Source organism: Pholis gunnellus (genome assembly GCF_910591455.1).
Source record: "Pholis gunnellus genome assembly, chromosome: 2".
Classification (NCBI taxonomy): domain Eukaryota; kingdom Metazoa; phylum Chordata; class Actinopteri; order Perciformes; family Pholidae; genus Pholis; species Pholis gunnellus.
In genome coordinates, this window is record NC_136536.1 from 14,329,608 (window position 1) to 14,383,814 (window position 54,207).

Here is a 54,207-nt window from a genome sequence, read left to right on the forward strand (position 1 = left end):
TCACTGTGGAGGCTTTTAATTTGAAAAGAGCCACAAAGGAAGAATGGCCGGAGGGAGAGACAAGTTGTGATAAAACCCAGGACAGCTGGAGAGCAGTGGTGGTGGTGAACAAGACCACACTCCCTCCTTCCTCCAGCCATGATGGTGAAAAAACGAGCAAAGTGTGGTGATGAGCCACGCTTTCATCCAAGAAACCTAGGGTGTACTTTGGATTTCTGACTCACTTACATTCTACTAAGCTGTATTTGGCCTACTGGCCTTTGGAGATATCTTATGAATTATGGGATGATTTGGTGTTTATTTTTATTTTTATTTATTTAGCATATTCTCTATTGTATCATGTGCAGTGGTTAATAGTAGGCCTATTGCTCTAATACTGTTTAAGTTAAAATGTTATACAATATCTATTTGTTGCTACTCTTATAGCCAACTCCACTATACATTTCAGATGGAAATGTATGTTTTCTTTCTTACATGATAATGTATCAGTATCAATAATCCAATAATATGATATACATGTATATAATACTACAGAAATCTTAGTTATTGAAATATTTTTGCTTTTGATACTAAGTATTTTGTTGATTATGCTTACTTAGACAATCTGATTACTTTTTTATTTGTTTCAGTTTTTGTTTCATTTGTTTATGAGATGTGCTATTTAAATAATCTAAATGTAATAACAAACAGGCTGTTTTAGTCCCTGACTACCCCACATTTCTCCAGTTCTTTAACCAGGCCCATGGGTATAGCCTATATACCCTTAAGAAGCCTCCTCCAGATGGCCTGTGCTTTCTCCTCTCGTCCCGTGATGGAATGAAAAGATCAGCTAATTAAACAAAGTCCCATATCCATGTGAAAGAAGCGTGAGAGTCCTCGGGGAGAAGAGCTGCATGCAAATCAATTCCCAGTGCTTTGAATTGTGCCCAACAAAACAACACATCTCTGCAAACCATAACGCCTTTATTTCCACAACACACGGACAAACTAAAAATCTAAACTCATGACAGAAACAGATACAGAAACATGCACATTTGTGGGGGATTTCTATTGATACAAAAGAGTTCTGTTTAGAAATGTGAATAATCGCATAGAGGATTATATGGCCTTTCCACCTTTTTTAGGAGGAAGCATGATAAGTTGAAAAATAGTATAATGACCATAAAAAACTTTAAAAATATCCAACCTCTTTCCCTCAACAAACGTCGATCCACATAGTTATGAATAAAAAACAAGTGCTCCACTCCTTCATCAGAACTGTTTCAAAGTTTTAAGAAGACATTTCTAAATATCTGTTTCTTGGTATGCATGATTTAAATTCAAAATGTAATGTTAAATTCACTAGGAGATGTGATAGTGAGCTGGTGCCTTTGTGATGTTTTTGTAGCCACACTCAGCAGACAGTGAACATGAAGATAGGGCCTCAATGGTGAGATGCAGCAGGGGCTGATGGGAGCCGCGGGGCCTCACTGCTCAAACGTTTGTGTCCGTCTCAGGTTGTCCTTCACACGGACAAACTCTGGGATCTTCTGCTGGTTCTCCCGCTGTCTGATCTCCTCCTGCTCATACTGAGACATGAGACAAGTCAGTGCATCAGCTCTCAGTGTCGTTCATCCACCACATTGCACCATCCAGTTAGTCCAGACCAACTGCTTGCTTTACCGTCACACAACCCAAATCAACGAGGTTTGAATAGTATTTTGGTGTAAAAACAGTCCGATTTAGAGATGTTGCTGTTTACTATTTTATATACAGTTAGTTGTTGTTTTCCAAAGAGGTCGTAACCCTTGCAAAGGAGTCCCAAAACAATCTGAGGGGTCTTCATGATCAAAGCGGTAAGAGAAGAATAAACAAAGTTCTGCGACACACATTGGTTTTAATTTTTTGGGCTTTTCTATTCTATTTTTCTAATCTTTCTTTTTTCCTGAAATATCACATCATTTGACCTCTTTGGGTGTAGAACGGTAATTCAAATTGAACCATCCAAATGTTTAAAAGGGAAAAGTCTTGTTGACCTGCTAACAACTCATAGACATCTGAAACGTGAAATGGGGCCAAACAAGATGCAACTCTTTTATAAGGGACCACACGAAACAGTTCGGGAGACAGTTTCATCTTTAACAATGCATTGCATTTTTAAGCTTATGTTTTTTAAAATCAAAATTTGAAAATTACCTACAGCTGTCAGATAAATGTAGCACAATATATTATGGAATAACCAAATATCCCTCAGAAATGTGATAAAGCTAAGTAAAAGCACCTCAAAGTTGTACTGAAGTGCAGTTGAGTAAATGTACCTGTGTTTGTTACCTTTCACTACTAATTTGGCCCTTAAAATGTGTGTTTGGGCCAAAGTGAATTTATTTGTATCATAATTCCTTTATGAATCAATGAATTACTCTCAGCTGTTTGATTTTTGCGTCTTCTAACCTCTTGCATCTTCTGTTGCCTCTTGCGGAGCTCCGTCTCCAGATCTGAGGGCCGCCTCTGAGCCATCTCCTCCTCCCTGTGCAGCTCCAGTCTGCGCTGCTCCAACACTCGTGTCAGCTCCGGTTTCTCCTCCAGCAGCAGACCCCTGCGTGGTCAGTCAGAGTCAGTACACAGACAGTCCACCCTGCTTTGTTTTACATGTAGACCACATTGAGATCAGAGAGTGGAGGTGTTGTCAGTGCTCAGCCCTCCTGTACCGTTTATGGCTGAGCAGCAGCTCCCGGTGCAGGTTCTGGTAGGTCGGTGTCTCCACTGAGGAACCGTTCAGCTTCCTGGGCTGAAGGCCCTCGTCACCGCTGCAGTCCGCTGCGGACTGACGGAACATCCGCGGGCGGCCAACAGAGGTCTCTGAGAAACCCAAACAACTCATATCACTACCTGTTCACTTTGACTTTTTACTCTCTGAACTCTAATTATGACAAAATCCTAGAATAGATAAATAGAAAAATGTTTGGCAGTAGTTGAAACATGTTTCACATGCTGTTAATGTGACATTTCAGTCACAAAGGAAAAAAATAGTTAAAGAGGGGGAAAAAAACACTTCAATAACAATTTGAACAGTTTGAGTAAAAGTAAGTCAATCAAACAATCAATTAATCTATTGATCAAATGGACAAATGGATTGGTTGATCGTTAAAATAAACGATTCTTCTATTGGATTCATCAAATAGATAAATCAATCAAATTCTTGATTGATTGGGCAATCAATCTCAATTAAATATATTAATCATCAGTATCATCAACTGTTCGATTAAAGTTTAGAATAGTGCGTTACTATACCTTTTTTGCGATGTCCGTAATTTGGTATCTATTGGTTAAAAAGTGTGAAGGAATAAAGAAGAAGAGACACCCTGTTAGTAATTCATCAAGTACATTATGTCACAGCCACTAGCTGAGCTATATTGATGTATTAAAACATATTTTTTATATTGATCCTAACCTGATGGGGCCGTGTGTATAATTAGATACCGTAAGAGCAGGATGTGCCTGCTGTGCTGCTTAACCTCTTGAACCCTAGGCCTATTTTTAGCCCTGTGCCCGAAAATGTCCCACCCTTACGCAAAGGGGCTTATCTCGCTAACTACAAGGTCTATTTGAATAATTTAAATGGCATAATAACACAAATAAATGTGAGCTTTGTTAAGATGTGTACATATCATTGCATATGTTACTGGTAAATGCTGGACGAATGTTACACACAGCTCAAATTGAAAATGTTCAGGTTCGACTTTTTTTTTTTACCAAAAAGCACTTTTATTGATTTGAAATGATTCAGAAGCTGGCCTAAACTCTCCCAAATCATATCACAACATGTCAGCAGTCCTTTTAAAAAACAAATTGGCTTTGATAGAGTGAAGTATGCCTGAGAAATCAAGGTCAGCTGAGGTCAGCCAACGTCAATTCTGATTTTGGAAGTAGTACAAATAGCTGTTTTATTGGACTTTTATATACTATATAACTATTTATTTCAATCTATCTAATACAGCAGTTTGGCATCATTTTGAGAGCTTTGGCTATATAAAGACCTGTAAAATATGGCTCATTTTCGTAAGAATTTGAGTTTTACGTGATGTATTTGAACCTCACACAGCCTGCGATTGGCCGATTTGCGCAATTCCTACAGATTTGAACTGGCAGAGTCTGGGCAGTGTAGTCATTCTTTCTTTGAGTTGTTTGACCGAATTTTAAGCCAACAAAATAATCGAAAACGGTGATCCGCCCCCATGGCTCAAACTGAAATAAGTCAAATGCCCACCCTAAGTTAGATTGATCATAAAATGTCTTCAGGAAACAGTTCAGAGCCGTCACAGGATGTTGATAGAACAGTAGGACCCGGGGAAATATGCCTTTGTTTACATCAAAACAGCACAAAGGTAAGGAGTTTATGAAATATTAGCGGTGAAGCGGTTTGTTGTTCTGGTGCTTGTTTGCTCACAGCTCTGTGGTGGTTTCACTTAGATAAATAGTGAAGATATCTTTGGATTCAGTGTGTTATTGGTGTGTCTTCTGCTATTTCGGTTTTCCGTGTTAGCATTTAGCTTCTTCTTATTAGCGCCTACCGGAGTGTGTGGTCGGCTCAGCCGTGGCGAAAAAAGAGTGATATTGTGGACATTCTTTTAGTTGCTTATTTGAGTTTGAGTAGAATTGTGTTTGGAGTGTGTACACTGGCTTGCAGGATAGGGTTGAACAGAATCTCTTCGTTAATTTGGTATGAAGCATTAATAATATGTTTGTATGAAAAGTCCATTCTACGACATTTGGAACAGAGCCTCAGAGCAGTATGGAGACCTTTTGGACGTCTTCGGGTACAAGAGGTTTTAAGCAGGTGAGCACAAAGGTGACGTAACAGTTGTGATGCAGGTTTGGCAAAACATGACCAAAGATCCACCAGTAATTAAAAAGGAAAATAATATAGATATCTGTATCTATTACACACATCGCGTATAGACAAGAGATACAAACTTGGCTTGACATCCTACTGTAACACAATCAGACAAAGACCTCTGCCACACCCACTGAAACCAGATAATCAGGAGCAAAGGATCCTATTGAGCAAGTAACAGATGGTAGATGCTGCATGTTGGAACTGATGTAACTCTGCCTCTAGGATTCTTCAAGCTCAGAACTGAATTTGGGATTGTGTCGTTTACTGTTCCTGTCTCAGACATAAGCCTCCAGATCCTGTCCCTCCTCGCCCGGGCTCCTGCAGAGAGTTTGAGCCGGTGGATCTCTGACCTGATGGAAGCCATTGTTCCTGTCAGAGCCTGCAGGGCTGGAGTGGGTTCCAGCTAAATCAATAATCTCACAACTCCTCTTTCTCTCTGAATTGTATTGTCCCCAGCTGACTCTCTGAAATCATTTTACATTCAGAAACATCAACATGTGTTTTTTTCACATGCATTGGAATATTAAAAACACGAAAATTGAAACTACTTTTTGTTGTTCATATGAGAACAGTGAATAACCGCATGTTTACATGCAAAAAAAGGGTTTATCAGTTTTCTTAAGTAAAAATTAGATGATTTGAGAATCAATGAAGCATTTAAGTAAATATAAAAAGCAATAAAACACGTCATAAATTGTATACATCTTGTGTTTGAAAAGCTTTCAATATGGATACAAAACATTGTTGACTGCACTTCTCACCTGAACTAAAGCAGTTTCATAAATGAATCGACTGTATTGTTGTTGAGCATCTAATTAAATAATTTAATTCTGACTTGAAGAGGGGTGTAAAGTCTACTGGACATACGGAATTCAAAAATCAACCACGACTGTGAACCCACTGAGGATACACTCACACCCTGACAGGTGGCCACCAGACCAGACGTTGAGCTCTCACTCTCTGTGCCAAGAGTAGAGGTGGAAGAAAACAACTCACTTTTCTAGCAGGTGACCCCTCCATGGCAGGATGGTGGAGGTCCACTGTGTCAGTAACAGTGTTCCTGTTTTAGTCCATTGTTGTAAGAATCACACCTCCTCACATGGTCTGTCTCTCATCTGTTTCTTTTCTGCATCCAAGTCCAACATAGTGTTGTTGATGAGGGATCCTCAGACTCAATGTGCCACCTAGCAGTAGTCATTAGTGGTAGTAGACACTGAAATCTTATTACGCCATTCAAGATTACCTCACAACCCCCACAGGGAATAGGACGCTAGATTAGGTAATTGCGGCAGACACAAATGCAGCTTAAAACCGACCTAACACGGAACTATAACAAGTTGACACTAACAAAAAAGGCTTTCAGGCAAACCAACATACTGTTTATAGTGTGAGGCTTTCTGATTGGAGACATACAGTATATACTGTATAAATAGATTCAGGATAAAAACAACAGAACAAACAAAACAGACTGCACTGACATAATCAGCTGGTGCAAAAGTGTGAGTGTATATATGCATGTATATGACCAGATTATTAATTCAAAAGTCATTCAATGTTAATCTGTTTTGTTGTTTAAAACTATATATCAAATGTGTGCATTGTAAAAATAGTCATTCAGGTGATTTGTGAGTCTGTTACTTAAAAACATTACTGATTAAAGTTGTTTCAAGATAAAATGGCCGTTTATGTGTTTACTTTATATTTATTTACCATTGGAGTATGCTGTCTTTTTTTCTGGATCGTTCTGTGGAAACAAACTTATATATGCATACTATGAATTAGACGTCATTATTTACATCCACAATGCAGTTATGACTATGATGCTGTCACATTTACAATCAATTCATTTACAAGCATCTTGCAGGTTACATTTGTATTACTAAACTTATACTCAACCTTTCCTGAAAACAACCATTGAAGAGTTAATGAAGGATTTTACATCTTTTACAAGACATAGTAGCACAAATTCAGAGGAAAAGTAACCGTTTTGAGCAGTGCTCCTAAATCAGCTTTTTATTGTTATAATGGAATCCCTATGTGCTGTACAATAACTTATTATTGTGTTTGTCTTATTTATATTTCTTCATTTAGTTGAGCTGAGAGCCTCTGTTTCATTTATCTTTAATTGATTATAAACGTCACGACAACATAAACTGTGAAGGCAGGAGAAAAGTGGAAACAATACAAATATAACTTAATCCTAATATCATGCATGTTTTTTACTACATTACTCACCAATCCTTTTATATCATTTAATAGAGGCCTACTTACATTATTACTTGAATTACTATTTATCTTACTCAGTTTTGACTACTGTATTACTTATTGCGTGATAAATTATACATTTATTCTATGTTCATATACTTACATAACTGTAAAACTGTCATTTATTTTAATAATAGAACTATCAAGTCAAAAAGGCTCGGTATTTTCCTCTGACGGCCACATGAGGTCGGTATACCACAGTGTGATCCTGCTTTCAATGTCCCATGATTCCTTGCGGCTTTTTACTTTAAAGCTGACCCGGAAGTTCCTCGTGCTTCATAGTTTGAGTGGGTTGTGAGCGGCGTGGTTGTGTGAGCGTTTGTTCGAGTGAATGTGGGGTGTCTGTGTGTGAGTGTGTATTCTTGTATTTCTGTAAAAATCTACACAGTGATCTTATTTGATCTGGTCTGAGTTTGGCTCTGCTCAGATCAGAAATGATAGGAAAAGTGCTCGCGAGCCTCTATGGCGATGAACAGCGGGCGAGATGTTTAGGGCCTCCACGCTTCATGTTGTGGTCAGAGGTGATGAATTGATCAGATATACTAGTTCTGACTGTGTTTGGGTTCATCTCAAGCGTCATAATGGACAATGAGTAAAGAGGCGATTCTGATCTAACCACAACTGAGAAGCAGCGCGAGGTGGCCAGAGCGGTTGATTTATTTTAAACGGCCTGCGTTCTCCTCACGAGACGCTCGTTGCATGCGACGAGACGCTGCTTGTTTCATTGTTCCAAAACAATGTCGGCGGTTTACTCTTTTCACTGGAATTGTCCAAACGTGTACTACCACTCGAAGGTGGAAAATGTCTCTAAAATGATGTACGGACATCAAGTGCTTTAATTAAGAGAAAATCAGTCAAGGCTATAGGCCCTTTGCAGTGTGAGTCAAACAATGCGTGTGGAACTTATTTTTAAAGTAAAACATTCCCCTCTTCGTGTTAGCAATCCTCTGCCTCAGACCAGCAACTAATAACAGGGGAAGCACGAGTGTGGAGTTTGAACGGGACTAACTTGTTAAATGTAGCTGCAGGAGGTTTTTTCCTAATTTGTGCAAACTCAGTTATCTCACTCCCTTTCTTTTCTCAAATAATGAACACCCAGTTTCCAATTCAGTATTAATAAATGTAACACCCTGTGACACATCATACCTTAATGACATGTTTCTAATATTTTGTCCACCCTGTTAACAGTGAAGGTCGACAAAACAAAACAATAACTCAGTATAATGCAATTCAGCAGCACCACAAACTATTCTCCAATATGACCGTAAAGGGGAATCATCATCTCTTTAAAATAGTTGCTTAAAAAACATGTGAACACATAACCTCACATTGGGCCTGGTAACCAGGGGGAGTTAATACATGGATGAAACTAATGAATATAATAAAACAAACTAAAATGATAGATTTGTACCATATTTGTACTGTATTATGTTTTGCTCTTTACTCAAGTAGTTATTTGATAAAGATAACCAAAGTTATTGGGAGTCAGTCTGTTTATTTTTATTTGTGTTTCTTGTCTGAAGAACTAGATGCTTGAAGCATCACCATTGGTAGTCAAAACGTCCAGTGGAGCATTAAGAAAACTTACACAATAAAAACTACAATACTTGTCTTTCTTCTCTTAAAATTCTCACGGTCCATACAGTACATTGGTTTGTATATATAATGACGGACCTGATGAAAAAAGTTTCTTTATACTCCACAGAACCCACACAAATATTCAATGTCTTAAATCCTGGTCAAAACCTTCCAAACTCATGTTTTACAGGATAAAAGTGGTGCAGAATTCAAAAAAAGAAAGCCCTCATATTCTAGTACCAACACAATATGTATCTCCCGCAAACCAAGATCTGCCACATTGTGAATTACAGCTTAGTTTTCTTAACATGAATATAATTGTTTTAGTCAAGCATACTGTATATTCTTTGATAATATTACACAAGCGAAAATACTAAACACATATATGAGTTGGTTGATAAACGTATTCATAGAGGAGACGTTTTACTTCTGAGGCTGACTTTTATCTCGCGATAACGGTAGTTTCTGACGATGACGCCACTCTTTGTGTATACACGTGACCTCTTTCGTCCAATCACCTTTCAGCGAACGCTAGGCGAAGCGCGCGAGGTCGACCCGGACGGTGGTTTCTTTTTCTCGGAGAGCTCGTCTTTTAGGCGCTATGGCGTCGTCCGGCAAAAAACGGCGACAAAGTCACGTCACCAGCGGCTCACAGACCTCCAACAGCGTCGCGAACATATTCTCAAGCAGCCAGACGGGCGCAGTCGGAGTAGAGGGTCGTTTTGTGGAGGGATCCATACTTCGCCTCACCATGAAAAACTTCCTGTAAGTCACTGCACCTGAGCTGTCAACTAACAACACAGACGAACGTCTTTTAACGGTTTACAGGACAGCACAGACCCCGATGATAACACTGCATATGTCTACCGTGTGCTCTCACAGGACCTATGACTACTCTGTGTTGTATCCCGGACCCAATCTCAACATGATCGTTGGAGCCAATGGAACTGGCAAGTCCAGCATCGTGTGTGCCATCTGTCTGGGTCTGGCTGGCAAGACCGGTATCCTGGGCAGAGGCGATAAGGTAAACACTGCAGCACCACAAACCTCTGGTAGATGTACTCTGAACATGAGGCCTTAATTACAAAAGAGCAGTGAGTAAATACAAGGCACGATAGAAGTTTAATACATTCTAGCTTTTTAGCTGATAGCAGCAGCATTATGTTGTTTGAATGTCTTTCATAATCATGTGATGGTTTGTCTCAGATCCCTGAACAAATGTCAATCCGTCAAATTAATGCAGTTATTTTAGCTGACCAATTAATTACAATTCTTACAAAACTAAATGTTTGTTTTTTCTCTGCAGGTTGGGCTCTATGTGAAACGCGGGTGCAATAAAGGATTTATTGAGATTGAACTGTGAGTTATGTGAAAGAGTTTGCAGACACACAGTGTTTCTTGTGTACATTTGTTCCCCTAGATGTATCTGACAACCAAACTCTTTATTGTTATTCCAGGTACAAGACCGGTGGTAATGTAATGATTAACAGAGAGATCCACGTGGAGAACAATCAGTCGCTGTGGATGCTGAATGGAAGACACTGCAACCAGAAAGCAGTGGAAGAAGAAGTCAAGGCGTTGCATATCCAAGTCAGCAACCTCTGCCAGTTCCTGCCTCAGGTATGTGTGTGTCTAATAGACTCATGGCTGCTGAAAATCTCCCCCGAGAACGGCCTGTTTAACTAGTACTGTCACATTGTAGGATATTTGCATATTGCAGGTGTCATATGTGTGAAGGCTTTATTGCACAGCTAGTTTGATTCTAATTCTAGATTGCCTTAAATGTTACATCCAGTATCACTTTTCCTCACTGACAGGAAAAAGTGGGAGAGTTTGCCAAGATGTCCAAAATTGAGTTGCTGGAGGCGACTGAGAAGTCAGTGGGACCACCAGAGATGTACGAGTACCATTGTGAGCTCAAAAACTTTCGCAACAAAGAACGAGACCTGGAGGTAAACATAACTGTCAAAGAATGAATGCATTTCAAAGAGTCGTAGAAAAGAAGATTTTTTTTGGATTGCTTCGCTCCTTGAACACCTCTGTAGAATTCTCCTGTTTGACTGGCACCACACAGATGTTTTTAACAAAACAATGTCACAGTTGCTCCATCCATTATGTAACTTTTTACCCATATTTAAGAGATGTAAAGGCACCATTGCAAACCTCAGGCTCTTCTAGGTTTTTCACGGTTGTTGGTGATTTGTTTCCCTTTCAGAACACTTTGAAGGAGAAGTCCAGTTTCCTGGAAAAGACCAAGCAGAGGAACGAGAGGAACAAACATGATGTGAATCGTTACTACGAAAAGAAGAGGCATCTGGACGTGATTGAGTTGCTTGAAAAGAAGAAACCGTGGGTGGTGAGTGATGGGAATGAAACACTGCGTACTAGAGCGAGAATAAACAAATAGACACAGTCGGAGTTTAAACTGTGTTAAGCAAACTGTATTAGCTGTGATTCTTTCCCCCTGATATTAGGAGTACGAGACCACCCGTAAGGAGTTTGAGGGCGCGAAGAAGGAGCGAGACGACGCCAAAAGGCAGCTCTCTGCCCTGAAGCAGGCGCAGGCGCCCATGCTGAGGAAGATCCAGCTGATTGATAACCAGCTGAAGCCCACTGAGGCACAAATAAAGGCGAAGGTGAATAATCAAATGTTATTACTCTCTGTTATGTGTAAAGCAGGGATGGACAGCCTTTTTCATATGAAGTGGCATTTAGTTGATTTTCTTGTTAATCCGTGTGCCTTAACATTTAGTTTAATTATGACACCACATCAAAATGTATATCCCCCACCTTACCTATAATTAACTTGCAAAGCAACGTTTTAAAAATTATATATGAATACATATACCGTATATACATCGGAGTTGAAACATTTACTCGACCAACCTTTTACCAAATTTCAGCGGAAAAGGCAATGAGTACTATCCAATCAGAGGCAGTGTGGGGCGGGGCTTTGCTGCATGCAGGTGGGGGGGGGGAAAAACAATCAATCTATCATAAATAATAAGCTGTGCAACTGCCAATTTCTCATTTACAAAAAACTCTTTAGCACATTTATTGCACGTGTTCCGTGTGTGTGTGCCTCAGGTTGCATATCCTGGTCTACAGTGTGACAGCTGTGTCTAAATGAAGAAATAGGGTTAATAGGGTTGATTTTTGTAGAGTACTCTGAGTTAGTACTTATGATCTGTGTGTATCTATGTAGCTCAGAGGTCTAGCCATTAGCGCTCACTGATCCATCTAGTGCTCTTGAATGGTTTGATGGAGAGCCTCTCTGGGCCTTCATGAGGATTTCACATGAATTGTAAGTACATTATAAATGAGAGCATTATGCTGCCCCCAGAAACGCATAATAAAAAGGTTAAGACAGTTTTGAGCGGCACATTTGAGAATCCCGCCAGCTATTTAGACTGTAGTCTGGGTTTATTTCTTAAATGCATCTCTGCTGAATGTGAAGGAGTAAATAAGATGAATTAAAAAACCCTTTAGAGCAGGCTTAATGTCGTCATTAAAATGAAAGGCTAGGATTGTTGATGGTTTTCTACAGTACAATGATTACTGGAATGTAATGTTTGTGATATCCTGAGGATTCAAGGATAATTTATTGTCATTATGCAACACGGGGATAATCAACGAAATGCAGTTGTAGCCCATTTACAGAAAAACACGACAAAAAACAAACGGTGATGCATCCCTGTGGTGGATTTTTTTAAATTTGCATCAAAATGTAAACCATTTACTGGGCAGATTACACGGCCGGCATCTCACCATTAAGAGATTGAAGCCTCAAAGGAGCCACCGACACAGAACACAAACACGAAAAGACAACAAATTAAAACCAAAATGTGGTGAAGATCATGGGAGCTGCCGGCCGCTACATCTACACGCGCCGCCGTTGGCCACAGCAGGTGCCTTCATCAGTGTTGATTGTAAAAATAAATATCGTTTTTGTGTGAAATGGACACCCCTGTTTGACCGGTGAAGGGACTTTGACCGTCTTATTTCTTTTTTTTCAGACTGTCGCCATCAAAGAAGCCTCTCTGAAGTGCAAACAGAAACAAGAACAGTTGGACCGAAAACATAAAGAGGTGAGACTCTGAAAGAGGAGGAAAACCTACAACAAACATGCCACTGTACACTAAATTGACTTCTGTCTGGGATCCTGCCCCCGAGAACGTCCTCATTTTGTATTTTTCATGGTTTATATCAATTTTTCTGATAAGTAAGAAGTGACGACAGAGGAAATTTCAATTTGAATGATATAATTATGATACGTTCCTACTACATGTAGTCTATGTCGCTGACTTTTCCTGCGTCTGAGAATAAAGTAGACTCTTATCTGTCGTGCGGCTGCGTGCTGTCCATGAGGAATGATAAGTCTCCCTGTTCCTCTCTACAGATAGACGATATTAAACAGACGCAAAGGCTGAAGCAGATGGAAGAGGAAGACCACCAGAAGCGAATCAGCAACACCAGACGGACCATTGATGACTTGAAGGCAGAGCTCGCCAAAGTTGGCGACCAACCCGATGTGACTCCGCGGATCAACGCTGTCAACGCGGAGCTGAGGACCATCCGGGAGGAGAGAGCCAAGGTTGATGGAGAGAAGGCCGACCTACGCAGGGAGAAAGTCAACCTCTATGCTGAGTCCAAAAGTGAGAGTTTACCACAAACGACGCAGCGTCCTCTGAAACCAGTTTACATAAACACAATCTAATTATTTCACATAAAATGCTGCTGGCATAGGTACCAGTGTCAGTCCTGTTCAAAGTCAGTATATTGAGTTTATTTCTTTTAATTGCCAGTGTGGGTGAAAAAGCTCAACGACATGAACAACCTGATGAATGCCAAAGAGGAGAAGCTGCGAGGACGCCACAGGGACACACACACTGCCCTCCAGTGGCTCCGAAAGAACAGACAGCTCTTTGGTGGAAACGTCCATGAGCCCATGATGCTGGTGGTGAGTCCTCGTGAGCCATGTGGTAACACTTTAACACATTGTTTATAAGACACTGTATTGTAGATTAACCCTAAGTGTATATAAGAAGATGTAAGTGTTTCTTAATGTATTTGTCAACAACTAAGACTGCTGTATAAGAATTATAAAATAAGAAATGTCCTTATATCTGCGTAGAACTACATTACGGTGTATTATAAATCATGTATTAAATGTTTTTATAGTGCTTATCAATGCTAAATGGGGGTTTGAAATCAAGTATTAGCACAATGAATGTGATTTACGTTCTTTATTCTTTTGAAATTGGGGAGAGTTCATCTCTTAGCGGTGATTCTTCACAAAACATTTGAAAAATCATTGATTTTTTAGTAATTATTGTGACTGTGGTGCTTTTTGAATCCGTTGCATCGCCCGCATGGTAATCCTTTCCTCATTCCTCAGATCAACGTGAGAGATCATCGCTTTGCTAAGTTCGTGGAGAACCACATCTCCTTCCACGATCTGCGGGCGTTTGTCTTCCAGAGAAAAGACGACATGGAGAAGTTCATGCTCGAGGTCGGTGATTGGCACGTTGATTCTGGGAGGAGGATGAAAATCCCCCTGAGTGCAAAGTGTCAGACAAATCTTAACTCTGTGTGTGACATCCAGCTTTTGCCATCCCAAATACAAAAAATGATTTTATCTTACCCCGAACCTCAGGTCCGTGACAAGATGAACTTAAAAGTGAACTCTATTTCTGCTCCGGAGGATTCGTGCTCCAGGCGGCCGCCGTCCCGAAATATTGAGTCCCTGAGGTGAGAGAAAATGAATGCTACTTGAGGCGGAATGACTTATAAAATCAGCATCAACATGTGTAAGTTTGTCTGTGATCATTACTTTTAAAGTATTACATCGTTATGTCTTATTCATAGGCGTTTTGGGTTCTTCACCTACCTACGCGAGATGTTCGACGCCCCTGATGAGGTGATGAGTTACCTCTGTCACCAGTACAAAGTGCATGACGTTCCTGTGGGCAATGAGCAAACTAAAGCCATGATTAAAACGGTACGTTCTTCCCCCCACATTCTCCAAGTTCTCACAACACAACAGCAGAGTGTTAGAGACGTGAATGTTATTTAGAATTCAACCTCTTTGGTGAAATATACGGTCGGCTTTCAAGATCAATGGTGTAGGTTGAGGCCTGATATGTCAGTGAGGTCTGTAAAAAGGCACCACCCATTCAAACCATTGTTATCTATTTTGACCTAGTGCCTTTTTAGAGCTGTCAGAAATCGACATTTTTTAATTGAATTAGATTTTGATGATTAATGATTCCTTTTGTTGTGTCCCAGCTGGACCACTGAGGTCCAGAGAACCTACTTGGAGTTCATAGTGTTTCACTCTGACCTCCGTCTTTGTCTTGTCATTTTCTTTCTCACAGGTGATTGAGGAGCCCTACCTCAGGGTGTTATACACAACAGAGGAGAGGTACACGTTGAAGAGGTCCCATTACTCCAACAAGATCAGCACCAGTAACTCTGCAGTGCACCCTTCCCAGTACCTCACCATCACTGTGGACGCTGAAGAGAAACGGCTGCTGGAGCAGCAGATGAAGGTAAGGGAGAGAAACAGGAACAGATCTGGAAGCATAGCCCTGAACCCTTTTTTTTTTTTTTTAACTTCAACCTTTCAGAAACCTGATACCTTGAGAAATATACCTTTAGACATCTCGATATGTTAGAGTTTAGTTGAGGCAGGAGTTTAACTGTTAACCTCCACTGTGTCCAGACCTGTGAGTCGAAGTTACGAGACATCGATGAGCGGCTAAAGGCCCTGCAGGCGGAAGCCGCCACACTGGATCGCCGCGATAACGAGTTGTTGGCAGAGAAGAAGCACCTTTCAGAAGTAAAGGGCAAAAAGAGGCAACTGGAGCAGAAGATCAGTACTAAGCAGGACAGGCAAGTCCGTCTTGAACAGTTAAAAGGCCAAACAGGCACAGAACGTTTCCCTCTGTAACGTGTAATATGTTGTCATGGATGACTTGATTAGTACATTGTCTCTTGTTTCCTTCCATGTGTTTAGTCTGAAGCAGATGGAGCACAGTGTTATTGACCTGCAGAAGATCGAAGAGGAAACTAAAGAGAAAATTGCGCTCGTCAATTCCCAGAAAGTGTCCATAGTCGGAGTGTTCATGGCCCAAATGAAGGTGTGGATCAGTGACCTTAGAACTAAGGAGCTGTATATGACTGTTGCTGGCTGTGGTTGCGTGATATTCAGATTCAACACTGGTACTTTTCTCTTTCCCTGCATTTACCTCCCCTCTGCGTTTTCATGCTTCTGTCTTGTTCTGACTCTTACCTTCTAGCAGACATTATGTCAAACTTGTATTGTTTAATTAATTCTCCGTCCTCTCTGACTCCATCTTTCTTGTCTCTCCCATCGTCTGTAGCTGAGATCCAAGTTGACCATGGATAAGGTGTACCTGGCTTTGGAGACGGTGGGTCTGATGGCCGAGAAGGCCAAGCTGGAGAATGATTGTAGAGACGGCGCCTCTGAACTTAAGACCACCGAGGTGAGTGTTTCCCTCGCACTTGTATACACATCTGCCCTGGTGTGGTGTCCGTGATATTAACGCCTGTATTTTATGGCGTGTTCTCGCAGCAAAGATGCAGCCGTCTGGAGCAGAGGAAGGTGCAGCTGACGGAACAATGCAAAGGCCTGTTGAAGAGAGCAATGTCAATTTGCAAGATGCACCCTAATGAGTCATTACCCGAAGACCTTCGTAATGTAAGCGTTTATCACAGTGTTTACTTCTACATTCAGTATTACATCACTGGATAAAACACGCCTCGCCACTTTCTGTGGAATATTATCCTTATCATGTGGTCCTGTCGCTGCTGTGGAAGCCTTTTGAATGCTAAAGTATGATTAATATTGGATTGTAAAATATTCATGCTTCTTGTTTTTTAATGCAGGCTTTCAGCAAGCTGCCTGACACACTGGACGAGATCGATGCCATGCTGAACGAGGAGCGGTCCAGAGCGGAGTGCTTCACCGGCCTCAGTGAAAATGTAAGCGGAAGCTAAAGTTATTCAATCTCTACAGGAGACTGTGATCGGGCCATATCAGGCTGCTTTGTTATTATTCTTTACTTTATCCGTAGCAATGTCTTTATTGTTGGCTTTCTTGCTTTTTTTGGCCAGAAGTTGTGAGTCTGAATACATGGTGTGAATGTTTCTCATGTTGATTCTCTTGGAAGGTTGTTGACGAGTACAACAGGAGAGAGCAGGAGATCAAACATCTGGAGAAAGAGCTGGAAGACAACAGCACCGCTCTAAACGTCTACCGACAGAACATATCAGAGGTACATGGTTTGTCACTGGAGGGATTCCTCTGGGAGGTTTGGGGGATCTGTGACAGCCTGGTCATCCTTTTGTTTAAATGTGTGAACAATGATTTCTGTATTTGTCTTCGTAGGCGAAGGAGCGCTGGCTGAACCCGCTGAAGCAGCTGGTGGAACAGATTAATGACAAGTTTAGTGATTTCTTCCGCTCCATGCAGTGTGCAGGAGAGGTTGATCTGCACTCAGAGAATGAGGTAAATGTTGACTCACGTGGAACAACACACACACACACACACACACACACACACACACACACACTGACATCTCGGGGTCAAAGAGTGATTCCAGTGGTTGTTTCCCTGAATTAATCTACCCTTATGAGGATTGTTTAGGTAATCCTAAACTTATGCTCTCTTTTTTTAATTTGTATTCAAGAGTTTGAATTATTACCCTGTTAAATGCTGTCTTTCATTGCAGGAGGAGTACGACAAGTATGGGATCCGAATTCGGGTGAAGTTCCACAGCAGCACTCAGCTCCACGAGCTGACGGCCTACCATCAGAGCGGAGGAGAGCGCAGCGTCTCCACAATGCTCTACCTCATGGCCCTGCAGGAGCTCAATCGCTGCCCCTTCAGAGTGGTGGACGAGATCAACCAGGTAGTGCTCTCTCTCTCTCTCTCTCTCACGCACGCACACACAGTCACAACAGCTTTTCTTCTGTGAGAATATGAACATAAAAACAGAGCTGCAAAAGAAGCATGACCTGCCCTGAGTCCGGGAAAAGAGGATTTTTGCTTCTTGTCCCACATTTTAGGATTCATGAGCCAAAAACGTGCCATGCAGTGGTGCTTTAGGGTCCAAACTGCCACACAAAGTAGTCCCTGGTTCCTCGGCCTCAGGCTTGGATGTGACTGATGCTACTTCTCTCTTCTCTGCAGGGAATGGATCCTGTAAATGAGAGAAGAGTCTTTGACATTGTGGTCCGCACTGCCTGCAAAGAGACAACATCCCAGTACTTCTTCATAACGCCCAAAGTGAGTGTTTGTACCTTTTTTAATGAGTTTGTTCAGACCGTAACAAGAGATTATTACCACATTGTATTGTGTAGTGTATTCTGCTTAAGTGGCTATAGTCAATATGTTGATATTAACAATGGATCACATGCCTACTTGTATCTGAAAGATGCCACTTATTGTTATGAGAAAGAGACACAGTCTACAGTTCCCCCCCAGCTCTACAGAACATTTTAACACCTTTCAGCTCATTGTTTTGGTTTTCAGTCTGCAACTTTACTGTGTTGGATCACTCTCATTGCCATTTACCCCTGTTGTCATTGTAAAAAACTTTAAAAGCCCACTGTTTATTACCTACTCAGCACCAAACAGCCGACAGACACAGTTAGCAACTAGCTGGTGAACATAGCAGAGAATTCAGCTATAGAGCCAGATCTTTCCTCAGGACTTGGAGACCAAAAACATTGTTAAAAGACGGTGATTATTGGACTTACATTCATGAAGCGGCCAGAAACATGACTCCATATAGATGCAATGTTGGTCTGTATCTGTTGGATGTGTAAATAAGCAGCTGTTTGTTTTCTATATACAATATGCTGTATATATGAACTTAAAAGTTATGATATGTCAGCGTTGCGTTCTCAGCTTGTTTGTGAATCTGTGTATATGTGCGTTATTATACGACCCATGCGCTCTTCATGATGTGAACTGAACTGAACTTTTGCTCCTGCGGTGTTTGTCTTCAGCTGCTGCAGAACCTCCAGTACGCTGAGGAGATGACTGTCCTTTGTGTCCACAACGGCAGCCAAATGCTTCCCCCCAACCATTGGGACGAGAAGGCGTTCATCAGACGATGCCTCCAAAGAAAAGCCCGGGCATGAACCCACCATTTGACCTTCCCTGTCAGAATTCAATTATTTTGAACTGTTGGAATGAAACTGATGTTTATCATTAGAAATAATTTCTTTTTATTAGTTGAAAGTGAAAAGTGAATGTTTTAGTTGTTCTGTTGAAGGGTTTTTCACACGCTCAACATTGGGTCCAAATTGAATGGACATTTATAAAACAGATGTACAAAAAATTTAAATATTCATTGAGCATATTTGTTGTTTTGTCATTTGCACATTTTTCTACTTTAATAAAATATTCTGTGTTTGTTTTAAATGTGCATGTTACATTTATTTAGAATCTGATTCCTGGGATGCTTTGCGTGAATACTGCTTCGTCACACAATGCAGTATGAAGACGGTAATGATATTTTTCCTGGAAAAAGATAAAAGTTGTAAGAACAGAACTTTTTGCATTCAAAATAAGTTCAATTTTGCTCAAATGCCACAGAAAGTATTAAGAAACGGGTGTTGGAACTGTGTCGTGCTGAAATTTGGGGCGATCTGCACAGAAATCTATAAACACCAGTATTATCTCTCATTACATTTAAAATAATGTAGAAATAAACCTTATCTTGTACCTTTTGTAATATAGCCATTTGAAAATGTTAACACCTCAGCAATGTGACAGATAAGTGAGCTCAGTGTTCATGCTTTTATTCAATGGTGTAGTTTTCTTCAGTGTTCATTGAGAGTTATGTGGGGAAACTGATCCTGAAATTAGGACATTGACATGAATCAACTTTCAGTTTTCTGTGTATGAAAATCTGATAAATTACATTACATAAATTCACTGAAAGAAGCCCTTTATTTACAGAGCTCTCATGTTGGTAGCAGTCAAAGACTCTGGAAGCTTTACATTGAATATAAGCTGCCACCCTTCTCTCTGGTGTAGCACTTGTTAGAAAATGCCCGTGGAGGGGGAAAGGGTATTACTGTATACTGGTATTTCAGACACACCACTTTACACAAAGTCAGATTCTCCCCAGAGTCGGTGGGTTCAGTTGGAGTCAGATTCTATCAGTCTGAGAATTGAATCAAAAGTTCTTGGTTTCTTTATTTGAATTCATCCACCCAGATACCAGCTGCAATAACTGGGCTTCACTTCATGCTGTAAATGGTGCATCTCTGTAGAGCGACCTACACCCTGATGTCTTTCTCTTGTTCCTTTTCCAGCATGTCCTGCTTCCTGTACATGTTCCTTTAAAATGATAAATGAACACAGTTGAATTAGACTCCTGAAATGCCAACACCGTGAGGTCGCACTGCCAGGACACAAACTTGAAGTTCATCAACAGCGACCTGCGGTCCTCAGAGACGGTCTCCTGCTGGTATAAAACCTGGTTCCTTAACCACAAGAAGTCCTTGTGTTGGTCGTAGACGGACTTTAGATGGAGGTCGAGGCTGCACTCTGGAGCCTGAGGTTGAGACAAGAGTGGTGCATTCCGATTCCTTGCCTTGAAATATGTTTTTACAAGTAAAGGTCAACAGTTATTCATCATCCTGGAGGTTACCTGAGGCTCATAATTCATAACACTCCGCCGGGTGCTGGACACAGTGGCTGTCTGATGGAGACGAGTCCAGGGTTCCTCTGTTTGGGCGATATGGGTAGGCTTATTAAATGTTCTCTGTGCAATGAGAAAGGAAAATACAAAATATTACAAAACATTGTTAGGGTGGGCCTAAAAGTACTTTATCAAAACAATAGTCAGGATCAAATGTGTCCAGTCAAACATGAAGCTTACCCGCTGCGGCCTGAAGCCGCTGAGAGTGAAGTCGTTTTCTAACTTCGGGGAGGGGAAAGGATCCCGACTCGACATATTCAATGGCATGACGAAGCACGGCAGATGCTAAACATATGCTCGTGTAATGCCGTTGTATTTGCTGTTGTTAGCCTCTATATACGAGGAACCCTGACAGAATGTTTACAACCTGGCTTCTAAGCAACCACAAACTTCCGGTTAAACCTTTTAAAAAGAAAGGTGAACGTTTCACTTGATATTAACCCAGAAGTTTAATTAATTAATTAATTAAACTGTTAGTAAGAAAAAAAAAAAAAAAAAGGTCGAAAGGGCCACCCGCTAAACCTACCAAATAATTGTATACTTTTGTTTAAACCCACCACTTTATAGGTGTGATAAGAAGCCAAATAATTTTTTCTTGAAAATTAATAGTAGGCCACAGACAACGACTCCCTGTCAAAATAATGCAAGCTAAATGCTGGTAAAATACCAGTCAGCCTATCGCGTTTCAACACTCAGCCATTAAAAGATGATTCAGAGCAAGAACAGGCACCAGAGCCAATCGCCTAACAGTGTTTGTTCACCTGTTAGGGTTCGGAGTGAAGCCACGCCTCCAGTCGCAGCACCTGAGGACTCAGGTCAACTCTCGGCTCCTCCGCCTCCATCACTTCAGGACTGACAGGAGGCGACGATGCAGCGAGGCCACCTTTTACTGTGGTTGCTTTTTGCACAAACCCATGCAGAGTTGCCCATGTGCAAAGAGGTGAGGAGATTCATATTGTTTTATTGTTAGCCATTTCTACATAGTGAATAACAACCCATCCAAAGCTAAAACTACTATGAGGGTCAGTTTAGCAATTTAATGTGTTTATTAAGGTTGGACCGGTCAAATTGCTTATGCGCAGTAGGTGGAAATGTATAAATTCACTAAGATAGGCAACATTGCTGAAAGTGTTGAAGGATGGCTGACCATAAGCCTCTCAAACAGCTTCACTGAGTCTGTATGGTTTGTCTCTAGGTTTTTAAAATAAGCACAGATAAAGAAAAGTGTACATTTAAATTCGCACACTCCCACAGTGTTGACTTTAGCAGGACTGGTAAAAGCCTTCTTCGCATATTGTGAGTTGGAAATGAACATATGCTTCGCTAGCAAGTGTTTGAATTACATTACATCGGTCACTGGCTTCAGTTCCGCTTGTTTCAGTGTTATTATGGTTATCACACACTTGTTTTACTAGAGTTTCCATATGTTACATCCTCTGCCTTTCTCTCATTGCCCTTCTGTATCTGTTTTCAATTTGCATACGTTTGATATTACTCAAAGCATTTCATTTTTATCAGCGTACTCTGAACTGCGTGTGTGGAACTAAGATATGGGAGCTGTAACTGAAAAGTTAGCACAAGAGACGTGTTGTCTTGAGATTTCAGTCTGTTGTGCTTATAGGTGATGATGATTTGGGGAGGAGATGAGTTTGTTTCCATGCCAGTCCATTGACCATGAAGCACAGCGGTCATTGTGTCCCGTTGCCTTGGTTTTCTCATGTTTGTTAAAGGAGGCGATTAAGCTACAGCACATCCCAAGCTTTACATCAGATCCTCCCACCCAAACACACATTCATCTGATGCCCCAACCACGGCTAATGTAGCAGCTCTAATTCGAAAACACAGACCCAGAGGAGTGCTGCTACTGCTGCTCTGTTTCTGTTAACTATTAATCCCACAAGGCTGTGTGGCCTTGGATAAGTCTGACTTTCCTTGGGATATTAAAGCCTGTTTTTGACAACACTGCTCAGTACTCACGACGGTGTCAGATCAACAAGAGACCCTTAAATGTTACGTCACATCCCAAATGACGTCATTACGGGTGGGACGGTGTTTGTCAGTCACCTGCTGTCAGTATCTGCAAAAGGCGTCAAAGCACGACAGACAAATACAGCATACGCTTGGCACCTGAGCTCCTACTGTCCTGCAACAACACTTAAAACTCCATGTTTACAAAAGGATTGGACTAATCAGCATTTCTCCCCCCCGTGGCTAAGTAAATAAACCCTGAAGGGAGTTGTACTGGTGCACATCCTTGATGAGTGAGATTAAGACAACAGTTGGGATGGCCCCCTGGGCAAATATGAACCGTGACTTTTATTTAGAAAAGAGGTTTGCCTGGTTTTGGAAAATAAATTCCAGAGGTATAAAACAATCTGGTGACCTCTTTTAATATTAGCCCCATTTGCTGTTCACATGCATGCTGACTTGCAGCTTAATGTATCATTAAAAGTAATTTGATGTACTTTTCCCCCAGCTGTGTGAAACTAACACCTGTGTTTTGCCCCTGCAGTCAGATTACCACTTTGAGTACACAGAGTGTGACCTACTCGAGTCACGATGGAGAGTGGCGGTTCCCAACAAAGCCAACACATGCACAGGCCTCCCAGATCCAGTCAAAGGCACTCAGTGCAGTGAGTGTCCTACTCCTATCTCACATTTTATACACTCTCTCAATCTGTGTCACAGCTTTAATGTGTAAATATTAAATTGTTGCCACACTTAATCCTCTTTATCTGTTCCTTGTTACGTTTTCCACGTCTCCATGATACATGTCCAATGTGGTTTCTTTCTTTCTTTCTTTTCCTCTTACAGCCTTCTCCTGTAGTGAGGGGGAGTTCCTCGACATGCAGTCGCAGCAATGCCAGAAGTGTGCTGTAGGTACCTACTCTCTGGGCACCGGCGTGGCCTTTGATGAGTGGGACAGCCTGCCGTCTGGTTTTGTCACCCACGGAGTGACCATGTATGGCGGGGATGACAACACTGACTGCTCCAAGTCAGTACACGCCTCACTTGTTATTTAAATAGTCTTCTCACTGTTTCGTCAAGAAGCTCATCAAACTGTTTCTGCTGCCGATGTTTCTTCAGCTCAACCTGGACACCGAAGGGTGATTACGTAACCTCAAACGCAGATGAGTGCACTGCAACGCTGTCCTATGCTGTGAGCCTGAAGAAACCAGGGACTGTGTCCTTTGAATATTTCTACCCTGACAGTAGCCTTTACTTTGAATTCTTTGTAAGTACTTTAAAATGACTGTTGATGTTGACAAAGATGGCTGATTTCTCGGGGTATATTTGCTCATCTGTGGTTCGTTTCTTACCTTGCTTTAGATTCAGAATGACCAGTGTCAGTCTACGGACTCAAAGAGCCGGTGGATGAAGACCACTGAGAACAACTTTAACAAATACAGGGTTTGTCTTGTCATTTGCTGGAGAATTCAGAATGAAACAGCTCTCAGGTTTTCTCTTTTGCTGCTTTCTCATGTTCACATTCACTCTGTGCAGGTTGAGCTTAACAGCGGCAACAATGTGCTGTATTGGAGAACCACTGCGTATACTCTGCAGGGTAGTGCTGTCAAACCCGTGCTGTTACGAAACATTGCCATCTCAGGTAGATTATCCCTATAGTGTGTCGTGTGCAGCAGTTTTAAACCGTTGTTCTCAGCTCCTTTTTCCTGTTTATGAAATTGATCGGTGGATGGTTTTCTTCCAGGGGTGGCCTTCACATCAGAGTGTTTCCATTGTAAACCTGGCACCCACAGTGCAAAAACAGGGTCTGCCCGCTGTACCCCCTGCCCTGCTGAAAGCTACTCTAACAAGGGTGCTGCCGTTTGCCACCAGTGTGAGAAAGACACATACGCAGGTATGCATGTTTGCATTTCTAACGCGTCATATCAATGATCAGCATGCTCTTTAACTCGTAGATACGTCTAAACGTACAATCATTCCGTATTTGCATCTCGGCACTCACACATGCAAGGCAGTCTGCATGCAAATACTGTATTTACTGCTGAAGTGTGTGAGGTTTGTCTGATCTCTTATCTTAATGTGAGCGGTGTGTTTTCCCGGTGTGTCCCCGCCACTTTCTCTCTGGCTCGGTTTCTATTTTTCCAGAGGCTGGTTCAGGGAGCTGCAAACCGAGACCTGCATGTACAAACAGTGACTACTTCTACACCCACACTCCCTGTGACTCTGAGGGAAAGGTAATGTAGAGAATGACATGGAGTGTGTGGAGGCAGAGTTCGTGGAGGTTTAGTAGTGGTGAACACAGGGAGAGATTTCACCTTGAAAATAGCCGGCAGCCATCTGGTGTAACTATTAGGTTTCTTTAAATATGGATTGTCTGCGCTGATTGTGTGCGGCACAGAGCATCTGGCGGCTTCGTTCATATATTCATGTCTGGCCTGTTGTGTGTCTCAGACTCAGCTCATGTATAAGTGGATCGAGCCAAAGATCTGCAGTGAAACGGTTGCAGGAGCCGTGAAGCTGCCTGCATCAGGGGAGAAGCAGACCTGTCCCCCATGTAACCCGGGTTTCTTTGTCACCAACTCTTCTACCTGTGAACCTTGCGACAAAGGTTTCTACTCAAACGGAACAGGTGCAGAATGAGTACACTCCTTTTACTCTATCTTACATGCATGCCAGACTGAGGGGCTTATTTTGTACTGACATACACTTGTTCTTACCAAAGATGTTGATCATTTTACACCACATAACAGATAATATATTAAAAAAAACGTTGTACCAAAATGACTCCCTGAGTAGCGAAAGTGTCGCTGTAAAAATCCCCAAAATTGATAAGAAATCTTGACTGCAGAGTGATACGTGTAAAGTATATAAAGCGGTCAAAAAGTTTCCATGTGCACACTCACATAATAACATTTACTCACAGCCTGTACCAACTGCCCTGTTGGCACGGAGCCAGTGGTGGGTTTTGAGTACAAATGGTGGAACACGATGCCGAGCAACATGAAGAGCGCCATCTTCCGTCAAGAGTTCGACTCTGAACACAGCACAGGTGAGAAACTCAACATTAGGCAACACAGTGCAGATTGAGAGGACAAACTCCACAGCAGTTAAAAGATAATCAACACAGTTAGAAGGAAATACTCTCAGGCACAGAACCGAAGTGTAACAGAGTTACTAAAAGAGCAAGATAGCACAACTGAACATCCGAAAAGTGATTAATCGAAACATATGTAAGATAAGGACAAAGAGAGATAGAGAGTGAAATACACAATCTCATAAAATCACCAACAAAACAGCCCCAGCGTTCGGTGTGAGGTTATTTTGTCAAACTAATATTTCCAAGGTAGAACTTAATCTACACGTTCAGACTCTATGGTACTAACTTGTGCTTTTCTTTTGCCTTATGTTTTGATGCTTTTAATGGTTTTATGTGACGCACTTTGAATTGCCTTGTTGTTGAAATGTGCTATACAAATAAACGTGCCTTGCCTTTGATCCTAATTGAAAGTGTAAGTATGTTTGAAGAGTTCTTTTAAAGAGGGCGCATGTCAGCCTGCATTACTCTGTGGTTCTCCGTTGCTCGAGGGATGTCATCAGATTGTTTCTTCATATTTATTTGTAATGACAGCATGGGAGGTGGCTGGAGAGTATGTCTACACCACCCCAAGGGATCAGGACTCAGACTACCTGATGCTCACGCTCGATGTCCCTGGATACAGGTGAAGTCAAACGTGTCTCTTAAAGGACATCTATATGCACAACATCCCAGTTGGAAACGTTGATTGACATGTCCTTTGTTTCCACAGGCTGCCTCAGTCCATGGTCGAAGACAGTGAAAGGAGTGAACTTTCTCGCATCACCTTTGTCTTTGAGACCACGTGTACAGCTGACTGCAAGTTTTACTTCCTGGTGGTGAGGGGAAATGTCCCAACATATATAGAAGGAGAGCTATCCATCAGAATGATTATGTATATGTGAGGTGAGTGTATTTCTCTGCAGGGTTCTAACCAGTGGAATAAATATGTGGTGGAGCAGTGGAAAGGCAGCAACAGCAAACAGTCATACTCCTACCTGATCCAGAGCAACAGCACCACCAGCTTCTCCTGGACTTTTCAACGAACAGAGGAACCTAACGCGGTGAGACACAATCACACATCCCCGATATCACTCTTCATCTATGACCTTCCAACAGCTTCACTCCCTCAGCCTTAAAAACATCAATTAAATAGAGTAAAGTGCTATTTGATTTAGCTCGTTTTATCCTAAAGCTTTATATTTCTTAGTAAGTGCACTTTGTGTCTGAGTTCACATATGTGTATTCTTTATACATATATACATATTGTTATAGTGTTGTCTCTGTCATTGTTTCCCTGGGTACCAGACTTTGTAATTTATAGTTTTAAAGTTTACTCAGTGACAGTCCGATTTACAGGAATTACGGGTAAGATAAAGTCTGACACATCCATTAGATTTACAAGAGGGAAAGAAGATGAAGCACTACATTTAGCAACAAATACTGTGAGTATATATTTACAAGTTATGGCTGTAAATTCCGTTTTAAATTCTCTCCAGATAATGTTATAACACATGTTTTGCCTTTGCTGATTCGTGCAGTGTTTTTGCTCTGAGAGTGAGCTTTCCCCCAGTTCTTGCACTGAACTCTAGAGGACAGTCTGGAGCTATGTGGCCACTTTGAAACTCGGCACGTAAACGACATGAAAACTGAGCAGAAAACAGGTGTAGACTTAGAAAAAAAACATCCCAAAACTTCTCCCTCAGGAGAGGAAATACAGCGCTGATGCTGCAAAGATCTTCTCCATCCACATCACCAATGTAATTGGAGGTGTGGCCTCTCAGTGTCGCCGCTGTGCCCTGAGCTCCGCTAAGGCCGGCTCCGCCTGTGTTCCCTGCCCCCTGGGTCACTACATGGTCAATGGGACTGGAGTCTGTAAGAGCTGCCCGCCGAACACCTTCATCAGGGCCGATCAGCCTGTCGGAGAGGCCGCTTGTGTTAAGTGTGGACCAAACACACAGAGAAACAAGGTAATGGAAACAAAATCCTTTCCACTGAAGAATGTCTAACTAAATATATTGATGTGTATTTGTATGCAGGGCTGTCAAGGACACATAGGTTATGTCCTTTGGGTTCATTATGGGATTTGGAGTGCTTTTACGGAATTAGAGGAGTTTACTTTCTACAAATACTCACAAATTATACACTTTGCATTGGTTTTAAAGGCTGATTTTGTTTGTTTTTTAGACACTATCTCTCCACATGTAACTGTTTCTAGTTTATAAATAAAATATCAGAGGGTGTGCAGGGGGCTTTAACAATCACTGAGGGAATAAACATTCACAGAAAATGTGATAAAATCACAAAGTTCTCCAAACCTTGACTCATGACCTGAGGATTTCTAAAACCCTGACTATGGCCCTGAATGTATCTAGATCTTTATTTGCTAAAATAAGGTTTTTATTTGGGTTTCCCTCAGCCGGTACATGAGATGAGATTATTCCACTCACTGTTAACAGACTACGTACCTCTCCTTCAGGCCCACACAGCTTGTCTCAGTGACTGTGCGTTGGACGTGCAGACAAGAGGAGGCGTGCTGCTGCACTATGACTTCTCTCCTCTGTCCAACGTCACCGGCTTCCACAGCAGCCCTCGCTTCACCAGCAAAGGCCTGAGATATGTCCATCGCTTTAATTTGGGTCTGTGTGGAAAAGAGGTGAGAAGCTGTGGTCCTGATGGCTTTTGCTTTTAGTCAAATTTAGTTTGACGTTAAAACCTGCTGTGTTTCACTTACAGGGCAGAGTACCGGCTACCTGTGTGGAAAATGTGACAGAGAGTGGGAAGGAGGTCAAAGGTTACGCCTGTCAGTCCACTGCGGTTCCCTCTGACATCAGGAGTCAAAGCATGGTGTCCACCCAGCCTTTTGTCATTGGTGACACACTCATCGGTATGGACATCTGCAGCCATCGATTGCTGTAAATGAGAGGAAATGTCTGTAAGATGTTTTTCACCAAATGTAGTCATTTGTGGAACAGTGTGTTCAAAATGTCCTGATATTAATTAAGGGGCAACACACATTATTATATACTTTGTAGTCTGCTGTGATGTAGTATTTATGTTAATTTCTTCAGTGGTTCCCATTCTAGGGTCCGGGGCCCCCACAAGCTGTCACCAGCTGAATCTAAGGGGTTCTTTGAATATTACCGGGCTCCAAAACAAGAGACATTCTGCTTAATTATGTTAATATTTTTGTACATTTTGCCAATATTAGACTCCATAGACTGAAATGTCTCAACAACCTTTAAATCGATTGCCTCGAAGATGAATCCTAAAGATTTCGGTGATCCTCTGACTTTTGCACCACCATGAGCAAATACTTTATGACCATAGACTGTAGTTTATGAGCAAATACCTACAAAACCCATGTAGGCAAATAGCCACAGTCTCAGTGGAACATTGTATTTAGTGCTAATAAGCAAATATTAGCAAGCGGACACAATAATCTAACTTGGTGAACATAGTAAACATTACACCTGCTAAACATTAGCATGTAATGTCCTCACTGGAGTTAACATTTAGCTCAAAGCACCACTACACCACAGGTTGTATCGTTATCCTGGCTGTAGACTCATATACTTTGCAGTTTATTATAATAATGTATTCATGTAGTTTTACCGGTTCACTCTTCTAAAAATGATTTGAACAAAAGTCTACAACAAGGCCACTCTTTGAATTGATTAAACGGCTCACTTCTTACAGAGATATGTACTGCTTTGTGGGGTTGCTTAAATTTGGTTGCATTTCATATATCAGATAAATATGCTGATATATGTCCTCTTATTCTGAAGGTGTGACCACCGACACGACCCTGAGTAGCATCTCGTCTCCCAAATGGCTGTTTCCCTCTGCGCCCAGCCTGCCAGATGTCATCTTCTATTACAAGTTAATAAGATCACAACTTATCATTTATTTTGTTGCATTCATCCATTGTGGTACTTTAAAATACATATAATGGTAATAATAGTAATACAGTGTATGTGATTTGATTTTAGTAATATAAAGATTTGAAGCTGGAACTTTTATCGATAGCTGAAGTAAGAAATGTAATTGAGGATCAGAAACAGTCTAAAATACATCACATTGTGGAAGTTAAGACTTCTATGTTTCCAGGTCCAGTGAGACGACTCAGGCTTGTAAACAAGGCCGGTCAGCCACCATCAGACTGAGATGCAACCCCTCAGTGACTGATAAAGACCATATCACGCTGCCAAGGTATCTTTCACTGTGACCAAGCTCAACTTTTGACCTAACAAAACGTGTCCGGACAACGTTTGATTTGACACACATACTGTGTTACAACACACACATAGCCTGTCGCATACTAAACTCTGATAATCTGAACTAAGATTGTAATACTCTCTCTTCTCTGTGTTTTTTCCTCCACAGTAACTGTTCAGAGGGGACGTGTGATGGTTGTACTTTCCACTTTCTGTGGCAGAGCCAGCATGCATGTCCACTCTGCACCAAAAACAACTACAGAGAGATTGTCAGCGCTTGCATCCAGGGAATACAGGTAGTGCTGCACAGACATGGACATATTGACAAAACATTTTTTTACCTCTTCGACCCCACAAATCCAATCACAGGTCTATCACAAACCTATGTGTTGTGTGGGGGGAAATACTTAAAAATGTATAATTGTTATAATAATTATAATCTAATAATAATATGATATTTTATGTTGTAATTTAGCCCTTTTCACTTAAGGTACTGTAAGTGTGATACTGACACAGTGAAGCACTGGAACACACAGATACACAATATTTATGTACTTTATGGGGATATTTTTGGGCGAAGAGTTAGATGAGAAGATTGATACACTCTCATGTCTGTCCGTTAAATATGAAGCTACAACCAGCAGCCTGTTAGCTTAGCATAAATAATGGAAACAGTGGGAAACAGCTAGCCTGGCTCTGTCGAGTGGTACAAAATCTGCCTCCCAACACTTCTACCGCTCATTATTCCTGTAAAGAAAATACTGAGAACCTTAGGATTCAAGTAGTTAACTGATGTGTGTGATATGTGACCAATGAAAATGTAACTGTGTGTCTGTGTGTGTTTCAGAAAACCACCTATGTGTGGCAGCAGCCATCGCAGTGTTACGGCGGAGAGTCACTACCAGCACAAAAGGTCAGCGCTTGTGTGACTCTGGATTTCTGGCTCAAGTTTGGTGTTTCCACGGGAACGATCGCCGCTGTGCTGCTCATCTGTATCAGCTGCTATTTCTGGAAAAAGACACGCAAGTGAGACCGCTGAGCTTCACATTTCCTATGATGTTTGTCGAAGCACTGATATGTCACATATACAAGATTAAAGCTAAAACCTAAGTTAATAGTTTGAAAGACGAGACTTATGTCTCTGAAATGTATGTTGACAAGATGTTATTTTTTATCATTCTCTGTCTGCAGGTTGCAGTATAAGTACTCCAAGCTGATGATGAGCTCTGGGGGTACAGAGTGTGAGCTTCCCACTGCAGACAGCTGTGCTATAATGGAGGGAGATGACGCAGAGGACGACCTCATGGACCTCACTAGGAAATCCTTCTTCACCAAAATGAGGTCCTTCTCACGAGAGGTCAGTAACCCGTTCATTCACACAGACTGAGCTACTTATAAAGCAACTTCTCATGCTTTGTGTTATTACCAATGTGTTTTCAGAGGTCATCCGATGGATTTGACTCGGTTCCACTAAAATCATCATCTTTATACCATCAAGGAGAGGAGGAAGACTCTGATGATGCTTAATTCAGAGGATGAACAAATGCTTCTACCAGAGTGCAAAGGAAGTTTCAAACTTTAGATAAACGGCTCCAGCAGACGGAGTCACAGAAGAGCGTCCATTTTATTTAGTATTATTTGTCATACGTTAGGTTGCCAGACCTAATAGTGTAATAGAAAGTCTCCATATTGGGGATATTCTGTATTTTCAAAGCATGAAGGTGTATTTCAAAATGATATGAGAACCAAACTGTGGATTAAGTTACAATTGTTGAAGATGTGTAAGACTGTGTACATGTTACATAACTGTGAGTGTGTATTTCAGTTTGTTTTTCTTTTGTTGTTTTTTATTAGGCTATTCTGTTTTTTAGTTTTTTTTTATCAGACCAGCCATCCGGTTCAGTCTTAAAATGTTATTTGGCAATATATGTATTATATTTGCTACCACCTTTGATAACCTTTTGTGCTGCACGTAAGCTTATGATACAATCTTGCTTTATTGTGACGTAAAGACATTTTCTACAATAAAGAAACCACAAATGTGCATTTCTAGAAATTAAGAGTAACCTCTAATGCTGCCGTCTGGTGCTCTTCCTAAGATCATATCACTTCAAATTGCTTATGTTATATAATACTCTGATGTTACTACTTTAAATGTGCGTATGTGTTTTAATGTGTCTTATAGAAAAGTATTTTTGTGGTTGTTTCAGTTAAGAAAAATACAAACATTGAATTTTAAATCAGGTGTACATTTGATCGATGTTTTTAATATTGAACTACAGATTGTTGAAGCTACAGTACATGTCATGATACCCATTGCAAGTCAAACATATTAACATATTAATCAAAATGTTTCTCTTTTCTGCAATTTCACGTGGAAGAATGAAAGTATTTCCCCCAAAACATTTCTTAAATATCACATCATTAAAAGCAGCGGTGGAATGTAGTTGAACATTTACTCAAGTACTGCACTCAAGTACTTTCATTAACTGCCACTTTAAACATCTACTTCACTACAATTCAGAATGAAATATTGTACTTTGTCTCCTTTTACATTCATCTGACAGCTGTAGATACTAGTTACTTTGCAGATTAATCTGAAACACACAACACTTGTAATCATCTTGTAAAATAAAATGTATAACAGTGTATAAAAGTGTCAAAAGTTAAATCCACCATGGCCATCTACAACATTTAAATGCTGTTTACACGTTAACGCATTAGTAATAAGAATCCAATAATATAACTAATGTATTACTGCAGGGCTATTCTGCTGCTATCTTTTTGTACTTCTACATCATTAAAGTTTTGAATGCAAAACGTTTACTTGTAATAGAGAATTCTACATGTTTTTCTGCCACTTGAACTCAAGTATAGGATCTTAATAATAATACCGACCCTGACTGTCGTTTTATAACTGGGCCATTCCGTCAGAAATCGATCACTTTCTGAGCTCAGCCCTTTTGATTTGAAAGGGTGGCTACTAGCGATTTGTACCAAACCTCTTTGCTCAGGACAATTTCCCCATTGTTGAAGTGGAATACTTAACAATATCCCAATGGCTTGTTGAGAATTTATTTCTGAAGCTGCTTTTCAGTCGGGCAAGAACTTTACCAGGCAATAGGACTCCTCAATACTATGAACCTATTTCCAGGACGAGGTCATGGCACAGCAGTTCTTATGCAACAACTGAAATAGAAGATCCGATCACACTTGAAGACACTTTGTCTTGACCTTTGATGAAATCAAAGGCTATGTCACAGTTCAGTATGCCAGAGACTGGTGGCTTGGTGCTGTCTGTTATGTTCATGTAGCTTTATTTTATATAAATAAGTATGAGAGGGATGCCCTTTTTTTATTAATCACCTGCCCTCCCAAATGTCTGTGCACGGCCCTGTAAGACATCCTGATCAACTCCTGGTTGATTTGGGGTGATGTGCTCTCAATAGGGATCCACAGTATCAGGCAACACACATTTATAGGCCTACTCAGAAGTCTGTTATTGCTCACTTGATAGCAGGCACACCAGACAAACTTGAAGAGATGTAAATAAGTATCTATCTAAAATGAATACACATCAGAGTTTGAGCAGTTTTTGAAGTTTTAGTGACAAAAAAAATCACCCAATTTAACAGAAATGTTGAACTTGTGTATTACCTTGTTTGATAGCTTTCTGATGATAAAAACCAAAATACTGTGATGTTTTTTTTTTAGACGATATCTTTGTCATGGGTCAACTTTGAGTCTTCTTTGATTTGGTGCTTCTTGTTGATTCTAACACTGTCTCATAAAGATGACATGTTGGGAAAATGCAATTGATTTCTGACGCATTGCCCTTCTACGATTTTGACTATTTGTTTCCGAGGTATCGCATTGCTAACGTTTGCACCTGAACGCAGCACGGAATTCAGTTTCTGTCGTTTCGTAAGGTCCCATTGTTTTCTCTCGCGAGACTTGGCGACGTGTTGCAAGCGGGGTGAAATCTCGGGAGCTGTCTAAAGGCGAGCGGAGAGAGGAACAAACAGCGTGAAGATTTAAAAACGTACATTTAGCAGACCGTGACTCAGTCGGTGCAACATTACGCAAAGAGGCAGCACCGTAACTTTCGATTCGTTAAAGTTCTCCAACGACGGGACGCGTTTACTTTAGCTTCACTTCTTGTAACTTTGGGGAAAGTTTAGCTGCACGGCTCGGAGGACCCAGAAAGTCGAGTCGGTGGTCGGCTGTTGGTTCTGCAGGAATGTCGCAGAAAGAAAGACCCAAGTTTTATCGGGAGGAGGTCAACAAGACAATATGGGAAGTCCCGGAGCGCTACCGAAACCTGTCCCCGGTGGGCTCTGGCGCCTACGGATCCGTGTGGTAAATGACTTTATGTGTTTGTGGAGCCTCGTAGTCTCCTAAACTTAACCTCCATTCATTTAGACGAGGCCTGTGCTGCAGAGGCTAAAGTTAGGTTAGCTCGTCCTGATTGTTAGCTAGCAAGGTGGAGCCACGATGTTCCTTCACACAAGAAAACTTGTTGACCTGTTATCTGTCTCTTGTCAAACTCGTTTTTAACCTCTCCAACTGCTTATATGTTCACGCAAGCTTCTCACTCACAGTTAACGATGAACCGTGTCTTTATCGGATCAGTGTGCACGTTAACATCACAGAATTGACTAATCGATCGGTATTTATGATTAAGTTACACGGTGCAACTGCAGATTCTGGTCCCAGAGGCCACATTATGGATTTTTGAGGGTTTAATTTACATTATTAGTTTAAAATCCCACCTACAGGTGACGTAATCCGAGTAAAGTTGAGATGAGGTTCACAGATAATGTTGTTGTTTGGTGCTGATGTGTTTGATCTCGAGAACACATATTACATACACTTTAAATATGGATGATGTGACAATATTTCTACTATGTGTGCTTTCATATAATCATTCAACATAATCTGATGCTCGCAAACATTACTAGTAGTGTTGAGTCAAAAAGAGAGATGCTGATCATTTCATGAAAACAATAGTAAACTATAAACATTTTTGATTGTTCTGTAGATTAATAGTTATCTAGTAAGGAACAAACATCTGCTTCCAGCCACTTAAATGTAAGGATTTATTGCGTTTCTGTTTTATTTAATTGAAAATTTCGGTTTTTCAGATATTTTATTGACCAAATGATAATCGCAATTGTAAAAAAAAATAAGAGACTGATAATGAATTTTTATTTGCAGCCCTAGTACAGATGGTTGTCCAATAAGACGGCTAACTTTCCTGTTCATACAAATCCCAAATGATAATTAGTCTGATGAAAATATCAATAACGTTTCCAGCCTTCATGAAAACACCTTTTAGGCAGCTCTAAAGTGAATGTGTTTACTAAGGATGAACTGTTTTGCAGCACAGATTCATTTGCATTCACAGGGGAGATGGGATCGTGCCTCTTGATTTTTATTTTATTTTTTAGAAGACCTATCAGCTGGTGAGGTGGATTCCCTTAATGCTGCATTCGGGGTGAAAGTGTATGCTTTCATATGATAGACCCTTTGCATTGGTCTGGTGATTAAATACGTTGAAACTATCTAGGACACAACATGGTCAGCGGCACACTTGATTTAGTGGGCAGATGTTTGTTTTGCAAATGGAAGCGGACAGCTGTGCTGTTGCTGGGCAATAGGATAATCTGTTGCTGGTCAGATTACTGTTTGCCCACCAGTGCATTGACTGTGATTGCTTTTTTCTTCTCCAAACAGTACACTGGCCTATAATGTCAGTGTTTAAGTTTACTGTGAACCCGTTAACCCTGTGATTAATGGACAACCTGCTTTACCTACTGAGCCACAATATTAGCCAGATCAGGAATAACTGCGCCTGAAAATGCATATCACATGACCATTCACTCACACCAGGCATGTGCGTGCTGGTCGCAATGTGCTCCAGTAAAAGCTGGCCTCCTGCACATGTAGGCGGTCGTAGCGTTACAATATGCAGAATTTAACTGCACAATAGCTGCTTGCATAGACAACAAGGTCAGCAACGCCTGTAATTATCCATGTTGCAATTAACCTCAGGTAGTCGAGCCTGATGTTTGTTTTCCTCCGTGAAAGGATTACATGAAAAGGGTTTGACATATCAGGGAAGGACAAGCCGTGACTCTATGGAGAAGCGAACATCGGTTTCTGCACCAATGTTTCAAAGGTTTCCGTTTCTGCCCGTCCAAACTAATGCGCAACCCTGGAGTTTTCAAACTAAAACCAGCTAAAGTCAGCAGCTTTTTCAAACATCTCCGTTTCAGCGTTTCTAAAGCACAGCACTGTGTACACTGGGTAGAAAGACGGCTTAGTTGAGGAAAACGTATCTGAGTGGATGTGGCCTGAGAATATGGTTAGGTGAGCTGAGCAGGAGGAAGTGTCGGGTTTGGCTGAGAGACAGTCGGCCTTTAAGAGTGCAGGACAGACTGCAGGCAGGCCTGCTCCCAATCTGCTGAGAGATGACATTTTCTGCTGATGTCGCCCTTTTCTGCAACCTTAGGCAGCTCTTTCTGCACATAATTTGGTTTTGAGAGCAAACTGTTTTTCTCATCTGCCTAAAAAATGACACGCTTGCTTTTTTATTTTAAGCTCATGTCTGGTGTGTTGATTTTCACAACATGTAGATTATATTCTTTATATATAAGTTCAAGCTGACAAAAAGTGTGATTAACATTACAGTGACCAGTGTGTTATTGCTGATGAGATTCAAGCTTACAGGTTTTTTTCCCCCCCCATAGTTCTGCATATGACATGAAGATTGGTATGGAGGTAGCTGTGAAGAAGCTCTCTCGGCCATTTCAGTCCATCATCCATGCCAAGAGAACGTACAGAGAGCTGCGGTTGCTGAAGCACATGAAACATGAAAATGTGAGCGGACTTGTTTCTCTTCCCCTTTTTATCGTGTCAGATGATGAACAGTCATAAACAACAAAGTTGTTTTACTTGCTTATGCAACGCCACCCAATGCGTTTGCTTATTATGTTTCCTATTTACTTATAAAAAAGTTTTTTGTTGCTTCCCATTGTTGTTCTCTGTTTTGTTAACTCTGCATTGGTCATGTGTTTGCAGGTGATTGGCCTCCTAGATGTCTTCAGCCCCGCTACTAGTCTGAAGGAATTCACTGATGTGTAAGTCGAATGTGTTCCCATGTTCACCCTCAGCAACATTTGTGCGCGATTTAGAAACGGTGTTCAACAAACTGCAGCCTTTAGTTTTGCAGCAGCAGACAATCCTAGCTGTGGCTGGGAAGCACCTGGAGACCGGCCAGCTGACTAAACACACTGGAACATTGCTTAGACTGTAGACACTCTGTTAGTTATTCACCAGAGTTATTTCACCACCAGCTTCCTCCTCTTTGTTTCCTGCTTTCTGGCTTAGTGAAAACCATTGCTGTCAAACAGGTAGTTATTGTTTAGGGATGTTACAGTTTGTTAAAAATGGGAAGTGGACAGCTAGACGGTGACTAAATCCTCAATAGAGCCGCCTCCCCGTCATGTGTGGAATGTCTCCCTCTCTTCTCTGCACACTGAGGGACTTGTCTCAAGATCAAATTGTGACGGATTTCAGTCAACACCCGACATAAGAATGTGTCTCAACTAAATACATGGAGTCAGATCTCACTTATGATTTCATATTTGATATATTCCTGTATGGAAAATGATCCCTCAAGATTTGACTCATCCTGCTCCAACTATTTTGGAGCAGTTTGGGAGTGGGCTGTGTCGCACTTGCTTCATGTCGGAGGCCTTGCTCAACAGCGTGGAGAGGTTTATTTCTAATACCAAACATGCAAGGAAGCAGGCTGCAGACATCGACAGCCGGGGCTGATGCAGAGAAGTGAATTATGACTCAGTCATGTCCCTGAATAGCCTCTCTCCCGTGCAGCTTGTCTGCATGGTCCTTTCTAAGTTTACATGACAATGTCATGAAAGTGATGGAAGGAGAAGTATCTCTGTGAATGTTTTTTTTTTTAAATAGGGAATTTTACACTTCAAAGTCTGCGTAGCGTTCATGAGGAGTACGACTGCATATGTGAACAGAGTTGTATGAAGCCCTTTGTGACTCCAGATGGAGCTGCGCAAAGTTTGATAAACTGCCTCAAGTGATGTCACTTGATGTCACTTGAGGCAGTGTCTGTTGAGGCTGAAGACTATAAGTTTGAAAATTAAACAAATCTGTCCGTTAGGAGTTAGAAATGAGTGATCTTTATTCGTTGTGTAGGTTTTGTTTTATACATTTTTGATGTTCGGATATTCTGTTTTCTTTGTTTTGTGTTTTTACCCCTCTGGGTGACATTAACATAAATCAAAGTGGATCAATAATTTGCAGAGAGACATACTTGAACTTCTTCCTCATACTGTGAGCAGCAAATGAAGAGTCGCCACCAGATTAGCATAATGTCATGGATGACTGAAGGCCATGCAGCATCACACATGCAGGTTGTGTGTGAGACTGAGCTCTTGTAATTAGAAGGAAAAGAGGGGCAGAGTAAAGGTGGGTGGTGTGGAGCTTCTCTTACACTACATGGACGAGTAAATGCTGAGTCACGGTCTGTCATGGGGAAATGAGGATCTCTTCATCCGAACATCTGCTGGAAAGTTGAAAACGTTCTGAATGCATTATGATATCCAGGAAAAATCTCAGATATGCAGGTGCTTTAAGTATGGCTCCCCTTGGCTCTAAAAATACCGACTGAGTCACAGCGCTGTGGTAAGGCTCCTCGGAGCTCCTGTTTCTATAGGAGAGAGGAAAACAGAGGTCACTATTTATATCCCCTTATTTTTCCAAGGCGGGTGAACTTTGGAGAGTGACTGTGTCCCTGTTTGCTGCTGAGAACTGGTTCCAGTGTAACCAGGTGCTATTTTAAGGCCTCGCTCTCTGTGCTCTGTGAGAAGAGAAGAGTATTCATGAAGTGGGGTATTTGGTTGAGCAGCAGACTGACGGAGCAGCACATGGCTTTGTGTACTTTGGCTGCAGCTCTCGCCTTCCTTCACAAGTGCCCGTTTGGGCCCTTTAAACAACTCCGGGATTAGATTTGAGTTATCCACTAATGCAGCTCCATTAAGCCCATTTATGTGGGCGTGTTGTTAAGTGACGTTTCATTTGTGCAGGGCTCGGCCTTTCAGTGCCTCTGAAAAGAAGTGAGGGTGAAAAGAAGCAGCAGCTAAACCGGTTTAAGCTCACATAACCATATGGGAGTTTTAGATTGCAAACAAACAATGGAAAAGAAGTTTGAAGTGCAAATATTTTCATTTATCCATCTGGCTTATTATGAAATGAGAAAACATTGACATGCCTTCTGATATTTGTGTCCGTTTCTGCTTTTGTGATTGGCAGGTATCTTGTGACTCACTTAATGGGGGCGGATCTCAACAACATAGTGAAATGTCAGAAACTCACAGATGACCATGTGCAGTTCCTCATATACCAGATCCTCAGAGGGTTAAAGGTGAGCGTTTAGAGAAACGGCTGTTTGTTTGCCAAGAGTTAGATGAGCAGACTGATACCACACCCAGGTATGAGAGTATTAATGATCTCATCCAACTCACCGCAAGAAAGCAAAGGAGCTGCCTCTGACATTACATGTTGTGGAAAATCAATACACCTTTAAACTGACGATGTCATTTAATGCACACGATCTCTTCCATCTCTCTACAGTACATCCACTCAGCAGACATCATTCACAGAGTAAGTGCCATGTTTGTGTGTTTGTCTGACAAATGTCACTGTGTCTCTGTCCCTCATCAAATTTACAAAAAACAGGGTGTCCGGGTTTATGACATCTTGGTCCTGTGCCTTGTACAAACACTGAAGGCAAGTCATAAACGGGACCTTTTACTTTTACATGGCGTTAATGATGTAAGGCTTCCATTCTAATGTTAACGAAGGGACAGATTTGTTTTCAATCATGAAACGTAGAGATTAAGATTTCCGGTGTTAGAATTACACTGAGTTACATTTTGGCTTTTGTTTTTTCAGGATTTGAAACCGAGTAATCTGGCGGTGAATGAAGACTGTGAGCTGAAGGTCAGTGAACAGCTGCTCGCATGTAAAACATGAACAAAAAACATGTAAACGTGAGTCCCCAACTGTTTTACAAACAAACTGTTTTTTTTGCACTTCAATTGCTCCCAGATTCTGGACTTTGGTTTGGCGCGGCACACTGACGATGAGATGACCGGCTATGTGGCCACTCGTTGGTACCGCGCCCCCGAGATCATGCTGAACTGGATGCATTACAACATGACAGGTAGATGGTATTTAAATGATCTTCCCCAGTGACTTGTTTTCACTTAATACGTCATCATCTTAATGCTTGTGTTGCTGCTTTTCTGTGTTTCAGTTGATATTTGGTCAGTGGGCTGCATAATGGCAGAACTTCTCACTGGAAAAACTCTGTTTCCTGGAACTGACCGTATCCTTTTCATTTGAGAGCACAGCATGTTAGGAGCTCTAACAGCTGGAGACACTCTGAGACGTCATTTGCATTACAAATCAAACGGGTTAAATGCACATCTTCATAGTTGTGGAAGTACTGATTTGTGATGTTTATCGCCAGTGCAGCAGTAGAGACTGATCTGCAATGCTTGTTTCTGTTGGAACATGATCCTGCCTGAGGCGTTTTTAGTATTAGAACTGTAACACACACACACACACACACACACAGTACCTGTTTTCACACTTCCCTCTGGCTTGACACATGCCCTTTACTGCAATGTTTCCACTGGCGTGCTTTAACTCTTCCTACACCGTCAGTATGCATCGTTGGCTCCGGTCCACTCTCTGCCTGCACCCCTGCCAGTATTTGCACGGACCTATCAATCTTTGCTCAAGATTAAGTTTATCTTTCTCCCCCCCTGGTTGTAAGTTAAGTGTACAACAGGGGGCTGTCTGCTGCCTCCACCTTTTTTTGTTTTTTGTAACTTGTTCGCAGATTACGTTTCAAATACTTTCTCTAACCTGTGCAAACTTGCCTGCAGTTTTTTTTTCTTTTCTTTTGCCTCATCTCATGTGTGAAATATCAAGTAAACATAGTGTGAAAGTTTATATCGAAGATGTTCTTTTTAAGTGGCACAAGTTTCACAAGAAGGATGAAGACTAACGGGTCAGATTACAAGTTCTGCCATGTCCAGTATCTGGTCTTCCTTTACCGTGTGCCGGTAGACATTGATCAGTTGAAGCTAATCATGCTGCTCGTCGGAACACCAGGGCCCGAGCTCTTGATGAAAATATCTTCAGAGTCTGTGAGTTCAAAAAGACACCCAAGGTTTTTCCTCTAACCAGTTTTCTGCTCTGAACTCTTTTGTGCAATAACTTGGAGTATCTGCTGCCTAACTGACGGCATGTTTTCCAGCCTTCAGCTTTGTGGTTTTGAGACTTTCTTTTTTTCCATTGGGTGAATTAAGTTTTGTCTGTCATGATCTCATCGTGACACCGGTGATTGAGCTCTGCCTTCTACTGATTGACTGTAATGCAAAGTATTGTGTTGTGTCTTTCCTCTAAATCTCAACTTTTATTGTCACATTTTGCTTCGAAGCTTGAAGTTTGCTTTTCAACATAACATTGTAGTGCATCTAGAAGTTTAGTCGCACAGTGTTCGATTGAAAAAGCAGCTTCTTAACTTACTCTGCTCTGTCGCTATACTGCCCTTGACACAAGCTTCATAGATATAAACCAGCTTCAGCAGATAATGCGTCTAACAGGAACGCCCCCAGCACCTCTAATAAACAGGATGCCCAGCCATGAGGTGAGCCACAGTTACTTTCTTTAGACCAGACAGTAAGGCCGGGCGGGAGGACAGTCGGACATACTGACGTAACTTTCTCTTTGCTTCTAAAGCGACACAGCTGTTGGCTTCATATCCTATATTTATCCAGAGTGTTGCCCCCCAAAATGGTTCCATACTTAACCGTAATATTTGGTGCCAAGATTGAACTCTGTTCATCTTTATTCAACTTAAATTGTCTTAAGTGATAAGGCAATGAAGGTGGCCACACTGATGAAAGCAGTGGGGTGTAAGGAGCAGCACGGCCACCAGGGCTCACTACCAGGGATTTAGGAGTTTAGTTTAATCCCGGTAATTGTGCATCTGACATGCTCGCTGCATGAGATTGTGATTACCAGAAGTGTCTCTGAACTTGTGTGGTGAAGGCATTTGTGTGCTTGCCATTGTACCCTGGTAGCGTTAAACATGCACACTGTGCTGTAGCTAGGCTTACTGTTGGTGATACTGTGGTTACTAACAGCACTTTCTGTATGAAAGTTGCTTTGTTCTGTGGGTTTCTTTCTTTTTTTTGTTGCACATTTCTTAAAACTTGCTGTCCTGCTTCTCTCAATATGTTTTTGTGTTATTTATGTTAATTTTCATTCCAAATGATAGAATAATTTGCAACCTTAATTTTTATTTCTTTTTACAGGTTATTTGGGGCTCATTAATACCAGTTTTTAATTTAAAAAAAAAGTCTTAGGTTTTAATGAATGTAGTTTGGTTATTGAAAAAGGTCATTTTTCTTTGACACCTTGCTGTTGTGAGGCTGTTAGAGGTATTTGATACAGTGTGGTCATAAATAGATATAAATGTAAGAAGTGAGCAGTACTTACTTGATGCAGGTGGATACATTGAACAGAATCGGTAGCATAAAAAACATATGTGAGCATTACGAAACAGACGGTAGTGAATGTAGGCAACATGTTGCTGCCGGTAGGAGCTGACATTGGATTTCCTTTATGCATTTTTGCAGGCCAGAAACTACATCAGTTCCTTGGCAAACATGCCCAAGAGGAACTTTGCTGATGTGTTCATTGGTGCCAACCCACAAGGTAATACAAGACATGTGATGTATTGTGTTGTGGTGCCAGCTCTGCAAAACTGCAATTAATATATAAACTCCAATAAATAGTTTTGGCTTTTGTTTGTGAGTGATATTAGTTTAAAATATACTTTGGTCAAAACTTTAAAAAGCTACATGACAGGATATATCTTAGACGGTGTGAGATTTAGCTCTGTTCCCATGTTGACATGTTCTTAAAGCTGTGGATCTTCTGGAGAAAATGCTGGTTCTGGATACAGACAAGCGGATAACAGCGTCCGAGGCTCTGGCTCACCCCTACTTCGCTCAGTACCACGACCCAGACGACGAGCCTGAGGCCGAGCCGTACGACCAGAGCTTTGAGAGCCGCGAGCTGGAGATCGAAGAGTGGAAACGTACGTCACTATTCTACACAAAAATATCCAATACTGTAAAAAAACAACAACAACAAAGAAGCATGTTCAAGTATCGGTGTATGCCGTACTGACCGTATAGAATCCCGGATATGTTTTGAACATTTCTTTTTTCCATTTCTTGCAGGATTAACCTACGAGGCGTTGTGTACTTTTGAGCCACCTGTCTTTGACGACGACATGGAGTAACGATACCCACATCGAGTCCTGCCTCCGACAATTTGTAACAACCCCGAACATGTTCATTAGTGCAGTTATTATTTTTATTTATGAACCACTAATGTTGATGGACTGTTGCTGGGAAATGGCAATTCTTGCCGATAGCTGAAATCATTTTATAGTCTTCAACTACTATTATTATTATTTTTTAAACGTAGACTTTGATGACTCGTCACTGTGACACTGAGATGCTGAATCACCTGGACCTATAGCTGTGCTACTTTGTGTTTTTAAATTGACTATTGAATAACTTATGAATAAGCTTGTGTCTATCAATTGAAAAAGGAATATGCTCGTCTACCACTCTCCCTGCCAAGCTGTCACAAACAGCACCGAGTCCCATGAATTTGTAAAATGATTCAGTTGTCATAATGGTTCCTATATTTAACACGACGTAACTCTGAAGGGTTTCATATTGACAGAAGTAGTTTTAATGTTTTTTAGGTATTTGAGAATGTGCCTGCTCTGTGTAGTCGCTGACCTTCAGTGCTCACCAATGGAATTTCACACATTTTAATGTTTATTTTGATAGTTTAGATGCTCTGTGAGACTCTTATACATATTTTGGCTACACGGGGAAATCTGAGCCGTCGCTGTTTAAGGACAGTGCTATTCAACAACAAACAATATTCATGGGTACACTACTCAAAACGATGTAAATATCTGTGCGTTCTTTTTTTAATCTGATTTTATCTTAGCTTGTGAAGCAATCACTTTTATTGTGTACATCAGTTAAAATCGTTGTGTGCGTTTGCGAGAGTGTTGTTGTTGGTTTACAGGAATTAAATAGTGTCATGCGAAAACTTCTAATAGAAATACTGCTTAAATGTGTAAAAGAGGGATGTCCGATGTATTTATACTTTGTGGAGGTGGTATTTATGAACAACAATTGAAAGATCCCTCAAACTATTTTCAGTCCAGCAGAGTAACTTCTATCTTCAGTCCTTTGTTTAACAAAATAAAGACTTATTTTTAAGAGACCTAGGTTCTTTTATTTCCTTTTTTCCTAACATGTTTTGTATCACCAATGCCAATCCTTGATTGATGTGAATGGTTTGACCAAGAGGACAATGACATGCACATTTATTTAGCATTTTGACAATTCATAATGTTACCACATTTACTTAATGGATATTCTGACTTTCTCTCAAGCACCTATGATGATGACTTGGGCAGTATCTGTTCTGTTCATGAGCAAAGTACTGATATCCAGAAAAACTACTAAATATAACTGAAAAACTTTAGATTGGCTGTTCAATTGCAAACATGAAAGACAAAAAAAACAACTTAGTTTTTTGCTTTTTGAAGAAGTCTTGAGTGCACAAGATGCTGACAAACTTATTCTAAAATCAAAACGGATATATTGTTTTGACACACGTCGGACAAAAAGTACCAATAAATTACAGATTAGAAAGAACAAAATTATGTTTTTACAGTAATTTAAAACTTCCCAGATTACTGTTTGTGACATTTGTATACATCTTAGTCACAACTATTTATTAACCAAAGATGGAGAATCTGCTCCTGCCCATCATTATTGTGCATCTTTTTTTGCACAACCACCTGGCAGCTTGTGTGTGATACAAATGTAATCTATTATCTCAGTAAATATCAAAATGTAACACTGGCTATAACAGTGTCTGTGTTGCCCTGCAGCGCCAGTGTTTCATCAAAAACAATGGTTTGGTGCTCAGGTGGAGACATCACTTAGGGAAGCTCCCCCTCGTGCATACGAACCACTGCGCACGCGCGGAACATTCGATCACTGGTGGTGTAGCTAACAGCTAAGCTACGAATCCAGCCAACATGGAGAGAAAAGGTAAGTCTTTACACCGACACGCCGTGCACCGTATGAGTAACGTTAGCCCGTGCGTGTGTTGACACTGCAGTGGATGTTCCTCTGCGGTCACGAAGCTAAAGTGGAGCCGTGCTTGCATACATACCGGGGGGTTTAATTGAACGCGTCTGTCACGCACTGTTGAGCTGGAGCCGAGCTATGTTAGCTTTCTAGACATTAGCTTCACGGGGACATGTCAGGATTATGTAGCTGCGTTTAGCTTTCCAGCTCCGGCCGTTTTTACACACAACCTAAAGCACCCACACCAGTAACCAGCCGTGTTTGTGTGTACACTGACCAGAGTGAAACGACTTCATGTCACGCTGCTGTTGGTCTTTTAGAACAACGGTTAGGTTGGTAGCCTAGTGATGTACGTTAGCTAACGTAACTCAACGTTAGACTGCTTCCAGTGTCTAACCGGGCGACTGGTGGATGCACCTGAATTGTGATTTATCTAGATATTGGTAGTTGCTAATATGACATAATACACTGCACAATGACCGCGTTTACGAGCAGTAGGGTGAGATAACGTTAGTTGTATCCTTTGCCTCAGACAGTTTCAATCTTTTTTTTTTTTTTGTCTCGAGTGTCAAGTAGACGACAAACGGCAATCAGACAATGGCAAGATAAATGGTTTCTCTTGACAGTTCTGGCACTCCAGGCGAGGAAGAAGAGGGGGAAAGCAAAGAAGACCAGCAAAAAGTGAGTTTATTTTTTTAAAACCCTATTTAAAACCCTTCCTTTGGTACATGACACCCTCAGGCATGCATTATGTCAGCTCAGTCAGAGGTGGTGGGTTGTGGCATTTTGAACGTGCATGGTCCACACGTTTAAATGTGAACCTGACACAAGATCCTTGACTGCACGCTTGCACTTATTTTGGTCTGTGCAATCCATTGATAAAAACGTGTAAGACTAATCTAACTTTCCATATTTGCATGGGGTTCACGTGAGGGCATTGGCATCATTCATTTGGACCGTTATTCTAATGAGATGTAAGCTGTCTGTATATAATGGGCTGTATAGTGCCTGAAATAAGCCAGCCGAAGGCCATGTCCTACCATAAAAATAGTTTATAAATGATTGTATTAAGATAATGCAACATCCAGGGCTCACATTATACCACTCAAGTGTTGATATCTCTACTGATTGTTTTGATGCACCTAACAATTTACTAATCATGCCATCAGTGGCAGCCTCCGTAATGTTGCATAAGAGCCTGTGCTATATTTAAAACCAGAGAATGAAGAAGCCCACATCAGCCCACCGAAGCATGGTGTTTCACTGAAAACAGCACTATTGCAGATACTGAACTCCTCGCAGTGTTCTCTTCATGGCTGAAACAGGCATGGCTATCGGGCAGAAGAATCGTACGATTCTAAAAAGCTAAATTTAACTTGAAACCGTGTCGTCCATTGCCACAGTTATTATTGCATGCTGAGCACCATGCCTATGGAGGAGCACTACTTCAGTCTAAGACATGGCGTACTGTACAACCTATGGTTCTGAATCAGTTGTCAAATATTAGTTTAATGTAAGCCTCTTAGGAATAACGTACATCAATTTTACAAATTGTAGTTTTGTCTGGCTTCACATTTAAGCAATGATATTCCTTTGTTTCTTCCTTTTATTCATTCTTTGATAATCAGTGAAGAGCTGTGAATGAGTCTTTGTCTGCCTCCTACAAATGTATTATTAATTATAGCAATAATGCAAGAATGTGTTTCAAATGGAGAGAAACCGGCATTCAAAAGTCAGAATTCAGTTCAAATAATTCAGTAATTAACTGCAGCTGTTTGTTCCTTCATTGGTGCACAATCATGCCTTTAAACCTCTCTGCTTCAAATAGCCGTGTCAGGCATGAATAAGTAGGTTGCAGATTATGTGAAAAGCAGCGGCTCATTTGTGAGACACTACAGAGACACTACAGACGAGTTTAGGAATTTATTTTAATGTGATCTCGGCTCTCTTGTCCTCCCATGGTGATGAGCAGCCTTAATCTGCCGTGTAGAGGAAGTAACATCAGGCTGTTTGGCTTTCAAGTTAATGTCAGGAACTGAACTGTTGTGAGTGTGTTGTTCTGTGAGGAGAGAGGTCAACTTCAAAGCCCGATCCTTTTTCTTACACATTATCCAAAATCCTCGATTGAGCCTGACTGTAACGCCAGAATCGCAATGTTTTTATTTCTCATTTCAAGAGTTGTAACTTGTCTGACTACATTAATAACACATTAAATGAGGTTAATCTCATTTAAAATGGATTTACCCCTTATGAAGCTCTTTTTATATTCAGATTATACACATTTACCCTCGGCCCTCCTGTTCAGTGATGCCAACGTTGATAAATTAACTGCAATTATAGTCAAAACACCATTAAGTACAGATTTTTAAGAATCCAAATATTTAATATGCACATGTATTCATGTGCTAATGACAAACAATAATTCTGTTCAAACACTTATCTGTCTGTATTTCTTTAGGTTCAATCTATAAACTTGTGTTCTTGTTGTATTCGTAATGCTAATTTTGTAATATCTGAATTTTTGTCTAGTCTTCTGTGATTTGCTCTAAATGTTCTTTGTCTCTTTCATCTGACAACCCGACATAATGACACAATAATTGAGCTTTGTAGCTGCTGCTTATACCTAATCTCTTCCTTATTGATGATGAATTTTTTCTTCCAGCTGCAGTTATTTGACCCTGATCCCTGTAATTTGTTCGAGACTATCCACCAATACCAGACGAGCGCTGAAGTCCTGGTTCATGTTATATTTTCATGAACGATACAGTTGCACCATTCACACTCATCCTAAAAATAGGACTAAGTTAAGATTAGTAAAGCCATTCTTATTTCGACATGCGTTGACAGCTGCATAGCGATACATTCTATTTCTTTCAATGCCTCCTATATTTTGTGTGATATCTGTGGAAGGACAGATATCAGAAGCGTCTGTGGATCTGTTATAGCAGGTCGATTTCACAGCGTCTCTTCATCTCCGGCATCAACAGTATAGAAGTTCAAATGGTCCTCCTAAATTATTATTATTTAATTACTCACGGTGACTATTTGCGCTCTTACAGTCTCCGTCAATTTTCATGCTGTTGTGTTTTTGTTTGTGAATACAGTATTTGTTTCTAGCAGATAAGGATCGGTTCAAATTGGCTTCAACTCTAATCTCGCAGATTAGCTCTGAGTGCCGCCCACCACACTGACAGTGAGAGTAATTATACAAACACTGTCGATGCTGCTTGGGACGTACGCCCTTTCTTCCCCTCTGGCTGGGCGACGTAAAACTCATCACCGGTGCGCCAGCACGGAAAAGACGCCACAGACTCCAGTATACTGCAAAAATACAGACAGCATTCCCTGTCAGCCTCAAGGCTTAATCAGCATTCTGTGAACTCGTTTGGCAAGGTCTTAACTTCAACATACTTTAAATAGTTAGTACAAGTCCTGCACTACAGTTTTAAAAGACTTTTGTTCCCAGTCAGGAAGTGATACGTAAGATACTCTGTTCCTAATGCGGTCTAAGATGGGTTTTTTGTGCATGTATTTGCCCATCAGGCAGCCAGTCAATTCCAGAGCTCGACAGCTTCTCAAGCACGAAGCATCACCTCAGGAGCCCGAGGAACCCGAGGAGATCCTCGGCTCTGATGATGAGGAGCAGGAGGACCCCAACGACTACTGCAAAGGCGAGTCCCGTCTTATTTAGCATGCTTACCCGATAACTGAGTAATGCCAGTTTATTGCTTTAATTTATCTAAGATACCCAGTTAAGATATTTGCATGACAGTCACAATAAAGAGAGTATTGCCTTTATTAGTCTGAATTGTATTCAACGTGCATTTTCCCCTCTTCTAGGCGGCTACCACCATGTGAAAGTAGGAGACCGTTACAATGGAAAATACCATGTAATCCGGAAGCTGGGCTGGGGACACTTCTCCACCGTGTGGCTTGCCTGGGACATCCAGTACGAGAAACACTTTACTGCATATTCTTGGTGTACTGTTTTGTTTTTGAGGCCTAAAGTTGGATACAGATTCAGTTGCAGCTGTCTCAGTGCTTCCTGTTAGCGAACGTTACTTTCTCTGTGGTTGCAGGGTGAAGAGGTTTGTTGCAATGAAGGTGGTGAAGAGTGCAGAGCATTACACGGAGACGGCGGTGGATGAGATCAAACTCCTCAGATCCGTGAGTGGATGAGTTACTTTGCACACCGAAAGTTTTCCGAGTTCAGATTAGGAAGCAGAGTAAATGTACTGATCAATGCAGTCACAGTTCACGATAACAAACATAACACGAGGACAGCAGGGTCTTTCTTGCAGTGAAAAACATTCCAGACTTAAATGACTGTGACTTCACAGACAATACTGTGTCACAACATGCAGCAGGTTAGGCATGTATGTTCAAGCAGCGTTACATGACTACAGAGAAAGACACATGCATGCCGACCCTGTGTTGGTCCAGTCTAACATTAGTAAGTGTCAATCCTGATTGTTTGGACTGCGTTGTTCTGTTTATTTGTTCTCAGGTGAGAAACTCAGACCCCGATGATCCCAACCGGGAGATGGTGGTCCAAATGGTAGATGACTTCAAGATCTCTGGTATCAATGGAACCCGTATCCTTTCAAGCCAGATGTTTTAAATGCGTCCTGGTCTTTTTTTAATGATTCAGATTTGATCTGTTTAATTTCTTCCTGCTGGAAAGAATATAGCCTGTTAATTCTTTAAAAAAGACTGACAATGGTCGGATCATTCTTTCCCCTGGTGTCAAATTCCACTGTGAAAGCAGTATGCAAGTAACAAAGTAAACAACAAGAGAGGGCTTTACTAAAAAGAGCCTTGTGTGTCCAAAACAGACCGCCGCCTATCACAACACTTTGGCTAAGTAAGATCCCCTGAATGCCACAGGGAGAGCCGTAGCTGCAACATGACACTTCCCAACAACACTCCCTCGTGTTTGCACTCTCTTATTTTTGCAGTCTAAAAATGCTAATGATCATCATGTAGGTGAATGACCACAAGGCCTCGGCATGTTTAGTCAATCGTTTTCTCATAATGGGTTTTCATTTTGTCTTGCTTGTATTATCTTAACTGCTGTGATCTTCAGATGTCTGCATGGTGTTTGAGGTGTTGGGGCATCACTTATTAAAGTGGATAATAAAGTCTAATTATCAAGGGCTGCCCCTGCCGTGTGTGAAGAGCATCATCAGACAGGTAACCTTAGACCCACAGTGTCACACCTTTTGTATGCTGGCTGACTCCTGATGAAGGTTCAGGTGTAGCCTCCGGGGGAGGAGCATTTTGTGGTTGCATTGTTTTTTACAGCCAAGGAGCTTTTGTAACTGATTCCACATTATTGATGTAGACTTTTCCACTAAGTATTGCTTTTATTTAGGCTTTTGATAATTGTTTCTGTCAAGCCTTTTGTTTAATTTTAGTTGACCACGATTTGTGTTCCGATGAGGCACATGTGTATCAGCTTTTTAGTCAACATGTTTCAACTTTGTGAAAAACTGAAAGCAGCATTCAGTCAATCATTTTCCATTCATTCATTTTTCAGGTACTCCAAGGCCTGGACTACCTGCACACAAAGTGTCAGATCATCCACACAGACATCAAGCCAGAGAATATCCTGATGAGTGTCGATGAGCCGTATGTCCGGAAGCTCGCCGCTGAAGCTACAGAGTGGCAGAGGGCTGGGGCGCCTCCTCCCTCTGGTTCAGCAAGTATGAGACAAACACTTGTTCAAATGTACATTCATGAGCTCAGTGTGCTTACAGTTTGTACTCATCTGATATTCTCTTTCCAGTAAGCACAGCACCTGCTCCAAAACAGGTACAGCCCTTTTTATTATTTCCTTTTTTTTCTGCGTATAACGTCAGCCTTCCTCATTTTCAGTTTAACACACATTTAACTATCCATGAGAGCCATCTTGTTTCTCATATTCATCTCTGACAGGCAGTAAAAATGTCCAAGAACAAGAAGAAGAAGTTAAAAAAGAAGCAGAAGCGTCAGGCGGAGCTGCTGGAAAAGTGCATCCTGGACCTGGAGGAGATGGAAAAGACCACAGAGATGCGAGAGGATGAAGAAGATGAAGATGAGGACCCACAGTCTCCAAAGGGACGAGCCTGCGCTCCTCTCAGACAGGTGTCTATTCTGGAGCTAGGAGATGAGGAAACAGAGGGTAAGAAGTCACGATTGTGAGACGGTAATAAAATCCTTGGTACGAGTCATTTGCAAAGAAATGTCATCTGTCTTTTCTTGATGCTTTCAGAGAGCAGTGTGAATGCAGAGCTCATGAGGGTGGGACCAGAGGGGCTGTTGGAGTTCACCTGTAATGGCCATGTGGAGGCGGACCAGAGGCAGTCCCAGTGGCGGGACGAAGACCAACACAATGGCAATGCAGAGCCCACAGAGAAATGTGGCAGTCAGGAGGAGCAACACGAGGAGTCCCCAGTTCACCTCGCCTGCAACGGTGTGGACTCTCCAGACCTCAAGGAGCTGGACACTGAGACTGAAGGCATGGGCGCTCACAGCAGTGGAGTAACTGAGAGACACTTTCTGGTTGGGCTGGAGGAGGGAGACCTGCAGCAAAGCATTCTGCAGGGGCAGGGGGAGGGCGAGGACGGGCCCGACAGCCTGGACGGTCAGTCAGACAACATCAGTACATCTAGTCACTGCAAAGAGGTTTTTTGGTAGCTGTTGCTCTGGATGGGCTGCTTTGGAAATGCATTCAAGGCGCATCCATGTGAACATTAATCATTAAACTCTTCTTTTATTAGATGTTTCTCTTTCTCTCTGCTCTGTTGTAGGCAAGCTGACAGCAGGATCCCTGCTCGTTAACCCCCTTGAGCCACTCAATTCAGACAAGATCAAGGTCAAGATTGCAGACTTGGGAAATGCTTGCTGGGTGGTGAGTAGCCTGCTAACGACCTGAGGGATTTCCTGATTAGGGATGAAGCCTCCAGCTAGGGACACACGCAGTGTCATCTAGCTACCAAAATAGAAATGCTTCAATCTTCCATCCCATTGTTTGATTTGTTGTATTCATCTGAGTTTTGAAATTGTACTGTAGATGAAGTTGGACACAGTTGTCCTAGGCTCTGTATATTTTGGAATCTATTTTAAGGATTTCTTTCTCTCCCTCTTTCAGAACAAGCACTTTACAGAAGACATCCAGACACGGCAGTACAGGTCCTTAGAGGTGCTCATTGGTGCTGGATACAGCACACCGGCCGACGTATGGAGCACCGCCTGCATGGTGAGAGAACGCACTGACAACTCCCAACCCTATGAAAACCAAATCATCCAATTTACCTCAAGGTGTTCTGAGTGTGCAGCAGGTGGTGCTGGAGAGTCAATCTTTTCATACAGCGTCTGTTTCTGTGTTTGTGATGATTGTGTTGTCTCCTCAGGCCTTTGAGCTCGCCACAGGGGACTACTTGTTTGAACCACATTCTGGGGAAGATTATTCCAGGGATGAAGGTATTGCTTCCTCTTCCTCTCTTTCTCCAGTTACACCCGCACAGAATGAATCCTTATTCCATATTTAATAGTATTTTTGAAATGTATGCTTCACTGGTAAGATACATCTCATAAGAGTTTCACAGTAAGCATGTCAAGCTGGAACCTTCACTTCAACTTATTGTGCAGTTAGCGTAATAATGTGCAGTGCACGTTGCTTAATTCTCCACAATGTTAACACTTAAATGAGGTACTTCATTACAGTGTGACAGCAGATGTTAATGATGTAATGATGAGTACCAACATTCCTGTGTTTATTTCCTCTAACACCTCAAACCACTTTTGCCACACTGGAGACGGGGCCGTCTCTCATTTCCTTGCTCAGCTTTTCTTTATCTCCTCCTCATTCTCTCTCAAAGTTCCATCGTTGTCGTCCTTATGCTTTATGTTCTTTATGCCTTATGCTTCGGCTCGCTGCTTAGCGTGAACTTTCTGTACTGACTTGATTCTGTTGCAGCATGTCAGGTATGTGCTCAGATTCAACCTTCGGTTCACTGGCACATGCCCAGCAGGTGTGAATCGGCTTCTTCACCTCCAGTACACAAACTGACGAGGCGATTGCTTAATTCTTCCACAGCTCGCTCTGTTGTGTGACCGTCTTTTAAACTAATCACTCATCCTGTATCAGAATCTGCTGTACAAGCTTTAGTGTGTAAGTCTTTGATGGCTGTGCTTTAAGTCTTATAATCCGTCTGATTCAATCTTTTGCGGGTTTTTTTTATATATGAAAGTGAATGGCTTCATGTATTCAAATGTTTGAAGCTTTTCATGTGAATAATAATATCAACTTCACATACATATGCTTCTTGTCACACAAGGCTGTTATCATCATCATCATCCATTGTTCCACATGACTGTTCATCCCCTCTCCAAACTGTTGCCCTCTGACTTTCTATCTCTCCTCCTCTGATGTGCCTCATTTCCAGACCATCTTGCTCTCATGATTGAGTTGCTCGGTAAAATCCCTCGCCACTATGCTCTGAGCGGGAAATACTCACAGGAATACTTCACCAAGAGAGGTATGCCACCTCTCTGTCTGTGGCTCGCTCTGGGAACGGTGTGTGGGAGGTGGAGGAGGAAGGTTCCTGTCAGCACACACACACACACACAGATCTACCACAGTTGTTGGCAAAGTGGGCAAAATAATGAATACAGACCCATTCATTTCTGCTACTTTGAACAGTGCCATCAGATGTTGAGTCACGTGTCAGAAGGTCTGTCTGCTTGCAGAGGTACACTCGGCGCCTCCTTAGTTGTAGCCAGATGACTTGGCTGGATACCTGATAGTGTATTGATGACTGTAGGGGGAATACTCGTGAGTGTTTCCTCCATCGGTTGGTCAAATGCAACCTTGCTGTGTTTTTCTGACTAATAGACCGGCAGTGTTTATGATATACAGTAGTACCTCATCCAGAGTCTTGGTTCGGTAACATTTGTCATGATTTAGTGCACTGACTTATTTTCACATTTTGTATTTGTTGATATGATGAGGTGTTTAAAGTCCTTCATGTTAATACACAAAAAATTAGGATAAAACTCCAACAGGTGTACAAACATGATTAAAACACTGCCATAGCTTTAATATGAGCAACTGAAGGTGCGTGCTTTGACATTGAAGGACAGGCTTAACAGTTAGAGGCTGATTACAGATTTCAGAAAGAGTATTGCT

The 54,207-nt window shown here is 41.4% G+C and overlaps 6 protein-coding genes across 8 annotated transcripts in view; 4 read left to right on the forward strand and 2 right to left on the reverse strand.

The window, feature by feature from the left end:
* Positions 1-1,466: 1,466 nt before the first annotated feature.
* On the reverse strand, positions 1,467-5,896 carry LOC306707365 (protein FAM107B; the record flags this gene model as incomplete). Its single annotated transcript, XM_079174790.1, has 5 exons — positions 1,467-1,568; positions 2,431-2,575; positions 2,688-2,838; positions 3,271-3,298; positions 5,873-5,896. The coding sequence occupies 5 exons, from the start codon at positions 5,894-5,896 to the stop codon at positions 1,467-1,469; spliced, it is 450 nt and encodes a 149-aa protein (XP_079030916.1).
* Positions 5,897-9,271: 3,375 nt separating this feature from the next.
* On the forward strand, positions 9,272-19,175 carry smc5 (structural maintenance of chromosomes 5). The gene is made up of 24 exons (XM_079168689.1): positions 9,272-9,484; positions 9,602-9,743; positions 10,026-10,078; positions 10,177-10,339; positions 10,537-10,671; positions 10,935-11,075; positions 11,194-11,355; positions 12,736-12,807; positions 13,119-13,374; positions 13,525-13,679; positions 14,118-14,231; positions 14,376-14,470; positions 14,588-14,720; positions 15,097-15,270; positions 15,444-15,613; positions 15,738-15,861; positions 16,105-16,227; positions 16,317-16,442; positions 16,631-16,726; positions 16,915-17,019; positions 17,133-17,252; positions 17,476-17,655; positions 17,937-18,032; positions 18,758-19,175. Exons 1-24 carry the CDS (start codon positions 9,321-9,323, stop codon positions 18,890-18,892), a joined length of 3,234 nt encoding a protein of 1,077 aa, XP_079024815.1. The 5' UTR covers positions 9,272-9,320; the 3' UTR covers positions 18,893-19,175.
* An 863-nt stretch (positions 19,176-20,038) lies between these two features.
* Positions 20,039-20,718, reverse strand: cfap276 (cilia and flagella associated protein 276; the record flags this gene model as incomplete). The annotated part of the gene is made up of 4 exons (XM_079176153.1): positions 20,039-20,099; positions 20,150-20,316; positions 20,398-20,526; positions 20,644-20,718. The coding sequence occupies 4 exons, from the start codon at positions 20,716-20,718 to the stop codon at positions 20,039-20,041; spliced, it is 432 nt and encodes a 143-aa protein (XP_079032279.1).
* Positions 20,719-21,323: 605 nt separating this feature from the next.
* elapor1 (endosome-lysosome associated apoptosis and autophagy regulator 1) lies at positions 21,324-32,493 on the forward strand. The gene is made up of 22 exons (XM_079169250.1): positions 21,324-21,403; positions 22,976-23,096; positions 23,278-23,458; positions 23,551-23,698; positions 23,794-23,874; positions 23,968-24,073; positions 24,176-24,325; positions 24,577-24,665; positions 24,883-25,060; positions 25,355-25,480; positions 26,060-26,150; positions 26,238-26,343; positions 26,431-26,568; positions 27,211-27,474; positions 27,984-28,160; positions 28,241-28,391; positions 29,293-29,386; positions 29,615-29,716; positions 29,891-30,017; positions 30,569-30,747; positions 30,913-31,078; positions 31,162-32,493. The coding sequence occupies exons 1-22, from the start codon at positions 21,332-21,334 to the stop codon at positions 31,246-31,248; spliced, it is 2,934 nt and encodes a 977-aa protein (XP_079025376.1). The 5' UTR covers positions 21,324-21,331; the 3' UTR covers positions 31,249-32,493.
* Positions 32,494-33,699: 1,206 nt separating this feature from the next.
* mapk14a (mitogen-activated protein kinase 14a) lies at positions 33,700-44,157 on the forward strand. Of its 2 annotated transcripts, none has more exons than XM_079171317.1 (12): positions 33,700-34,080; positions 36,474-36,603; positions 36,805-36,863; positions 39,073-39,184; positions 39,394-39,423; positions 39,715-39,762; positions 39,871-39,985; positions 40,079-40,150; positions 40,900-40,979; positions 42,477-42,555; positions 42,767-42,940; positions 43,086-44,157. In XM_079171317.1, the coding sequence occupies exons 1-12, from the start codon at positions 33,962-33,964 to the stop codon at positions 43,145-43,147; spliced, it is 1,080 nt and encodes a 359-aa protein (XP_079027443.1). In that variant the 5' UTR covers positions 33,700-33,961; the 3' UTR covers positions 43,148-44,157. The 2 variants fall into 2 exon arrangements, with proteins under 2 accessions (XP_079027443.1, XP_079027444.1); XM_079171318.1 differs by lacking the exon at positions 40,900-40,979 and adding an exon at positions 41,403-41,482.
* Positions 44,158-44,942: 785 nt separating this feature from the next.
* srpk1a (SRSF protein kinase 1a) overlaps positions 44,943-54,207 on the forward strand; it is an 11,406-nt gene continuing 2,141 nt past the window's right edge. Inside the window, exons 1-15 of one of the 2 annotated variants that reach the window (XM_079171264.1) lie at positions 44,943-44,996; positions 45,662-45,716; positions 48,579-48,706; positions 48,876-48,984; positions 49,115-49,202; positions 49,543-49,630; positions 50,122-50,228; positions 50,575-50,740; positions 50,824-50,849; positions 50,973-51,198; positions 51,289-51,660; positions 51,827-51,927; positions 52,168-52,275; positions 52,430-52,499; positions 53,465-53,557. In XM_079171264.1, coding sequence (XP_079027390.1) covers positions 44,984-44,996; positions 45,662-45,716; positions 48,579-48,706; positions 48,876-48,984; positions 49,115-49,202; positions 49,543-49,630; positions 50,122-50,228; positions 50,575-50,740; positions 50,824-50,849; positions 50,973-51,198; positions 51,289-51,660; positions 51,827-51,927; positions 52,168-52,275; positions 52,430-52,499; positions 53,465-53,557 — 1,750 coding nt within the window. In that variant the 5' untranslated portion in view covers positions 44,943-44,983. Of the gene's footprint in view, positions 44,997-45,661; positions 45,717-48,578; positions 48,707-48,875; positions 48,985-49,114; positions 49,203-49,542; positions 49,631-50,121; positions 50,229-50,574; positions 50,741-50,823; positions 50,850-50,972; positions 51,199-51,288; positions 51,661-51,826; positions 51,928-52,167; positions 52,276-52,429; positions 52,500-53,464 lie in introns of both variants that reach the window. The other variant, XM_079171263.1, reaches the window with a different exon arrangement.

What these genes read in the sequence shown, in the direction of transcription:
- elapor1 (XM_079169250.1), top strand. Translation starts at nt 21,332, where the DNA reads ATGCAGCGAGGCCACCTTTTACTGTGGTTGCTTTTTGCACAAACCCAT. An exon ending in GACAACACTGACTGCTCCAA is followed by an intron (nt 23,459 to 23,550) that starts GTCAGTACACGC and finishes ATGTTTCTTCAG; the next exon opens with CTCAACCTGGACACCGAAGG. An exon ending in GCAAGTTTTACTTCCTGGTG is followed by an intron (nt 26,344 to 26,430) that starts GTGAGGGGAAAT and finishes ATTTCTCTGCAG; the next exon opens with GGTTCTAACCAGTGGAATAA.
- smc5 (XM_079168689.1), top strand. Translation starts at nt 9,321, where the DNA reads ATGGCGTCGTCCGGCAAAAAACGGCGACAAAGTCACGTCACCAGCGGC. An exon ending in TGGTGGACGAGATCAACCAG is followed by an intron (nt 17,656 to 17,936) that starts GTAGTGCTCTCT and finishes TCTTCTCTGCAG; the next exon opens with GGAATGGATCCTGTAAATGA. An exon ending in ACTTCTTCATAACGCCCAAA is followed by an intron (nt 18,033 to 18,757) that starts GTGAGTGTTTGT and finishes GTTTGTCTTCAG; the next exon opens with CTGCTGCAGAACCTCCAGTA.
- mapk14a (XM_079171317.1), top strand. Translation starts at nt 33,962, where the DNA reads ATGTCGCAGAAAGAAAGACCCAAGTTTTATCGGGAGGAGGTCAACAAG. An exon ending in CATTGGTGCCAACCCACAAG is followed by an intron (nt 42,556 to 42,766) that starts GTAATACAAGAC and finishes ATGTTCTTAAAG; the next exon opens with CTGTGGATCTTCTGGAGAAA. An exon ending in GGAGATCGAAGAGTGGAAAC is followed by an intron (nt 42,941 to 43,085) that starts GTACGTCACTAT and finishes CATTTCTTGCAG; the next exon opens with GATTAACCTACGAGGCGTTG.